Source organism: Pyrus communis, chromosome 8, assembly GCF_963583255.1.
Source record: "Pyrus communis chromosome 8, drPyrComm1.1, whole genome shotgun sequence".
Classification (NCBI taxonomy): domain Eukaryota; kingdom Viridiplantae; phylum Streptophyta; class Magnoliopsida; order Rosales; family Rosaceae; genus Pyrus; species Pyrus communis.
Genome location: NC_084810.1, coordinates 9529904 through 9598191, shown reverse-complemented (window position 1 = coordinate 9598191; position 68288 = coordinate 9529904). Strand labels below are relative to the sequence as shown.

Below are 68288 nucleotides of genomic sequence, written 5' to 3'. Positions count from 1 at the left end.
ATTATGCGGTGGTAGCTACCGCATATTATATCCCTTCCCACAAAATAGTAGGTTATCCAGACATGACCTTCTCAGATGGAGAAGGATTAATATGACACTGGTACACTATTACAGTAGTGTCCCATGTTAATGAAGTAAATACATATGTAAATTCTTGTCAATCTTCCTTAATTCATTTACACGAAACATCACATGATGGTGTGCTATGTTATGTAAGTTGTTCTCCCTCGTATGGCTAGCCATGCACAGAGTGCAAAACAAGGAGACAATTGTTCACGTTACACCTTCTGAAACAAGATGGCTTAGAGGCAACATACCCTGATGTAGAAGTTGAGAATATATGAATCATAAAAGGCAAAAGTTGCACCCTTACACCTAATAAAGAATACGCGGTTTGCCAATTATTTTACTACAAATTCTTATTAACTTACACAACAGTTATCAACAATGTCACTGATATGATCTTGATCCTGACATAATCATCACAAAACAAATATTTTGGCCATTTTCTTTTTGTTACAGCAATGGCAACAAGCCAGAACAATCTCAAAGATCTCCAATGGCTTCTGGGTCGCAGTTTTAGCGACATCCAAAACCAACCAATTTTTGAGGAACTTGGAGTTTCACCAGGTCGACCGGGAAGTGCAGCAGGTTTGCGAGCTTTCGGCGTTGCTTGAGCGTAGTTTGAGCATCAAGCAAGTGGTGTTGAGGAGAAACAGATTTGGCACACAATGCTTGGCTGAGTTGTGTGAGATTGTGAAGAGGGATAGAGTAATCAAAGAGATTATGTTTTCGGAATCAGGCATCGGGTCTGCTGGAGCTGCATTTCTTGCTTCTTCTCTTAAGGTGAATGAGAGCTTGGAGGAGTTGCAGATATGGGAAGACTCAATTGGGTCGAAAGGCGCAGAGGAGCTCTCGAAGATGATTGAAGTGAACTCAACTCTGAAGGTGTTGATGATTTTTCACTCGAATTCAATCACTGCAACTCCACTTGTTTCTGCAGTTTTAGCTATAAATAGGACTATGCAAGTCCATGTTTGGAGTGGAGAAAACGGAGAAAGAAGTTCGAAGGTGGCTGAATTTCTACCCGAAAACAGCACATTTAGAATTTACAGGCTTGATCTGTAGGGTGCTTGCAGGGTTGCCTGCGCTCTCGGGTGGAACTCAACTGTCAGTCACTCGACCTGACTGGACGGAAGTTGTGTATGTAGCAGCTGGACTCTTCAAAAACCAGAGCTTGGAGAGCTTGTATTTTGATGGAAACACGTTTGGAGGCATTGGAGTTGAGCATTTACTCTGCCCTTTGAGCAGGTTCTCTGCCTTGCAATATCAAGCAAACATTACTTTAAAAGCGGTAACACTTGGGGGTGGAAGAGCCAACATTGGGAGGGAGGGACTTGTAACCATTTTACAGATGCTGCCAACCAACGAAAGTTTAACGCGGTTAGGGATATACGATGATGAAAATTTAAGGCCCGATGATTTTGTTAAACTCTTCAAAAGCTTGGAGAAAAATGCCAGCTTGAGACACTTATCGTTACAGGGCTGCAACGGTGTTCAAGGAGAGCTGGTACTGCAGGCAATCATGGAGACATTACAGGTAAATCCTTGGCTCGAAAGTATTGATCTCGCAAGAACACCGCTGCAAAATTCAGGAAAGACCGATGCGGTCCATTAAAGATTAGGGCAGAATGGGAAGGCTGAACCAGAAATGGATTTGCTTAAAGCCATGCCACTTCCAGTATTGAAAAGTTGTAGAGTGTTCTTCTGTGGGCAAGAATATGCAGGTAACTGTGAAACTTTTGTTTAAAAATTGAATTGGCTTAAGTACATGACATCTCCTAAAAACTTTTTGGGTTTCGACTTTCAGGTAAGACTACATTGTGTAATTCAATATCACAGAGTTTCTCTTCTTCAAAGATTCCGTACATGGACCAAGTACGATCTCTAGTGAACCCAGTTGAGCAAGCTGTTAAAACAGTTGGAATGAAGATAAAGACTTTCAAAGATGATGACAACACAAAGATTTCGAGATGGAATCTTGTTGGTCAGCATGAATTCTATTGTCTCCATGATCTCATGTTCCCGGGCATGGCATTGCGTCATTCTTGTCATCGTATCCAGTTTACTCAGGAAAACGAACAACAGAGAATCGAAAAACTCAATGGAGATAGAAGAGGACCTCCAGTACTGGCTCAGGTTCATAGTCTCAAACTGTAGAACAGGAGTGCAGCAATGCATGCTCCCAAATGTCACAGTCGTACTCACGCACTAGTACAAAATCCATCAAACCTTCAAAAAACTTACAGGCTGCTGTGAACTCGATTCAGAAATTGCGAGACAAGTTCCAAGGATTTGTTGACTTCTACCCGACAGTGTTCACAGTTGATGCAAGATCTTTGGCATCAGTGAGTAAGCTCACTCACCGCCTTCTAAAGACAAGCAAGACAGTTCTCCAAAGAGTCCCAAGAATCCATCAGCTGTGCAACGATCTGACACAAATATTATCAGATTGGAGATCCGAGAACTACAACAAGCCTGCGATGGGGTGGAAGGAGTTCAACGAGCTATGCCAAGTAAAGGTTCCATCACCAAGAATTCGATCAAGACACAATAACAAAGAGAAGGTGGAAATGAGGAGACGGGTTGTTGCTACTTGCCTTCATCACATAGGAGAGGTAATTTATTTATGAGCTCAGGTTTCTGATCTTAGATTGTGTGGTTCTGCGGTGAGGTGCTTGGCCAACTAATAAGACTTGATGTAAGAAACCAAAACTCCAATGAGAATAATGGATTCATCAGCAAGAAAGATTTGGAGAAGATTCTAAGAGGAAGCTTGCAGAGTCCGATTCCTGGAATGGGTTCGAAGGTATTTGAGAACTTGGATGGAAGTGATCTTGTGTGAATGATGCTTAAACTGGAACTATGTTACTAACAAAACCTATCATATCGTAATTCTTTGCTGTTGATACCCTCCATTCTTGAAGAAGGAAGAGGAAAGCCACAAAGATGGCAGTTAAGCAGACTGGAGTGCCTCTATGCCGGGAGGCATCTTGAATGTGATGATTCCAGCCACATGTTCCTCATAACCAGCTTCTTTCCCCGATTACAGGCAAGAATTTCCCTAATCCTTCCCTTTAACTTGCTCTTCAATTTTCGTTTACTTTTTTCTTCGAATTATTTTGGATTTTATTGAGTCTCATTTTCCAAAACAAACCTCAGCACAAATTCATAAAATACGTAGCTATCTGCTTTGAATATCTCAACTTTAATACAATCTTTCCAATAACTGCATTGGAATAAAATGTCAAGTTATTCTGGTTTCTAGTAATACATGTGCGCATGCGCACGCGCGTTTCTTACAACACGAACATCAATACCAGTCAATGTAGTAGTCCTTAGCTACAATATATGATGAACATTGCTCACAGTCGATCTTACAGTCCAGAGAAGTACCTGATCTCCATAAATATCAATGAATCTATATCAGAGTAGAACTGGGAGGACAACTACGTTACTACATAGATGTCCTCGCATGCTCCACCAAGAACCTGACAGAAACCCTAAGGGTCATCCAGCAGCTTGTAGTTCCAGCAATTCATAGCCTCTGCAACGGTATCACCTTAACTGAAAATGTCATACGGCCAGAATGCGTTCAAAATCTCACCCCTCCCAGATACCAGAAAACGCAGTTTGTTTCGTTGCAACAATTAAATCAGGCATTACTTTCTGTTCCTGCAGACAGCATGTATGATTACCAGCACACCTGGGATCCAATCTCAGATTCTGGAAGACAAATCCTAAGACCTGGTTTTGACTTGGCCTGGGACCTCCTATCAGATGATGACTTCCGTGAAGTGCTGCATCGGAGATATCATGACCTATGCAAACTTGCTCAAGAACTGCAAATCCCACCAGAGAGCAACCCGGAGAACACAATATCCACAAGTGACGAGCCTGACAAAGTTGATCCAACTTTTGGTGGAATCGCCAAGGGGGTTGAAGCGGTTTTGCAGAGGCTGAAGATCATTGAGCAAGAAATCAGAGACTTGAAACAGGAGAGCCAAGGACTGAGATATTACGAGCATAGACTACTTGCTGAGCTTCATCGCTAAGTGAATTACCTCGTGACATACAACGTTCAAATCGAAGAAAGTGCCGAATATGTTCTACTTTGTTAGAACAGAAAATTACTCGAGGAGATTGATCACCAACATGGTTCCCGGCATGAATGCTATTCGACTGCACACATTGTGCGAATTTCAACGAGAAATGCATGTCGTTGAAGATCAAATGGGGTGTGAATTGATGCAGGTTGACAACAGGACCGTGAAGTCTTTGCACCCTACACCACAAAGTTCATGAAACTGCTAACATTTAATCTCAAGATAGGAGCCCATCTAGCAGCTGGCATGGGAGAAATGATACCGGATTTGAGCAGGGAACTTGCCCACCTGGCCGATTCATCCCTCCTTGATGGAGCCGCAGGTGCAGGGGCAGTTGCTGCCGGTGCAGTGGAGGCTGCAGCAATTGGGCATGGAAGGAGCAGAAGCAAGGCTGCAGAAAGCTCAAGAGATATCCAGCAAGCTGAGAGAACCCCGCAACAATGGGTTCTGGATTTCCTAAGGGAACGGAGATGCTCAACCAGAAAGGATATCGCTTAGAAGTTCAGGTTATGGAGAGTGAGATACAGAGACGATAGTCAGATTGCACGGATCTGCAGGAGGCATATTAACCTCAGAGCACATGAAATAATTGAAGTGCCACTTTGAAATTATGCATCTGAAATGGTTTGGAATTGGATAACCTGAATCCTAGATTTCCCCTTTGATGTTGTAATCAATATTTTCTTTATTTGTCTTCTGCTACAAAGATCCCGAAATTTCAGTATAAGCTCGTAACTAAACACTCGAAACACCATCTTGAAAGGAAAAAAATCCTGAACCAAACTGTTATTGCACCCGACCATTATTATATCGGCCGTTAACATGTGAGGAGTTTTCTATATTTGGTTCTTGAAAGTATTTATCACTAACATTAACAATTGTCGCGGAGATTACACTAATTATGTAATCGAATTATACACCTAATTTTCAAGAGGCACAAAAACATCCACTTGTGAAGGAGACGTATGAAATAATGGAAGATTAACCAAACTTGTCCAAGTCACATGGATGGGGATGGATAAGATCTCTGGTGGATTCTTTTTGCCTTTTCATGATTAGATCCATTGGATTATAAAACCAATCATGTTCAATGGCCGAAAGCACAGCTGCAGCTGCTCTGGCCTTCCACACTTTTGACGTTAATCACACCATGTGATTGTGGGATTATAACATAACTCATGATTATAAACATGATTAGCATATAGTTCGACGGAGTTTGATATCGAAAAATTAAGGTTAAAATTAAAAGTAGATACAAGGAGGAAAGATGTAACAGAAGTTCTTATGCACTAATACGAGGTGATAGAACAAAGCTTGTAACAAGTACAAGTCAAGATTTTCGTGACATCTAAAGCACCTCAACATACAAAGGGAAACACCACAATACATAAAACATTATTACACATCAGTACGAGTGATCTAAAATCTAGAGTCACCTGTTTTTCTTCCTCCGATGAAGTGAAACGAAAGCTCAGAAGAAAGCCCTACTGCCATAAAACACCCGGGAACCACTGCTCTTTGGTGTCTCTATTTTCTGATCAGTGCTCGAGTTTCCTGAATTGGTTGGTGATTCAAGGTCCAACGGAAGCTTCATTTTTGCCAAGGACTCGGTGAATTGCTGCATGCTTTTCATGTACATGTCTACAAAATCCTGCTGCACCGCCGTATGCTCTGGAACAGTGACTGTGATAGTAGGATTCGCCGTATTCTCTGGAACGGTCACTGTGACAGTAGGATTCGCCGTTTGCTCTGGAACGGTCTCTGTGACAGTAGGATTCGCCGTTTGCTCTGGAACGGTCACTGTGACAGTAGGATTCGCCGTTTGCTCTGGAACGGTGACTGTGACAGTAGGATTCTCAAATGTCTCACTTGGCACCCCACCAGACGAATTAATCTCTTCATCTTTATCCACCTTTTTCTCTTCCACCGCCAAAACTTGTTCGTGGTTTGGAGATTTCACAGCTGATGGAGCATCATACGACTCTGAGCTTGTATGACCCGATGGAGATGAAACACCATTAGTTGACACACTGCTTGGGGGAGAATCAAGCTTCCGAACAGGAGTAGATTCAATGGTAGCAGTCGAGAAACTTTCAACAGCATGAATACCCACTTCGGAAATAACCTGAGTTTCAGAGTCAGCAATGACAAAGCTCTCAGAGCTTTGAGACTCAAATTCAGAACATGGGAACTTAATGTACTCGGAAACCATTCTCTGGTCTTCATTGTCGATGTTCGGATCTGGGAACTCTAACCTATCTAATTCACGTGACTCAGCTGTCTCCGAGTCCTGCACAATAGGATTTGAGGCCAGGGACATTACTTCTGGGATATCTCCAGTGTACGAGAGGGACAACTGGACAAACCCTGCTGGGAAATGAAACAGATCAGTTGAAGAAAGAGAGAACTCTTTCTCTAACTTCCCATTCTTAACGAAGACCTCCGACAAAGGCACCAAAGAAAACCCCAGCAACTGATCTTCAAGATAATTCTTGACCCTGCTCAGCATCCAAATCTCGCATTTGAGGGAGGAATCAACACTCCGAACATTGAGCTGTACATTGTCATTGAAGACCGGATTTTGACCACCACCGTTAATGGTCTTGGTGGAGACTGTGTTTTCAGGATCACTCGTCAGGCATAGCTTAGCGTAGACATCTTGCTTGTGGTATATGCAGATGTTCTGGATGTCCCTAGCCCGATGAACGTAAACCTCGAGAACACCAATGAAGTTCTCTGAGTTACAAGCTATATTGGCATCAGTTGCATTGGATACGGGCCCGCTGGTACAAATGAACTGCTTCTCAGGCTCGGCAACAGAGCTTTTGAATGGAGACACAACAGATTGAGGAGAATCCATGATCATGAACACCTAGGAAGTTAACCTGACAAAGCACGACAAAGATCTTTCTGAGAAAACTCGAGTCACTCCAAAATTATAAGTCTAAAATTGGAAAGCACCACCTAGTTAATTCCAAAGACGGAGCTCAGATATTTAGCTGAACTGGATACAATTTAGACTAAAAACATATAAAGCCAATTCGAATATAGAACACCTCAAGGCATAAATTAGAAATTCGTACGACTCCAGTAAAATCCAAGGCGTAGTTACCGCATAAATTAGAAACTCGAACTGTTTTAGTTAAATCCAAGGCGTCAGTCGAACACAAATTGTAACCTTCTATGATGCTTAAAACGAGACCCCAAAATAAAATATAACTAAATCCTAGCATGTCCAGAAATAAACACCAATTCTCAAACATATAGAATTTAGCAGACAAACATTCATAGAAGGAACTTTCATAAGAACCACTCAAACCCCAAACCAAAGCATAAGCACCACAAGAAACTGAGAGTACACAAGCCTATTAACTTCAGCAAGATAAAAAATTAAACAAAAATTTCTTGTAATTGAAAGATCAAAACCCACTTGAACAAGCTCAAAACCCAGAAACCCTTACCTTGAAATCCTTCACATAAACCAAAAAAAGGCAAAACCCAGAAGCCAAAAAGCACTTTTCCAGTAGGCTCCTCAAAAACCCACCACAACCCCAAACTTAAAAAGAAGCAAACCCTTAAGCAATAATGCAAGATATAAAACTACACAAATATTTCTTGTAATTCAAAGATCAAAACCCACTTGAACAATCTCAAAACCCAGAAACCCTTACCTTGAAATCTTTCACATCAACCAAAAACAAGCAAAACCCAGAAGCCAAAAACCCCAAAAAAGCACTTTGCCAGTAAGCTCCTCCGAAACACACAACCCCAAACTTAAAACAAGTAAACCCTTTAATAATAATGCAAAGATATTTGCACAGTCCAATAAAGCCACCTACTTTTCTACACGGAGAGATTATATTCTACCACCGGAATCCAAGGGAGCAAAACAGGGAAAGGAAAGCACAGCGACCAAGATCGTGCCACAGAATTCCAAAAACAAAATTCGACCTTTGAATCCTTCGAAAAGTCACATAAAACGAACCAAAAAAATGAACAAATAGCTCCCAAAAGAGCAAGTAACAATAAAATAAAGGAAAAGCTGAGATAGGTTTGCTCCTTTTTCCATTACCTTTGGCTCTTTAGCTAGAAAGTCAAAGCGATTTGCTTGAAATTTGAAATTTGTCTCCAATTGAAGATCCGTCCAAGACCCAAGGACACTCAGTTCATCAGTCGAGATTATACTATTGCTGCTGCTGCTAGAGAACCAAAGTTTCTGAAGGACAGAGAAGGAATAATGATAAAGATAATCTAATGGAGAAATGCGGGTGTGTGTTGAAGCTTGTCGGAAAGCCTGTGCAGTTGTGTGTTGGATGAGAATATATAATAGCAAATTTAACGAAAAGTTTTCGGTACTGTTTATTTTAACAAAAAATTATATTTTTACACTAAAAAGTTAATCTTAGTACTATTTACTTTACCCTTTATTTTGTCCTTATGGTTAAAACTCAAAGCTTTCAAACTCTTTTCATTAGTTTTCCTTATATAATAACGTATGATAGTGTTATTCAAATACTCAATTTTACCTATCATATATCTGTTAATTTTTTATGTTTGCTCTTCTTTAACTTATTGAATTCGACGCTCGTATTTAAGAGAGTGTGTGTAAAGTAAAGTTGAATGTGGATAACACTACCCTAACAGAAATACTATCTTCTCATTTCAAACTTCTTGTTTTACATTTTCGATTCTTTTTTTTTTTCCTAAGTAATGCTAAGAAAAGAGTAATATTATTCATACCATATTTTTGTATCATATTTTCATACCACCTTAGGTAGCATTTAATAAACTAATAATTAAGAAAAACTAGTTAATTAAATAATGATTGTGGTATAAGAGAAGTCTTTCTCCTTCATGTCCTTGGATTTTGCAAATTTTTCAAATAATGTGGTTGTCCACGTTAGATGCCACCTAAAGTGGTATGAAAATGTGATATAAAAACATAGTATGAATAGCATTACTCCTAAAAAAAAATCAAATTTTACAAACTACTGCCTTGTAGTATGAGAAATAAAACCAATAAGGGAGAACGAGAAAATTCAATTGCAGAAATATATTTTTTCATGTATGCAAGTAAGTAGATAAATAATGTCCGTTTTTATTTCCCTAAATTTATATTAGTAATGTACTAATTCACCTTCTGGATACATCGGAAAATCTCTCAAATTCTTCAAGAGTCGGTTATGTTATGCTAGGAAGGGTAAATTTATAGATAATGTTTTGAAAACTAAAGGACATGAAAGTTGATGATTAGTTTATTACCAAATATTATTCCTATTGATGACATATTATTTAGCTTGTAATTTTAACCTCTCTAACATTATCTATATAATAAATATCCTTTTGGGGTCTTATTTCTTCTTTTGGGATATTTTTACTTTTGGGCACTTACTTTTAACTTTATTTTTGTTTTATGATCCAAAGAGGGTGGGGTTTGCAGAAACACTGTCCCACACGGTGTGAAGGGCAGACCAATCAGAGAAGAAATGAGTGCGCATTTGTTGGTGGGGACATGAAACATATGGCTTGTCTCTACATTTCTGCTCTTCTTTTTCTTTTTAAGGTGTTCCCGCGTCACTGCCAATGCTTTCCCATTCGAGGTGTTTTCTTTTTGGTAGGTGATCACTTATTTTCACTTCTTATATATTTTTTTAATTTTTTATTATCAAAATGATTGAATTGATAAAGATTAAAAGATAAAAATTAACAAGAAGTGTGTCTACCCTGTCAAATTAAAAATTATAGTTAACTTTCAATCTATGAATTTTATAGTGCAAAAATTTGAGGATGCGGGTTTTTTAATTGTTAAATTTTGATATTTATGTTTCTAATATGAAATTTATTGGTTAAAATACTCTGACTATTTGATGTTTATATTTTACTAACGAGAAATGATCTCTACACTTCTTTTTTATTGTCTCTTGATTTTTTTTTTTTTTTTTGAACTAAATGTCTACAACAAAACTACTATTGATATTGTGCATAATTTAATTCAACATGTTGAGGTTGATAAGCTGGAAGCGAAGATTATTATATCCGGCCATTTGTGAAGTCAGATTATCAAATGACAGATGTATTACAAAGACAGTGTTTGGTGAAGTGTTCAACAACTTATTTATTAAGTTGGGCTTTTGTGGTATTGGCTATGCATGAACTTGAGATGAAATGTGACATCAGCTATACCAAATTCTAACTATGATTTATTTCCTTAACTTGTGTAGCTAAGGCGGGTATAGGCAGTTTTCTTATTTTAATTAAATTTGTTAGAGGATCCTTGAGGGATGTAGCAATTGGGTGGCAAAGATGGATTAGATGTGCTACGTAAAAAAATGCATCTCCTACGGAAGTAGCAACCCATCTCCTACGGAAGTAGCAACCCATTTAACAAATTAAAGAAGTAGCAACTAACCTTGTATATTTACAATATCAGTTGCTAATTCTTCAAGTTAGCAAATCGGATCCCGCAATATATTTTATTCAAAAGTATTAGTAAAACTTTTGAAAATAAAATTTGGACCTCACAAAGGATATTTAAAGACCAAATAATTCTTCAAGTGTACTCGTTGGATCCATATTTTATTCAAAAGTATTTTTTAAAATATATAGGATTCTCGACGTTGCAAGATCTCATGAAGGCTTAGAACTATTTTGAGAACATCAAACGGCTGACGATCTCTTTTGATTCTATTCAATGGTAACGTATTTATAAAGAAGCCAACTTCCTCGCATATGCTATTAGTTTCATTAGTCACAATGTTGACTACATTTGTATTAGGAATAGGGTGCTTCCTAGTGAGGCACGCCAAGCGTTTTTATTTAACTGCATGGGTTCCGGTTGTTCTCAGGGATTCTCCTTATCTTAATAAAGTTTATTACCTAGCAAAAAAAAAAAAAAAATTCTAAATGAGTTAGCAAAGGACATTTTTAAAGAAAAAATTTGCTAACTTCTTTAGAGATGTTCTTTTGTAACATATAAGCCACCCAACTCATTTAGGGCTGGTTTCGTATTGTTGTGCTTTGAAAAAAAGCTGATTCTGCTGTGCTGTGAGAATAAAAGATTGTGAAATAAAGCAGCAGAGTGTTTGGTAAACTTTTTTGTAAAAGTGCTTTTGAAAAAAAAAAAAAAATATTATAGTGTTAGGTAAACTTTTATGTAAAACATATGTGAAAAAAACCGATTTTTCAAAGCTGGGTTTTGCAACTTCTTGTTTTTGGTTTTTTTTACCCAAAACTGTGAAAAAAAAAAGCTAAAGCTGAAGCTGAATGTTTACCAAACACAAAAACAGCTCCCAGCTTTTTTTTATACCAACTTTTTTCAAAATCACCTCAGTATCAAACCAGATCTTAAGCTCGCCTAGCCTGCCTACTCGGAGAGCCCTGCATAGTTCTCTTTGACATTATTACTCAATTACAAAAGTACGATTGAAAAAATAATACTAATTTCAATTCTTAGTATGTCATCTAGAAATCTGTGAGGTTTGAATATTTGAATAATCAAGAATTCAAGATACATAAGTATTGGATCAATCATTAAGTAACTCGAAAGGGTATAATAATTAAACAGATCCAAAATAAGGGAAAGGATCATGACAAGGAACAATAGTATTTCTTTTCTACCCACCAACGAAAGCCTCCAACTTAAGGAAGGGGATCATCTTCGGATTCCTTCGATCTAATCCTCCTCATCAAACAATATGGGTCTTTAAAATTTAATTCAACGGCTAAAGTTATTATAACATTTAAAGTGGACCCATGTTTTTAATCGTTGGATCAAATTTCAAAGGTCTGAATTGTTTGATGAAGAAGATTAGGTAAAAGGAATCCGGAGAGGATTTCTTTCCCAGCTTAAGGCAATTGTTGTTGGTAAACAAATACACTATTGTTTTGTAAGCAAGGAACTTGATTAAGATTAATTGAATTCATAGGCAGATATGGATAATGCTTCTAATTACATCTTGGTTGTACTAAATGACAGAGGGACAGTCCCCACCTTATAATTACATCTTGGTTGTACTCATTGAAAAAAAATAGAAAAGAAATTATGTTCTCTTTTTGTTTTTGAACAAAACTACGAAAATCATGAAAAAGGCTTCAATCGTATAAACACAAATTTTAAGACTGCACTACCACAGTTCCATTCCCTTCTGCACTCATTTTTGTGACCTCTCTAACTTTTTGACACCTGTTAAGTTTTGGTTCAATTAGTGGGCAAGTGTCATGATTTTAAGCAGGCCTTAGAAATCTCACATACACGTATGGATGCAGAAGATTTGAATTAAAACTAAAGCATATCAAATTTACACAAACAATTAGATCAAGTCGTAGGGGACTTGTTGTATTGCGAGGTATTAAGTTAGAGTTTCACATCGAATAATTAAGAAATCTACAAGAGCCTATATAAAAGGTCAGGCTATATTTTGAATTAACTTACAATGAAATTTAACTTTTTGAATATATGCTAAGACAAAAATAAGAAAATATTAAAGAGTAGGAGAAGACTTGTTCTTCCTCCTCCTTTTTTTTTTTAATTGTTTTTTAACAAGCGATATAATATACACTAAAGAGTAGGAGGAGTGTGTCAAGTCCCAGAATAGGCTAAAAATAATGTAGTTTGAATTCGCCTTTGGCGAGAGTCAAATATAAAACTTTTCACTTACAAGAAAAGAGAAATACAACTAAACTGCAGAACTAAGGGGTTCTTCCTCCTCCTTTTAAACCTTGTGATTTTCTCTTGTGCTATAAACATTAAATTGGTTAGTCTTTGATGTGTCCCCCTCAATGAATAAAAAACCAATATGAGAAAGTCATACAAGCAACAACCTCCAAACTATATATAAACTGAGATCTTAACTAAACTTCAAATACAAGCAATAACCTCCAAAACAATATATAAACTGAATTCAATTATTTTTGTCTCATAACATTCTATATATATAAATTGGCTTGTAGCTCAAATGGTTTATATTTATGTATTTAAGATCTTCGATACGATCCACCTCCCGTAATATCACTTGTATAAAAAAAATATGTATTTGCATTTCGTCCTGTACTTAATGCATATGTAATCAATAAAACTTATAATTTGTTGGTCAAATATTATTAGGAGCGCTTTCAATTAAAAAGTGCTTTTATACTTGCGAAACACCCAGCCTTACTCAGCATTATTATTATTTTTTAATACAATGTACTGGGGATAAGAATTTAGACTAAATTACAGAGTGGGGCTGCTATGAATTATTTCTTATCAAGAAGGAAGAAAATTGGTGACAAGCTACGATTATTCATTATTTTCGAATTTGGAGAGATCATGAAGAATTTCATTCTACCTGTGGCCACAGTCAAGCAGACTCACCAACTCGGAACATCGAACTTGGGACCTTCCACATTTTTTTTGTTTATTTAGGTAGTTGTTGTCCACGCCTTTACCACTGGGGCACTTGTTGTGGTTTCATGGTGTTATAATTTAACATGTCGAAATTGTCATAACCTATAAGCCGAACTTAAAATCTCTTCTTTAACAATAAAATAAATATTACTTGACCGTATTAATTTTTTTTTTAACAAACAATATTATCTATACTAAGGGGAAGGGAGTGAGTTAAGCCTTACAATGAGCTAGCAATAATGTGGTTCAAATTCGCCTTTGGCAAGAATTGAATCTAAAACCTCTTACTTACAAGTGAAGAAAAATATTACTAGACCGTAATACCAAGAAGCACTTGACCGTATTAATTAACTTACTTGCATTATTCCACAGCTTTAGGGGGAAAAGATCAGTGATTAATTAATACGGTAGGGTAATTTGATTTTTAATTCAAATACGAATTGAAGGGTCACCAAGTCATCGCTGTGCACTTTTATTCAATGATCCTTAACCACTTCTTTGACAAATATTTGTAGAATCCATCCATCCAACCATAAATAAATACAATCCATCCACAGTAGACATTTGGAGAAAAATTGCCCACTAGACCTATCGGAAGCGTCCTCTTTTCCCTTTTCTCAATGTGACGCTTGGCCACTAAATTAAGAGTCTCCCCACGATAAAGATATACGGACAACAACATTTTCCCTTTTTATTTTTCTCTCTAGTTGACCAGAGCAATTTACATAAATATGGTTCACCGCTATAAGAACATTGCAATCTATTAAAATAATAATGTGGTGAAAAATTTACATTGACAAGATACTCGTTCTTGCAAATGATCACGCTACGAACAATATTTAACAGACGTATAATATATTATTTAAATAAATAATTTTTATTTGTGTCGTTAGTAGTGTGCCCCTGTAATACATTGAATGCAATGTGAGAGTTTGCCTCCTTATTTTAACATTTGTCTATGTCCTTATCTTTTCTAATTTGTAGGGTAAACATGATATTTTTATCACAATTTTTATATCACATTTATATAACCTATCTAATAAAGACGAGATTCATATGTGTTAGTAGACCTTATTTTATTAGAGAGATAATACAAACGTGATATTAAAAATATGATAAATGTAGCATTACTGTTTCTAGGGCGGTGTGGATGGATTGGATAGAGACCTAAGCTAGCTATTGAGATATATTTGATGAGTAAAAGTGTTATTCGTTTGTCATTATACCTTTAATCAAATAGTGTTTTTAGCTTTTGGGAGTATTGCATGCCGTAATTGGCGTATGATGAGGCTTTTGAAGAGTGTTCATACAGTGCTTAATAAGATGCTAAAGCATATATTATACACTAATAAATTATGTTTCAACTATTCGGTACCATTTGACTATTCATTCCAAAGCAAAACGGATTAGTGACTTTTTATTTGATTTGTGTTCGTTAGGGTTTATTTTTAATCAATTACCATTGGCATTATCCAAGATACGCCTTGTCAACTTGGGAATAATGTGGAGTGATTACTAATTAACCGCAAGATTAGAGGCCTTAATCCTAACCCATTTGTGATTTTAGAAGTATGGCCGAAATACATATCTTTTATGGTACTTATTGCTTGACAATAAAAATATATACGAAAGATAATCCCAGCTGGATCACATGGCAAAAAGTAATATAAAAGTAAGGTGAAGTGCTTATTTAGTTCTTAAATTATTATATAAGTAAAAATTAGGTCCGTAAATTATTTTTTTCAAAAAAATCAGTCATTGAACTATAAAAATCTGCCAATTACATCCCTAATATTAGATTCGAAGCTACTATATTCAATTTTCCGTCAATTTAAGTCATGTTACTTGTATGTGATGCATATTAAATGGTAGATTGGTAACTATTCCTAGAAAAATATGTATGGAGTTAACTTTGGAGAGTAAATTAGATATTAAATTAGCAACCTATATGAAATGTTAAGAACTTATAGGTGAGAAAATAACGGTATTACACTCTAAAGTGTGTCGAGTAACTTAAGTTGACGAAAAATTGGATAAAATAGCTTTGAACATATTAGTAAGGATGAAATTAGCAATATTTAATGAATTTAGGGACTTATTTTACCAAAAAAATAATTAAGTAACCTAATTTTCACTAAAGTGATAGTTCAGAGACTAAATCGGCACTTCACCCTATAAAATATATGAAAATATATATAATATTATGTAAGAATTTCTTCTCATCCAATAAGTCGTAGTGTTCACATATTAAACGAACCAAAAGCAAAATTTCAAATAAAAAAAGAAGAAAACTTTCCTTTCTCTCTCTCCGTAAGAGACATTCCCTCTGTGTGAGGGTTAATCTCACCGATCTGTGTGAGTGGTTCCCGATTGAGTCCAATTATGGTGCTGCCAATCCTAGCTCCGGCTGGGATCGGTGGGTTTCTTTTGTTTCTTCCTCCCTCTCTTTCTCCTCTTCCATCTGTTGTTTTCTTCCCTGGTTTTATTGGCCGATTTGCCTTCTTCTCTCCCATCTGCTATCTCTCATCCATATTCATCTAATTTCCAAGCTTCAGTCACCCTTTACCGCGATTTGTTGCGATGTTTCAAGTTGGTGTGCTTTGATCTGGTGCTCGCACGGGGTCGGGTGTTCCTTGCACCCCGACCTTCTCTTTGTTGTCTGCCCTTGTTAGTAGTGTTGCTCGTGGACTGCCATAAGCTTCTTTCACTTGGTTGCAGGTTCTCAGGTATCTATAGCTGGGCTTGGAGTGAAGCTTGGAATTGGTTGATGGTATCGGTGAGGCGAGGCTTTGTTTAGGGAGTGAATTTGGCTAGATCGACATGCATTGCTGCTGTTTTGGTGGTTGCAGCGGCAATTATGGCGAAAGACACAGCAACTCCGGTTGTTTCTGCGGTTTCTTTGTTTTGGTCTCAACTTTTGGTTGGCCCACTGTTGTTTGTTTGTGTTTTTTTATTGTTGGGCCTCTGTGTTGTAATGTTTGTTGTTGGTAATGCATGTTACATTTTCTCAAAAAAAAAAAAAAAAAAACAAATAAACAACAAACAAACAAACAAAAAAAAAAAAAAAAAAAAAAACAAAAAAGCAAAATTTCGAATATTACAAAGTCCAATTGGGCCACGTACAAATTGATCAGTTGCATCGTAACTCGAATAAATTCTTGACAAATGACAGTGCTATGGTAGTGGCTCACTGACGGAGTGTCCTATGTGCTTTGTCCGTTCGTCATAGTGAAGAACAAGAGAGACACAAGTAGGTGCTTCTATTCGGTTCTCTTATCTGTTCGTTGTCTTCAAACAAATTAATGTCAGCAAATCTTGACTCTTCTTCAACTCAAAACCAATAATATATATTATCTAGCTAGGGTTTCTAGATAACTTACTTAAATCAAACACGCATTTAGAAAATAATGAAGATTTATATGTAATGAGTTCACTATCTTAAACCGTCTTAACTCAATAATTTATTGTCATGTAAAGAATCCCATGAACTCAATAATTCATTGTTATAGAAAGAATCCTATGAACCATTTCATATGAGTCCTTTTATTTTTTATGCGACGATAATCTATTGTAGGGGGAGAAGACTAGGTGAGAATTGGGCTAGGCTAGAAAATAAACGAGTCAGTAACTAAATATAGAACTCAATAAAAATATAATATGTCATTATCATTTATTTGGGTCGAACTTAAGATTTTTCACTTACTAATAAAGAAAAATATCACGATGTCGACATACTAGTTCACGTATAAATCATTCTAGTTGAAATTGTGGAATACTGATGGTCCTTTTATCCCAGTTGGGGACGTTGTTCTTCAATATTTAAAGGCTGCTTTTTGACTTTAGAGTTCACGTGGTGCAGATTATACTCACCTAATCCCACATTCCCAATTTCCTAATTAGTATAAACGGATGCCATCACTGATTAAACAAGTTGCAGAACATTCCCGTTTTATCTAAAGTCTTTTTGCACTACCCCTAATACGCATGCAAGCAATATTCCCATACTTATCATTGTTTTTTAGACTATGTGCATACTTTTGGTACCTATAACTTAATCTGCTGGAAGATCATATTATTATAAATCAATTTACGATAAATGAAAATCATTATTTCGAAGTGTAAGTGGGGAACTGGGAGTTGATCTTGCTGGAAGTTGGTGAGTGGGGAACTGGGAAGACATGGAACTTACAAAAAAGAATGATGAAATTTACGAGGAAGACAAGAAAGAAGAAACCTGCTCTCCCTCATCTTAAATCGTTCTGGTCGCAATGCCTTAAGTTGTTTGTTTGTGTGTTCATATCATAATTTTTATGCTAATGCATCCCGGCACACGTGTATCATTATAGAAAGTCGAGGTTTTCACCAACTGATTGGCATTATGGAGAGTAATCCAACTTATTTAAGGTCCTTTCAAAACGCCTTCTTATGTATGGCGAATATTCAAGCCAAACACGTGAACAATACAAATGCGGTGATATGAAACATGTGTGGCAGCTGAGTTTCCCATAAGGACAACATGCTTTGATAATATGAAGAAATTTTAGGTTACACCATAAAATCAGTCGGCAATATATGGAGTATAACCCAACATACTTATAAGCCCATGCAAGATCTCTTCTTCATCTATATAGAATTTATTATCAACAATCACCTTCACATGAAATACAAATGCCTAGGCTGTCAGGAAAACACTACCAAAACTCTAAGGTGCCATTTCATAACAAATTCGCTTTAAAATTTTTGGTTTGTACTTTCATTTGTTTAGAAGTGAAAGCAGTTTTTAATTGTCATGCTTAAACGATGTTTGATTTGAATAAGACGTTGTCAGTCATGAATTTGTACAGTGAAAGTATCCATGGGTCGTGGATGCAAGTACTGTCCACCTTTGTATACTTGGGCTTTGAAAATTAGGCTATGTTTGGATGAGAGATTTCTACGTTCCAAGGCTACGACATGGTTAAGATTCTAGTTTTTTTTTAAAACCTAATCGTTTGATAATCCAATGTTTTATATTTGGGCCAAGGTAAATGAATAGGTTTAAACTCACGTGGGCTCTCATTCACCAAGTTCACACTTTTTCACTTTGTTTCGGGTACAGAAGCCCAATCCGTTTCCTTAATTTGTAGACTAGGCAGGCCTGTTAACCCGATCCAAGCCTTTTCCTTCATGTGGCCGCGCCTGAGCTGTAGTAACGGCTACTAATTTGAACTATCTGGCAAATTGACTAATTTGTCCTTTTAAGTTTAGCCCTATTTCAAAAATTATATTTAAAAAAAATAAAAATTATATTTTCTTGAGAAAACAAAATTATAGGAGATTTTAGTTTTAAAATATAAAAATAACGAGTGTTTTTTTTATCCACAACTGAAGATAAAAGAACAAAACCATAAAGTAAAATAAAATTTTGGATTACAAGTGTAATATATGCACAGGAAAATTTTATTCTATTTTATGGTTTACTATATTTGAAATGGATTCGTTAATTTGTGGGACAAAACAAATTTGAGAATTTTATAAATATGACTGTTATATGTTGTATGCGGTCTATGATATATGCCAACTTCTTACTAATATCTAGTGAGAAGAATCATCCATAAAAAAATATTAAAAAAAGAAGAAGTATGGTTTAAATATCGACATAAATGTTTACACATTTTCTCACTTCAGTCATTTTCCTATTTTTTGAATTAATCATTAGTTTGAAAAATATTAAAAATAAAAATGATTTGATATCATACCTAGGGGTGGTTTGGTATGGGATCCCATACCGAAACCCTTGTCCCGATTCCCAAATCGAAATTTTTGGGAATCCCAAATTCAATACCAATCCCAAACCAAATTTTCGGGAATCCCAATTTTCGGGAATCCCGAAATAATTTCGGGATTTCGGGACAAATCGGGAATCCCGAAATGCTTTTGGGCTTTTGGACTAAAATTTGACATATTATGTTTTTGGGCTAAAATTTGACATATTATGCAGAAAACGAAACACATATACAGTTTTACTAAGAGATGAATGACTGGAAAAATGCCAAAAGCCATGCCAGTTGAACAAACAAATCATATCCAATAATTATGATAATATATACTGATTAATGCCAATAATTTGACAGAACGAGCATATCATATCAAAAAATCTAATGCCATCTCACCCCACATTCCAACTTTGATTCCTCCTCCACATAGTTGTAATTAAATGAAAATTTTGGCGGCGCCTATGTCTGAAAGAACAACCATATTGTGTACTCGAAAACAAAAGAAAAAAATTTGAGCTCAACTAATTGCATGCCCTGTACCCACCTTGTCCGTGTATATATATAATATATGTATACTGATATGTTCATGCATGCATAATGATCTTTGCTCCTTTGTTTCCTTGTTTCCTTGATATATTAAAAAATAATATATATATATATATATAATATTTAATTCTATTCGGTATGGGAATACCGAAAAAATGGAGATGCAATACCGAATCCCATACCGAAAATTTCGATTTGGTTCAGAATGACATACCGAAAATTTCGGGAATTTTGGTTTGGGATCGGGATTTTTTCGGTTTGGTTTGGAATTTTTGGGATTTTTTTCCAGCCCTTTTCATACCTCAAAGAAAAAACCCTAAAAACACATTTAGGTTTTTGGACGGGACCAGTTCGATTCAAATGAAGTTTGAAAACCCCTAAAAACATATCAAAATCATCTTTCTCAACGGTCATAATCCCTCTCCTCCTCCTCGTTTAAAAAAACAGCGCTCTCCTCCCTCTCTCTCCAACGTTTTCGAATTCAAACTCTCTCGGTATAGCTCTCCCTCTCTCTTTCTGTCTCTCCCTCTCTCTCCCCTCTCTCTAGATTGCTTGTGATCTTAGAACAATGAGGACGAAGAACAAAAACACTGACAGCGCCGGCGAGTCTCGGTTTTTAGGAACCATTTCGGCTTCTTCGCTCCGAAACCTCCTTCCCAGATCCACTTCCACCAAGAACAGCAAATCCATCTTCAGTCTTCGAAACCCTAACTCCGAAAATACTCCTCCACTCAGTCCTAACATCCAGACCAATCACCACGCTGGCGACGATTCCTCCGCTTTGCCAATCAAGCCTGTACTCTCCGATCTGTCCGAATCTCAGACCACAGAATCGGACGGCCAGGAACAAGCGTCGGCTTCTCTTAATTCCCCAACGGTGAAGGTATTTATGAACTATTGTTTACTTTTATTGTCTAAATTCGGAATCTGAGAATTAAGAACCTAAGCAATTTGAAAATTGAACATTAGAAGCTTAATTTTTGAAACTGCTCAATTTTCAGAGTGTGATTGATCGATCCAACGGTCAGGGTGAACTCCTGCCACCTCTGGACCCATCAGTGAAGGTAATTGAAATTTGAGTTTTCATTCATTTACTTATATTTTGTATCATTACTTTTTGTTTTTCTTATTTTCTTTGGGTTTTTTAAATTTGTATAGGTTGTGGTGAGAATTAGACCTACTAAAGATGGTGCAAATTGGGGAGATCGGACAGTTAACAAGGTTTCTTCGCGCAGTTTGTCCGTTGGGGACCGTACATTTTCATTTGATTCGGTTTTTGATTCGAAATCCGGACAGGTATGATTCTTTGATTAGTATGGAATTACATTTTTAAACTCTGAGTAGGTGAAACCTGAACAATATGAAGAGTGAGGAATTGGATTTCTGTTACTCTTCTTAGCTTCGAAAACGAAAGTTAAGTGGATTTTGATTCATGGTTACTTTTTGGTTCGTACCAGGAAGATGTTTTTCAGATGGTTGGTGTGCCTGTGGTTAAAAATGCGTTAGCCGGTTACAATACTTCCATCTTGTCATATGGACAGGTACGAATTCATATCCATAGATGAACGTCATTTCAAGTGGGACAATTTTGTATTTGTTGTGTGAATATCTTTTATTGAATTCTCTTTAGAGCGGAAGTGGCAAGACATACACGCTATGGGGTCCGCCAAGTGCTATGGTTGAGGATGCCTCTCCTGGAAGTTGCCAAGGCATTGTTCCACGCATCTTCCAAATGTTGTTTTCTGAGATTCAGAAGGTACGCTTTTTGGTTTCTTGTTTAGTTCTATAGCTGGAAAGTTGCGAAAGCACTAAGCAGGCGTGTATTGACATGTATTCATGAATGTTTGTTTGGGATTTGTACGTGTAGGAGCAAGAGAACTCTGAAGGGAAACAGTTGAATTACCAGTTCCGTTGTTCTTTTCTCGAGGTATACTTGTTCGTACGTTTGTAAATTCTTTCTGTAATATATAGCCTAGGATCCTTATTTAGTAATGTGGTTTGTAAATTTTTCTCTACCACAGATATATAATGAACAAATTGGAGATTTACTTAATCCAACCCTGCGGAACCTTGAGGTGGAGGTTTTCTTTAATATTAAGTTCTTTCACTGATGCTTTTTTTTCAACTTTTTTGGTTCATTAGTAAATGCTTAAGATACTAATGGGTATTACTTTAATCTGTTTTAGATTAAGGATGACCCCAAAAATGGATTTTATGTTGAGAATCTGACCGAGGAGTATGTGACTAGCTATGAGGATGTGACACAAATTTTGATTAAGGTGAGCTATATACTTACAATTTTCTATTTACCATCGAGGTCCCAATGTCTTTTTTTTTTATTGTTTTCTGCTTCGCATACATACTCATCAAGTTTTCTGTACCTGGAGCAGGGGCTTTCAAGTAGAAAAGTTGGAGCAACTAGCATGAACTCCAAGAGCTCAAGGTCCCATATTGTTTGTACATTCATCATCGAATCCTGGTGTAAGGTAAATGCACATTGAAATTTTAGTTCTACTAATGGGACATTATTTTTCTAGAGTAGAAGTTGGTTTAATTATTAGTTTCGTGTCTGTCACTTGAGCATAGTGCTTAATTACTTGATTCTACAGGAGACCTCATCCAAGTGCTTTGGTAGATCAAAAACAAGCAGGATGAGTTTTGTTGATCTTGCTGGCCTGGATAGAAATAAAGGTGATGATGATACAGGTAGAAAATGTGCGAGGGAAGACAAATATGTAAAGAAGTCATTGTCAAGGCTTGGGTATGAATGCAAGCTTCTTCTTATATGATTCCTTAAAATTTTTCCCTCGGGCACCTTATGGTAAACAACTTATTGTTACAATATGAGGAATCTTTCTTCGACATTAAATTATTATTATTCGTACACAAGGATCTCTTTTATGGAAAGATAACAAAGCTTTTGAGTATTTCTAGACTTTGTCGATCATTTGTCTATGCCCAGTGGTGTTACTTTTCAACGATTAATGTTGTTGTTTTGGTGCAGGCTTTTGGTAAATACTCTTGCAGAAGCGCCTCTGTCTGGAAAATCTGAAGATGTTCCATATAAGTCTTCCTGCTTAACACATTTACTGCGAGAATCAATTGGTGGCAACTCAAAACTTACTGTCATATGTGCAATTTCCCCGGATAACAAGTATTTGACTGCACTCTGCTATTTGCTTTTTTGCTATGAAAATTGATTTATCATTAGTATGCTTGGATACATATATGTACATGCATACTTGCATAGCATACATACATTTACTGATGAAACATGTAGTCAATGTACTGTAAATCCTCAGAAACATTGGTTGTGCTTGTCAAATGCAGAAATAATGGTGAGATACTGCAAACATTAAGGTTTGGAGAACGAGTGAAATCTGTTAGGAATGAACCAGTAATAAATGAAATAACAGAGGATGATGTTAATGATCTGAGTGATCAAATTCGCCGGTTAAAGGTACCAAGTTCTTTGTAGTTCTATCTGGAATTCTGTTGTAAAGGTTGAAGGTGATAGAAATTTGAGATATATGAAATGTGTGTTTTGCAGGAAGAACTTATAAGAGCAAAGTCTAGTGGATCGCTTGTGATTAAGAATGGATATTTCCAAGGGAGAAATGTACGTGAAAGCTTGAATCAATTGCGGGTGAGCCTGAATCGATCTTTGATTTTACCCAGCATAGATAATGATTCTGATGAAGAGGTAAATATGGATGAACATGATGTAAGGGAACTACGTGAGCAGCTAGATGAGCTGCATAATTCTTATGAGGAGGATATTAGGGACAATTCTGTCAGTGAAGATTCTGATCAGTTGCGTGGAAGTTGTGATACGGACTCGATAAGGGAAGCTGACTTTCATAGTTCAGATGAAAAAGAAATTGAGGTATTTGAAGAAATTGATCTGGAATTTTCTCAGAATGAGCTTCCTCCTAAGGACAACAACAAATTGGCTGAAAACCTTTCTCCTACCACCACTAGTCTAGAAAACAGAAGTGGCGTTTCAATCAGTTTATGCTGTCGGTCCCCACTCCTCCAAGACCCAACACTGTCTGAGTCTCCAAAAATTGGAAATGCACAAAGAAAGAGTGTCACTTTCGCACCAAGTTGTTCAGTTAGTCAGAACAATGTACCAGACAATTCCAAGTTCAAGTCAGATGTATTGAGACACTCACTTAACCAAAGTGAAAACATCCAATCCTCTTTGCGCTCAAGCAAGATATTTCCAGGCCCCACTGAGTCATTGGCTGCCAGTCTCCAGAGGGGCTTGCAGATAATTGATTCCCACCAGCAGAATTCCAAATCAAGCAAATCTGCAGTCTCGTTCTCCTTTGAGCATTTGGCATTGAAACCTGTTAAAGCTAGTTCTTCATCTCAAACATTACCAGAAACAAGGCCATCCACAGATGGGCCATCTTCTTCGTTCCTCTGTGCATCATGTAAAAAAATGGTGTATAAAGATGATGCCAATCAGGTCCAGGATAGCTTGAAAACATGGACTGTAGTAGTTGAGGTACGTTAAGTTTACCTTGCTGTAAAACTCAGGAATGAATTCTGATTTGGGAATATGCCTTATTAATTTCCTTTTTTTCGTCTATTCAGGATGGATTGGAAGAAGCTAAAAAGGAGGAGCTTGAGAATCGTTGCAAGGAGCAAGCAGCTAAAATTGAGCAGTTAAATCAACTGGTAACATTTTCTCTTTCGGTTTTGACCTCAATAAACTATTTCTTCTCCATATATGTGTCTCTTACATTTCAGAGACTTTTATTCTGTTTTTAGGTAGAGCAATTCAAAAGTTGTGCAGAAAATGGTAACGAAATGATACCTTATGAGGAGTTCAAAGACGGAAAGAAGGTAGGTCGGGGTGCTTTATGTTTTTAACCTTTTCCTGTTCTGATATTAACTTCCTTAATTTTGGATGTTTCAAGTTCTCTTACATGTTAGTGGTGATTTTGTAGCTTGTGAGGGGCAGTTCTGTTGATATTCACCAACCAGAGATTATAAAGGAGAAATGTGAAATACAGGAAGTTCAGACTCAGTTCGATCTTGGGTATGGGAATGCAGATTTTGATATGGATGAGAAGGAAGTACTACTTAAGGAAGTTCAGATGTTAAGGGCCAAATTGCAGTCACGCACTGATGCATTACCCAACAAGTCCACTGAGAGTCTGAGATCCTCTTTATTGTCACGATCCATGCAACTGCGAAAAAGTGGTGCATTTCGAGATAACAGCGATGAAGAACTAGAGAAGGAAAGACAGAGATGGACAGAAATGGAGAGTGATTGGATTTCCTTAACTGATGACTTGCGGATAGATCTTGAATCCAACCGTCGGCAAGCAGAGAAAGTGGAGATGGAATTGAAATTGGAGAAGCAAAGCACTGAAGAGTTGGATGACGCACTTCATAGATCTGTCCTTGGGCATGCTCGCATGGTTGAACACTATGCTGAACTACAAGATAAATACAATGACTTGGTTGCAAAGCACCGTGCAATCATGGCAGGAATAGCAGAAGTGAAGAGGGCGGCAGCAAAGGCAGGAGCAAAAGGTCGTGGATCTCGCTTTTCCAAATCCCTGGCAACAGAGCTCTCAGTATTGAGAGTGGAAAGGGAGAGGGAGAGGGAGCTTTTGAAGAAGGAGAACAAGAGTCTCAAGATTCAACTGAGAGATACTGCAGAAGCTGTTCATGCTGCCGGAGAACTCCTTGTTAGGCTTAGGGAAGCTGAACATTCAGCATCAGTTGCAGAGGTAACTCATATTTCACCCTTAAATACACACCCCTTTTTACTTCACACACACACACCCCTAAACATATGTCTTGGTGCTCTGGATATAGCTTACTTTGGAAAAGCCTAACATTCGGCAATTTTGCGATCAAGTAGTCACCATTCTGTTTGAGTATTTTACAGTTACAGTACTTTACAAAGAGCCTCAAGATAACTTGAAAACATTTCCATGGGTCATGATTCAAAATTATTCAGGCTTAGAGACCACTCAAGTTAATGGTTGTTCCAAGTTTTTTGGATAGAAAGGCTTGAAGTTTGTTTGTGTCTCTCATTAATTGTTTTTGTCATCTGTTTTCCCATAAACACAGGAGAATTTTACGAATGTGCATCAAGAGAACGAAAAGTTGAAGAAGCAAATGGAGAAGCTTAAAAGAAAACACAAGATGGAGCTGATCACCATGAAGCAATACATGGCAGAGAGTAAACTGCCAGAGTCTGCTTTGCAACCACTAAACCGGGAGGACTCTGACATTCCGCAGAACACAATCATAGATGATGATCAGGCATGGAGAGCAGAATTCGGAGCCATATATCAAGAACATTACTGACTGCTCAAATTTGGAAACCAAAATGCAATTTGGAAAATTTTGGTCTGCTCACTGGCAGTGCAAGCATTCAACTACCGATTTATCTGGATGAGACCCAACTTGGGTTCATGCAGTAGACAACAGTATTATGAATCCTTTTATTTTCTTTTACTGTGTGCTTCAACATAAACTTTAAAATACAACAGTGTTATGAATTCATTCTTTTAATTTCAATCCATATGATTAAGTGTTTGTTTTGAAGCTATGTCTCGTAAATTTATTTTTCGGGATAATAATTAGACTCTATATTCTATTGCCAAGGATTCACAATACACGGTATTAAATACAAAATATCTTATTCTATTGTGTTTTCATCTCTCAGTAATTTATTACTTTATATTTGCTAAAACAATCATCCAAATTTCTTGCTTCATAAGCTTACAAGTAAATTGTGTGCTTTTTCACAATGATTTACAGAATTTGACAGAAAATGAGGAATTTCTGACAAATTTTAGATGTTTGTGTTGGATATTTATCTGTTATTGTTATTTGATTTATTTAGTTAATTTGCTTCTCTAATAATCCCTATTTGTCAGGGAACATGGTTAGTGTTTGACCTAATCTTTAGGAGAATCCCAATAGTCTAGGGTTGTTAGACGTGGGATATTCTATTGCTTATTTTTCTGATTGCTTGTTTCCTGTACGGCTATTTATGCCGGTTTTTTGAGTCAATGAATAACAAGAACATTCTCTCAAACTTTTGCACTCTTTAGCTTTCAAAGTTCTAGTTCTTAACAATTGGCATCAGAGCCCCCCATTGGGGCCTGGTTTGAAAAAGCAGCAGCTTTCATCTTGCAGCAGCAAGACTCAATGGTGTTTGAAAACAATTTTGTGCAACCTACGATTCCACGATTTGATGGTCACTATGACCATTGGAGCATGCTAATGGAAAATTTCTTGCGATCAAAGGAGTATTGGACTCTGGTTGAAACCGGTATCACAGAGCCCGCTAGTGGGGCTGTCTTGACAGAGACGCAGAGAAAGACATTGGAGGAGCAAAGATTGAAGGATTTGAAGACAAAGAACTACTTGTTTCAAGCAATAGATCGTGCCATCCTGGAAACCATCCTCAAGAAGGATACTGCTAAGGATATCTGGGATTCCATGAAGAAGAAATATCAAGGTACAGCACGAGTGAAACGTGCCCAACTTCAAGCTCTTCGCAAAGAGTTTGAGATTCTCCACATGAAGGAAGGAGAGTCAATCAATGATTACTTTGCAAGGACATTGGTGATCGCAAATAAGATGCGTATTCATGGTGAAAATATGGAAGATGTTGCAGTCATTGAGAAAATCCTTCACTCAATGACCTGCAAATTTGACCATGTGGTGTGTTCCATTGAAGAATCAAATGACATTGACAATCTTTCGATTGATGTGTTGCAAAGTTCATTGTTGGTTCATGAGCAAAGGATGACTAGTCATGTTGTGGAGGAGCAAGCCTTGAAGATCACCACTCATGAAGGAACATCTCCATGCAGAGGTAGAGGACGCGGGGGCTTTCGAGGAAGAGGCAGAGGCAGAGGACGCCAACTTTCCTACAATCAAGGAGCACAATTTGATAAGGCAAGTGTCGAATGCTTTTACTATCACAAGTTTGGCCACTATCAATATGAATGCCCTGATAAAGAGAAGTAAACTAAGGTGAATCTTGTTGAGACCGAAGAAGAAATGCTCTTGACGGCTTACATTGACAAAAAGGAAAACCCATCAGGTGATACTTGATATTTAGACTCCAGCTGCAGCAATCATATGTGTGGTAATAAACTCTTGTTCTCTGATCTAGATGAAAATTTTAGAGAAAATGTGAAGCTTGGAAACAATTCTAGCATCTGTGTTATGGGTAAAGGGAATATTAAAATTTGATTGAATGGTAGCATGCAAACAATCACTGGCGTATTTTATATCCCAGAACTAAAGAGTAATCTGATTAGTCTTGGTCAGCTACAAGAAAAGGGTTTTGCAATCCTTATTCAGAAAGACAACTGTCAGATTCATCATCCGAAGAAGGGGCTTATTGCACAAGCCAAAATGACAACAAATCGGATGTTCCCTCTATCCACACAGATTCCACATGATGATCAAACTTGCTTCACTTCAACCACACAAGACACAACATGTCTATGGCACTATCATTATGGGCACCTAAACTTTAATGGATTGAAGACCCTGGAGCAAAAGAAGATGGTAAGAGGACTACCTCAAATTCAGACTCCTTCAAAGATATGCGAGGATTGCATTATTGGAAAGCAGCATCGTGACTCATTTCCAAAAGAGAGCACATGGAGAGCTACAGAAGTATTGCAATTGGTTCATTCAGATATATGTGGACCAATTAATCCAACGTCAAACAGCAACAAAAGGTACTTCATTACATTTACTGATGACTTTAGTCGTAAGACATGGATTTATTTTTTGGGAGAAAAATCTGAGGCCATTGCTGCATTTAAAATATTTCGTGCACATGTTGAAAAAGAAACTGGAAATTGCATAAAGATTTTTCGTACTGATCGTGGCGGTGAATTCACATCACATGAATTTACTAACTTATGTGAAATGAATGGAATTCGTAGATAGCTTACTGTAGCCTATTCACCACGGCAGAACGGGGTGGCAGAGAGGAAAAATCGTACTATTATGAATATGGTACGAAGCATGCTGACAGAGAAAGACATCCCAAAGAAGTTTAGGCCAGAAGCTGTCAACTAATTCCATTTCCTTCGTGATCTTACAAAGGCAAGTGTTGTTGATCTAGTTCATTGTCAAAGTCAAGATCAGATTGCAGACATATTCACCAAGCCTCTGAAGCTAGAAGCCTTTGAGAAGCTGCGTGGTCTACTTGGAGTTTGGTCAGGATCTACTGTAAACTGATTGCTTGAATAGCTTTCAGTTTAAGGGAGGGAATGTTGGATATCTATCTGTTATTGTTATTTGATTTATTTAGTTAATTTGCTTCTGCTAATAATCCCTATTTGTCAGGGAACATGGTTAGTGTTTGACCTAATCTTTAGGAGAATCCCAATAGTCTAGGGTTGTTAGACGTGGGATATTCTGTTGCTTATTTTTCTGATTGATTGTTTCCTGTACGGCTATTTATGCCAGTTTTTTGAGTCAATGAATAACAAGAACATTCTCTCAGACTTTTGAACTCTTTAGCTTTCAAAGTTCTAGTTCTTAACAGTTTGTTGACGTCGATTATCTGTATATTTCAAAGCAAAACAAAACACTAACGATAAAGTAAGATATTCCCCATTGCAATGATCCTAGCTGCATGTTAAGATGTAAAAATTTGAAAGTTAAGAAGCTTGCAAGCAAATTGTATGGTTTTTCAAGATGACTTGCAGAATTTGATAGAAAATGAAATTGCATATTAATCATTTGCGATATATATATATTGTACTCTCCAGTCGCAATGGATATAGATAATTAATTTCTTCCAATATCTTACAGTCCATTCCTATATGCAAAGTAAAATATTTTGTTTTTATCTCTTCTAATGCTTTCTACAATTTTGAAAATCAAAAGTGAGTTTTTATCTCTTCTAATACTTTCTACAATATTCAAAATACTTTCTACAATATTCAAAATAAAAAGTGAGTTTTTATCTCTTCTAATACTTTCTACAATATTGAAAATAAAAAGTGAGTTTTTATCTCTTCTAATAAGTTGATCATGTGTTACATTACATATATGAAAAATATGAAATAGCATCGATCATGTTAATTTCATTTGGAACCCAAAATATGTTATATAACATCCAAATTGAATATTCAACACTTTTTTTTTTTCAGAAAAATAAAAAACCTAACCAAAGGAAAAACTAATTTTCCCAAACCGCCCACCATCGGCAGTACCAGAATTTGGAGGGTTGTAAATTCAACATGTGGTGTTACTAATCCATATGATATAATTACGAGCGATGATGAGTTTATATTTTAGGCTCTTAGACGGTGATCAGGCGTGAAGAGCAAAACTCGGAGATGAAGAGCATTTATGAATGGTCGAAAGTTGAAATCGACTAGGAAGTGTATAAGACATTTTGGAAAGTCGCAGTCCTGTACTAGTTACTGCTATGGCTGGCTGAAGACACATGCATTCTTACTCGTCCTATTGATTCCCAACTTCGGCAGAAACCGAACAACAAAGACATTGTATGGTAGTCGTTTCGAGTCTTGACTGAGCTCGCATACGAGTACACTTTTTCTCGTAAAATTATATCACCACGTGTCTAAGTTACAGCATTTCTTATTGATAAACGATCTTGAACGTATATATTCATCTACATTTTTCTTTTTTCCTGGAACGTAGTAGAGTGAATTGTTGAAGCAAATTGTTGTCGATTCAATACATGTTCGACTTGCCCATCAACATTTGCAATCCAAAACATATTTCCATCAACATCACTCGCTCTCTAGAATGTTTCAATTAATGTGTTCATGTGTATGACAGAAAGTTGCTTCTCTGTGGATTCTATGGCGGTGCCATCATTCGTATCCATCAACACAATCATGTTCTTGAATTCGATGCTACGAATGCTCACCCATGCTGGCTTTCCCCATCCGAAACTGGCTTTGTAGAAGGGAAGCCGGCGCCAACTGGTACAAGCATAGGTTTCCACATCATGTGATGGTTTGCGCGGATTACCACACCACCATTAGGGTACTCTTCTTTATATACTTCAATGCCTTTTCGGAGTTTGACAACCAAATTTTCGCGTCTAATTCACTCTCTAAGTTCATCGCCCTGAAGCACCACACGAGATGCCCCAATATGCTTACCGGCGCCAAAACCTGAGCTGACAATCATTTCCTCAAGTTCACCGCTCGAGAAATGCAGATCCATGATCATTGCAGCTGATCGAAACATTGTAGTCGACTTTTCCCTCAAAGGGATATAAGCGAGTGAGGCCTTCCGATAATGATTTCTTTAGAAGCTTGAGTTTTTCAGCAAACAGAGAATGCATGGAGATCAATATTGACTTCATCGCAACAACGACGATAGAAGAGAACTAGTGGGATATGAATATCAGGTTGAAACTGATCAAAAACAGAGGGTCAAATTTCTAAGGTGGTGGGGAGTTGGAGAGGATGGTTAATTGTTTCCTTTGAGAATGACTTGTTCCACAATAATCATGAGGTGGTGAGCAAAAATATTTCTACGATAATAAAACAAGTAACTTATAGGAGACGTCGACATATTTACAGAATATTTAAAGGATTTAACAGTAGGAGGTAAAATGAGATACAAAAACACAATTTTGGTGGCAAAGTGGATGGATCTACGTTTTTTTTTCCCTAGATCGTAGAAGTAGAGTGAATCGTTGATGCAAATTACTGTCGAATTGATGCAGCGGTAGTATATGGTATTTTCTGTAAGCGTGTTCCACTTGCCCATCACCATTTGCAATCAAAACATCTTTCCATCAACACACAAATCTTTGTTGACCTCTAAAGGTCATGTCTTTAGATAAGTGACCACGGATACGCTAGATAAGTGATCACATCTTTCTCGGTACCGATGCATAAATCAAAACCAGCAAACCCTGACCCGAAAGAAAAAGTGAACAATTGTGCAAATAAAAATTCACTAGCATGCCCAGGAAAATATGCTTCAAAATAGGTTTAAAAGAGTAATAGACTGGTTTACTAAATGCTGCTACCATTTTTGTAATAAACAAGAGCGCTGTTTCAAGAGGAATGATCTTGTTCTACCTGTACCAGTATTGACTTTTTAGTGTAAAAATGTGGTTTTTCGTTAAAATGAACAGTACTGGGAGCTTTTCGTTAAAGTTCCCCTTATCTAAATCATAAGTTGACACCAAATTCACATAACTTGATATTGAGGTAAACAAAACAACAAACTCACGTTGGTGAAGTTGGAATATCATCATACCAGAGAACATTTCTCCCTTTCCCATCTAATGAAAATAGCCAAGAACCTGACCCCCAACATTACGCTTCACAGCCTCTTCGTGATCCAACACACCTTCAGGAGTAGTAATCACAACATAACCCCACTGCATGAAGAGAGCAAAACCCATTAACAGAAAAATCCACACATCCCAGCAGGCAACTTTAAATAATAACGGACAACAAAAGAACTTTTAACACATCTTTCGACACCAAGAGGTTAACCAACCTGTCGTGTCGGAAGTTTTTGCATTTGGTACTCTCCAATATCTCTTGCCTTCACATCCTGCCTGTATGTAAGAGCTTTACAATCATTAACCCTGCCTTGTAGTTGAACTGTTATCCTCCCCACTCTATGCGGATCAAAAACTTGAAAATCCTTGATATAACCTAAATAAAGCATACCACATTCAGGAAAATTACTACATGCAACAAATTGATAAATAATATTTGGATTGTATATGGACTTTTTGATACACCCCCTCCTACTCCCCTCCCAAAGAAACAAACAAGAAGTGTGATGCACATGGTACATGCAAAAATGCTCCACTGTCTTTCTTCTGTATTTTCAATACAACTATACAACAGAGCCCCCTTCTATAAATACAGTGGAAACTAAATTCCCCATTTGGTTTCGAAGACAGGCATATTTAAATAACTGTTGAAAGACATCCTAACATTAATTTATATTAGAAAGTAAACTTTTTCCGTAAGCCAATTACGAACTTCTTCATTTAAGTAGAGAAAGAATATCATATATAAATATTATTTTTCAAAAAAGTATTACCATGTCTCCAATTAAAACTACAAATGTAACCAAAGCATCCCATAATTAATTACAAGTTGCCTATAATGCTAGTCCTCTAATAGCGCGTTTTAAAACCATCACCAATTTATTCAAAGCAATATACCCTCGAACAGTCTTATTATTTATTTATCTTATTCAAGCATGCCTGATTATGGCATGCATCAGAATGAAGGCAGTGTTATGAAATTCATAAATTGACATTAAATCCATGAGACCAACAAAACAAATAAGTGACAGCATTTGACATCGTAGGTAAGCTCAGATGAGGGACAATAAAGCCCTAAAACTGGTCAGCCTGTTCCAGATACCATCTTCTTGTTTATGTGAAATAATACAAATAAAAATTAAATAAACCTATGTTGATTAAAGCCAAATTCCTAGAGCCCACCCCAACTAACTGAACCTGGTTCTATAGATCCTTATTCACTACAAGTTTACCATCTTCAAAACCCTCTCAACAAATCAACTTTACAAAAAATCCATATTCCGAAAGTACATAGTAAATAGTTAGTCTCAATTATCAAAACATATATAAAAAAGAGGAGACTATAGGGTTTTACCTCGATCTTTCATGATTTTGAGGAATGATGACATTACTGTGGATATGGGTTTCAACTCCACAGTATCTTTCCCCCTTCTCTCCGCATTCACTATCGATCTCAATGCATTATTCAATATCATTCTCCCCATCCTTCTCTGTGCAAAATCCAACCCTCAAATGTCACGCACCTAAATGAAGGCTCTGTCAGAAACAAAATGGTAATGTGGTGATGTTTTTAAAATCTCTTACAGCTGTGTAGTTGGAGTGATTAGCTGTGAAGTAAGACATGAAGATTTGAAATCTTGAAAAGTATATCTAGAAAACTAGGTGACATTTCTGCACATAAATCCTACATAAGGGAATCCATGGAGGGTAATGGCCCTTCACCTGTATATTTGTTTGAGTACAGGGTCAGGAAAGAATTCTCGTAACTTGGAGAAATAAAACCAACAACTCAAATTTAATACAAGCATACTAAAGCTTCCCAATTTTTCTTATAATCGCTTTAACTATTGTTTCAATGGTTAAAAAAGTTCTTTTATCTAATTTCAATATTGTCCAAAGAAAGAACAATGCCAAAATTGAAGGTATCCTATCCTGTCCTTTGATATAAAGTAGTAAAAAACAATATACTGCAGCATCTTCTTGTCTGCTTTAACATGTACTTGAGTAATAACCAGAAGAAATAACATTAAGCCATACCAGCTTAAAGGTATGTTTGGGCGACGGACTTCCAAATTCCAAGGTATGTAGGCAAAACAAAGAAGAAATGGATCAAAGAAAGTTAGATAGGAGGAATTAGAAAATGCACCTCATGATCATTACAAAGCTATGGGATTTGTAAATGACTCCTCCCAAGTAGTCATTTGCAAATCTCTCCATCATGACTTTTGTAATGCTCATGTGGTGCATTTCTAATTCCTCCTATCATTTTGTTTTGTGATCCATCTCTTCATCACCATCCCTAAATCCCTTCGAATTTGAACGTTCCTCACCCAAACATACTAAAAGAATTGATAGAGTATTAAGTGCAGCTTAATTACAATGCAAATGGTAGTCAAGTTTTCTCTAAAATTTTAGGGGCAGGTATCACCACAACAAACACACACTTAATCAAACAATGACGCATTCACGCTACATAATCAAAACGTGCATTATTTTAGTATGCTGATTCCAGAAAAGTAAGCATTCATGAATTCACAGAGGTGTCAAAGATCAAATCAAGGTCTATACAGGCTGTTAAAACCCCAAAACTGGTATTCAGTCTACAACGTAACATAGAATGTCTTCAGCTGGTACATACTAAACCCTAACCCTAATTAGTTTACAACCAATCCCTAAACCCTAAACCCTAAAACATTAACCCTGAATCAAAATCACATTTCTGGTTAAGCTCCATCCGTCAAACCAAATAATTAACAATGAAATTTCGGTGTTTAAGGGCAAAAGCAATCCGGGCAATTACAAGAAATGAGGAATGAGACTGTAAAAAAGAAAAAAACCCACAAATGAATTAAAGATCAGAGAGTGATGGATTGTCGGAGTCTCTGAGTGTGAGGGTGAAAGGAGGCCTCAAGGGGAAAATATGAACTGAATTTCGGGGACGAGAAGTGGCAGTGGAGGACTGTTAGGCTTGGTTCACACTTCACCGCTGGGCTTCCATTGGGCCTATGAGTATGAATTTAAAATTCTACATAATCAACGCTAAAGCCACTAACGATGTATTTGATCAGAGCGCTCAAGCTGTAATTAGTTAGTAACTTAATATTAGAGTCCAACTCAGGTATGTTGGACGGGTTTGATGGCCAACCCAACCTTCACAATTCGGGTTTCCCCATCTCCGGTACCTCCAAACCCCAAGTCGCCAACCCCTTATCATGAAAAATTGTATTTCTAAACTTTGACTATGTAACGTGATTACGTAAACAAAAAAAACCTATCGAAAAGTAAATAACTTTAAAAAAAATTTGACACAATTGTTATAGCAACCTACAATGAGTTGAATGTTTCATTCCATGTCAAAAGAGTTATTCAATAAAAAGAAAATACGAGACATTGCAAGACCAATAAAGATGATTCACAAACATAATTTATAAATAAAAAACTAGATTTTTATCCCTAAATAAGATGAAGTTTAGAAAATGTCTTATATAAGATTAAAAATTGATTTTAGTCCTTAGACTCTATTAAATGCTAGCATATGTATTCAATGTCTTGGCACAAATGTATTGGTATATAAATTTCGGTACAAATATAGTAGTACAATTGTATCGGTATATAAGTTTCGGTATGAATGCATCGGTATATAAGTTTCGATACGAATGAATCAGTACATATGTTTTGGTACGAATGTATCAATACATAAATTTCGGTACGTAAGTTTTGATACGAATGCATCGATACATAAGTTTCAGCATGACTGCATTAGTATATATATTTCGGTACACAGGTATAAGTGCATAAGTTTTGGTACGATTGCATCAGTACATAAGTTTTGGTACAAAATGTCTCAGAACATAAATATAATACATACATAGGTACGTAATATGCGTATACATATATACATAGAAATTTACACACAATGAAGAATATATGATATATATGGCTTTTTATTGTGGGAACTTATTAATAATTGTCAAATAATATTTTTATTGTTTATGAGGATCAATATGTAACCTACATACAAAAGCTCAATAATTATTAGAACCTAATTGATATATTTAGGTACGAACATTTCAGTTTACTGAGTTAGTATAATATTTTTAGATACACTAGTTTAGTATAATATATTTAGGTATCAACATTTCAGTACTAATTTAGGATCGTATAGTTGGGTATAGAATTTTTAGTACACTTACATTTTTGCATATTTTCTTATGTGCCACTAATTTACTACAATATATTTAGGTGCAGACATTTAGGTACGCTAAATTAGTAAAATATATTATGATACGGACATTTATGTACACTAATTAGAGGAAGTTACATAAAATTAATAAATTAAAATGTGTATAATAATAAATTTAAAATTTAATGTAATGACATTAAATAAGATATCTATTAAATATTAAAACAAAAATATAATATAAATTTGAATTAAGTACCCATTAAGGAACTCAAATCAATATCCAATATAACATCAAATTTTTATTAAATTTTAATCTTCTTAAAGGATTAAAGTTCAAAAACCCCATTTATAAATTACATATAATCGAATCGGGTACATATCGGGAATGGCAATATCTTCATCGATCCATGACTTGGACCCCAAATCCTCCTCATGCCCGTTTACTATCCTCCATAACCACCTCCTTAGGGTTAAGCATCCGCGAATACCTAAACATAATTTATAAATTTTCATCGGCTATACATCTAGAAGGTAGTGTCAACAAATTGAATTTAGGGCAAAACTCTAGTAACTAAAATGAATCAAAATAAAAATTGAATTTGAACCATATTATTGTCAGTGATCGTGAGACTAAGATCACATCTCTATAGATAATATTGTTTATTAAAAAATAAAAAGAATCAAAATAGTGGCGGTCGACGTCGTTTCATCTTGTTTAAAACCAATCTTTAAGAAGTACTAAACAAATAAAATGCGGAAATAACAAGGAGGCGTATTGATTGTATTGTCAGTTTGGCATTTGAGTTATTGCTGCTTTTTGGAGATTGAATAGGCAGAGCGAGTAGCAGCCGGCCATGGCGGCGACGTCGGTTGATTCTGCAAACACTGAGATGGATCCCAACACTGAGCTTGATACTAATCCTAACCCTAATTCTTCAAACCCCTTAGTCCCTGCCTCCCCCAGTGGCCCTGCTGTCTGCCTTCTCAGGTTCGCCGGAGACTCCGCTGGCGGCGCGTTCATGGGCTCCATTTTTGGATACGGTCCTCCCTCTCTCTCTCCCTCTCTCTATATATATGTGTGTGTGTGCGCGCGCGCGTGTGTGTATGTTTGTATTTGTGAAGCTTTTAATTGCATAATTGTGGTATTTCTATATGGGAATTTGAGTGGTGCTTATGCTTTTATTAGATGATTATTTAGGGTTTAGGAAAAGGAGTGAATTTTCTCTTTCCGATTTTTTGGTGGGTTTTGTTCATAATTCCTCCTGTGTTTTGATATGTGAAATTGTGGTTTATAGGGTAAATTTGGGGTAAAGTTAGTTAATTTGTTGTAATATGGACTCCAGTTTTGATGATTTACTGCTGGAACTGATAATATATAGTGAAGCAATAAATTGAGGTGAAGTTGATATTTTAAGGCTCGGGATTGTTAGATTTATGGAGTAATTAGTCCATTTGGATAATGCCAGTCATTTCTCTATGCCATGTTCACATAATGAGGGGATGTAGAACAAAACATGCCACTCAAACTTTGGTTGAGTTGAGTTTGGCTCGATATTGCGTTGCTCAGTGTGGCGGCTGTCGCCTGATTTTTATACATGTAAAAACAGCTAGAGATTGAAGATTGTCTTGATATCAATTTAGCAATGAATTATTAGATGAGCAAACCCAGCTTCAGCAAACTCAGCCCCAGTTTATCTTTTTTTTACATACACATGTCAATCGGACTGAGATTTTTTTATTTTACCTTGCCTGGATGTGTTTCAGGTGCGGGGTTGTTCAAGAAAAAAGGTTTTAAAGGATCCTTTGCAGATGCAGGATCTTCTGCAAAGGTATGGGAATTCCTATTATTAAATGATAGCATTGCAATATGAGTTTAATTAGTTTAGTATTTTTGTGAATTGCTATTTACAATGTCGAATGTTTCTTTGAATTCAGTTGTTAAGGTTTCTTTTTATATTTTCCCCTTTTCAGACATTCGCAGTTTTGTCCGGAGTGCACAGTTTGGTTGTCTGCATGTTGAAGAGGCTGCGAGGAAAGGATGATGGTATGGAAACTTGAATGCAGAAATAGTACTTTTACGTTATTCATTCATTATATCGTGTTCACTCATTCTTCCTCTGCAGTCATTAATGCCGGAGTAGCTGGATGTTGCACTGGTCTTGCTCTTAGTTTTCCAGGTATCCATCGTATTACAGAGTTCGATAATTTATAAATTAGCAATAAACTCATTGACTGTGCCATTAAAATTTAAATTCTTAATATCTATAGCACTCCCGATTTTTGTTCTCTCTCATTTTTGGATTGTTATAACGAGCAAGTCTTTTCTGCGCTAATCAATGAAGCAGTTTCTGTACAGTCTATTGTATCTTTAATTTAGAATACCTTATTTAATTTGCAGGTGCACCCCAGGCTCTTCTACAAAGCTGTCTCACTTTTGGGGCATTCTCATTTGTTATTGAAGGGTTAAACAAGCAGCAGCCGGCTTTAGCACAACCATTTTCTGTGAGGAAGAAAAGTGAGCAAGTTCGTCCCTTGGTGCTCCCCCTTCAATTTTCACTCCCGGGAGAACTAAAAGCGGGTTTCACCTTCTTTTGCAATTCCTTGAAGAATCGCGAGAAGGGCACTTCTCACCCAGCCTAAGAAATTTTGTCTCATCAATGCTATTTATGCTTTTTGGTCTTGAATTCAAGTGGACCTCTTTCAGTACTTTTTTCCTCCGTAAGACCGGATATTATGTGCTAATGTAAATCTTGTTAGTTGAAATTCTAGTTGCAAGTTATGAATTGAGTTCTCGATCGCGAAATCTGTTGGATAATGGTGCACGTATATTTCTGATTTTACCCGATTGAGAAACAAGTCGGAAGTTAACAATTTTCATGACCATCTATGCCTGAATTGCTGTGTGTTGGCCAGCATCGACCGTTGTATGCCACACGGTATTTCAGTGACAAGTGATAAATAGAAAGAAGAGAGCTGCATTAGCTCAACCTCATACTGTTTTGGATAATGGTGGCTCCAGGCTCCACCCCAACCTGGTCTTACCCCGCCCCGCACCGATGATCTGCAACTTCAGGCCACCTTGCCCCAACGACCCAACCACTGCACCACCAGATAACCAGTTCCATCCAACTCAGGTCTCCCCGGTTGCCAGCCATACTTTTCTAATCGCTCTCCACCGCACTACAGCCTACAGGAAGCTGCATATTTTGCCACTCCATGTTCTCTGATGAAACATTGGAGTGTTTCCTGATTCGGCATTCCTTAGAGATTAAGAAACGTTTTTAGGTACACGATTCAAGTAATGGTTTAGTATCTCTGTCAAATGGCTCATTGGGTATCCTTTCGAGGATTTCCACTGTTCTTACATTCGGATTCCATCTTAGTTTTTAAATTTAAATAATAAATTATATTTGGCCCTATGTCCCTTTGGTTCTTGGTTGGAGATGATTTTTTATCACAAAACTATGTTTGGCCGTGGCCCTCTGGCCCCTCGGTTGGAGATGGTAAGAAATATGGTCATGCACTATTTATTAAATTATTAATTTCTTGGAGAGCCAGAGAGCTAAAACGAGCCCTCTGGCCCTCCTTCGGTTGCTCATCTCCAACCGAAGGGGGGTTAGAGGGCTCTCTTTGGCCCTATAGCCCTCGGAGTAAGGCCATTTTTCTTACTATCTCCAATCGAGGTGCTAAAGGGCCATAGGCCAAAACATAACCTTGTGACAAAAAACCATCTCAAACCGAAGGGGCTAAAAGACCATAGGGCCAAACATAATTTATTATTTTAATTGAATTACTATGGTTACTTAAATTAAATTACCACAAAGAGCCTCAATACAAAACTTCAAACAACAGTCGAAAGGAGGAAATGCCAGACAAACGCATGCATGCTTTCCATCTCAATCCAGTATGTTACCAAAAATCTGCTTCCAATAATCCCACAACTCCATATGAACAAGTTCGCATTCATATGCTTGCAGATGGTAAGAAAGCTCCAACATATTCACCTACAACCCTAGTATTGTATTTCCCTATCTAACAAATACTATACTCTGGCAAAACATGCCCACTTGAATAGGGCTTTCGTACCAATTGTATCGAGAAAGGGATGAGCAGAAGCATGTCTCGAAAATCAAAAGCAAACTCCTTCACACATACCAAATACAAGTCTTAATATCATTTGTTGAAACTCTGTATACATACTGTACAAAAACCATAAGGAAATTAAACATAAAATTAAAAAAGTACAAGAACATAAACAAATCTAAACACAAAACTAACCGCAATTCTCAGCTTGCCTATGTCCCAAGCCATAACACAAAATCTGCCTCTTTCCTTTCCAGTAGCCCATCCACTTTCTGTTAGCGTCTACACAAAATTTCAAATCTATGAAAATGTGGCGTTGAATGCAATAACTTTCCAGAAAGTTTTCACTTGAAAGATATGTGTAACATGTACTTTACTCTCTCAATAAAGAAAACGAAAAGCAAATCTACAACGAGTGATCTATTAATTAATAAAACGTCTAGTCTACCCACTACCCTGTTCTGGAAGATCAATAGTTATATCCATCGCTTTCTAAATCAAGTACAAATACAACTACAGTCAATAATATAATAGAAAGTTGTCTTACAAATGCTGATAGCATATGTGATGACAAATCATATTCGTTCTTTGGCATTGCAAGACCAATATCAAATAGTAAAGACTTTGTAATGCAGCAATTGTGCATCCAAGGTACTTTCACTCGGGCAAAGCCAAAAAAGTCGGATTATAAGGAATTTGAAAAGCTCAAGCATTTCGTCTACAGTATGAAATTCTCCGAAATTAAACTGCATAATATTACACTACCAAAGGAGTAAACTCAAAGGCAATGAAAGCAATGCAACCAAGCATTAGGTTTATACGATCAACTACTTTAGAAATAATTTAAGAAAGAGTTACGGCAATTTCCTTCTCATCAAGTAAACTTGGTAATTCATATATGCAAAGAGAATCATACAAATGCACAACAACAAGAATTTCATAAAATGGCTAGCATACTGCAACTACTCTCTTGCGTGCCCATTTCCGAAACGCGCAATCTTACAACTTGGAAACGGAGAGTCAAGAGATGCATTGTATTCTAATCAACATGCATGGGTTCCGACTTCCGAGCCCCCAGCTGCTCTTCCATTCCATTTTTCTCTTCTTTCTCCTCAATTAAACTCCTCTGTTCTACCTCTAAGGTATTCTGCAACTCATCCACCTGCAAGACCATAAAATACACCCGGAAATTACCCCACTGTCTTGAAGCGTTCTAATTCTACTGCTTAATGCACACAACATATCGGGAATTCAATATAGCTCACGTACCACGTGCAGGAGCAGAGCAAACTGCTTCTTCCTCAGCTCCAGCGTCCGCGAACTTGCGGTGTTCGCCGCCACGGCCTCTCCCCGCCCTGAAACTTTTCTTCCTTTCGCCAGCATCGGAACTGACCGGAGATTATGAGTCCGGCGGAAATTCGATTTCGAATTTGACAAACCCTAATCTAATCTCCAGAAAGAAAAACCCCGTTCACAGCGGAGGATCCAGCTTCTGTTTGTGGAATCCAACGGCAAAGGAAGATGTTTGTTGTTTTTGCTCGATGGGAGAGAAAGAAGATGAATCAGAAGAAAAAGAGAAGGAAGAGAGAAGCTTGAGTCGTTACCCGCGAGAGGAAGAGAGGCCGGCCCGGGGCTAGCGGGCTGGCCTGATTCCACTTTTTTGGCCCGGTGGGACTCATGAGCGATTTAGTCCAGCTCTCACTCAGTTAGAAACGGTTTCCGTGACATTTCAAGTTATTTTTGGCCCTCTAACTCTCTGGTCGGATCAGTTGGCACCCCTTAGTGCAGTTAATTTAAAAAAAATAAATAAAAAAAATGAAGTCTACCCATCAACTGCAACATCATGTAATTTATGAAATATGGTTAAATGGCTCTCTAGCATCACTCTTACTTATTTGAATTGGTTTACCTATTCAAATAGGTTTGTATTTTATTCTCTATAAATGAGAGAGAGGAATAAAGTATTTGTTGCGTGGAATTTTAATATACCATTTGAGAGAGGATCCTCACCGGCTTCTCTTTACAAGGATCCTTCAATCACATTTATTCATTGTACATCGTGCAGTTAATTTTTGTCAGATACTGTTTATATTCAGTTTTAAATAATAAAATTTATAATGATTTTTTACTGCACGATGAACGAATGTGATTTGACAATTCCCAAGATCCTCGCAAAGAGGATTCGGCGAGGATCCTCATTCATACTATTTCAACTTTCTTGAATTTAAAAAAATAAGTCAAATTTTCTATTTTTTTTTTTTTTGTCATAGTTGATATTAACTACGAATATTGGTGTATTTGTAAAACTGGTGACAACATTGGGGATTGTGTTAACGCCTTCACTTTCAAGAATCAAGATGCTGTCACTTAGTACTACGGTCTAGTGATATTTATCTTCGTTTAGAAGTAAGAAGTCTTAAGTTCGAATCTCGTGGATGGCGAATTCAACACCAAATTAGGCTGCTTATTGTGTGGCTTAGTCGAACTCTTCCTCCTAATATAAAAATATTGATGTACTAAAAAAAAAGAATCAAGATGTTTGCTATGCATATGCTCATAACATTTTATATTTGATATTTTTTTTTACATAACATTGCATTATTCGATCATATCATTTATGTTCTATATAAGTCACTCTCATCTAACAACCCATCTCTATTATTCTGGTCCCGCTCAAATATAATCGTGTCATCAATAAATAAATAAATTACAACTTGAAGGTCGATACTCTCTAGTGGGATTAAGTGAGATCAATAAATAAATAAATAAATGAATTACAACTTGAAGGTCAATAGTCAAAAGTGGGACTAAGTGAGATCCTTACCTGGCTGGGGAAAAAGATAGAATGTGGAAAGGGAGGAGGATGGTCTGATGAGAAAATTTTCATTGTGATTGGAACGCGATTGGAACAATACATATTTTTATATAAATGATGAAAAATTTTAATATTTAAGTTATTAATTTTTTTAACACACATATTTTACCATTTATACACGTGGTGTACCATCCCGTGTTCCGATTACACTGAAAAATCTCTTATGTCTGATTGGCTGGGCCCCACCACACTGACAAGGAATATAAATGAAAGGGTAATGCTAGGTAGATTAAATTTGTAAATTAAATGATGTGTCACCAATAAAAAATAAACATTTTAATCAACACTTAAGTAATAATTTAATCATCAACTTCTATATCATTTAATTTACAATATTAATCTACCAATTTATTCTCACTAGCTTATACGAAAGGGTGCAACGTCAGGCAGATCTTCTCAGCTGGATCAGTTTGTTAAACTCTGGTTCTTATCGTTGTCAAATTTTATCACTAAAATATTTGAAATTTTAATATATATTTGAGTTTATTTTTTATTTTTTATTTTTCCTTCTTTTATTTTTTTCATTTGAATGTTTCTTTCTTTACCACAATTTTGAGGTTGTATGAAGAACTGTTCAAGATTGTCCTTTTCCTGGTTCCAATTGCAGTTGGTTAAAATTATGGGGGATACCGTTTACTTTTTTCATTGTGAAGTTCTTCCGAGGACTTAGTAAAAGCAGGTAGCTCAATGGTTTTATATTGTTCATTCCATCTGCATTAGCTTGAAAGGTACAAGACACGACTAGTGGCCAAAGGTTATACTCATACATATGACGTTGATTATACAAAAACATTTGCTCCGGTAGAGATCAATACAGTTAGAGTGTTGCTTTCTTTGGCAGTTTATTTAGATTGGCTAATACAACAACTTGATGTGAAAAATGCATTTTTACACTGGAATCTTACGGAAGAGGTGTACATTGATATCCCGTCAAGGTACACATCAGTATCAAAACAAGGAGTAGTATGCAAATTGAACAAGGCATTGTATCTACCGAAACAATCACCTCGGACGTGGTTTGGGAGATTTCGAACAGCCATGATAAAGTATGGGTTCAGGCAGAGCAATTCCGACCATGCACTATCAAATGTAGAATGAGTAGTTAACACCACTCATTAATATGTTTGTTATAGGCAATGATAAGGAAGAAATCTTGAAGTTAAAAGATTACTTGGCAACCGAGATCGAGATGAAAGATCTTGGCGGGCTTAAGTATTTTTTGGGTATGGAAGTGGCTCGGCAGAAACAAGGCATCTTTCTATCTCAAAGGAAATATGTTTTGGATTTGTTGACAGAAATCGGAATGCTTAACTGTAAACTAGTTGACATTCCTCTCATTCAAAACCATCATCTTGTCGTGTACCATGTAGAAAATAGAGAGACGGGCCATAATGCCCACTTCCAACAACACCGATATTTTCCCTAACTTGGTAATTACCACCTGCAGAATCCGTTAGGTGTGGGGTTTTATCACAAAAGGTTTCGGTGTTAGTTAAAGTGGGGTTAGGATATTTAAACTATTACTTTTCTTTTTGTATGACCAATGTGGGATTCAACAATTTATTTCCCGTTTGAGGACGTAGGGTGAATATTATTGTATATTCATACCTTGTAAGTCGAGTCTGTACTATATATATCTGCCTTCTTTATGAGAAGAATAATATCAAGAACTGAAAGCCAAATAAGGCCTGAATTAGCAAAGGGATGGATCGAACTCGAGCCACTGATCATGTGTTTCCCCTGCTTGTGTTGATCCCTTTCTTTGTTATTGCAGTAGAGGCAAACATTCAGGAATGTAAGTTTTATCCAACTGCTACGTCCTTTATGTAACTGCTTCTTCTCCATTAAATGGGCAGAACTCGTTAGCGGCATTCAAAAGTTTGGATCATAGTTAGACTTGTAGAGTAGTTCATAACCATTCCTTCTGATGATTATGGACTTATCAATATGACAGTGAATGAAACTTAGTAGTACGGTATAATAGATTGATAGATCCATGGATTGCGGTTCGAGCATTGAACTGTGTTAAATTCTATGCAGATGTCCCTATGAAGATTCTCATGGATGAGTGGAACATAAGACCAACCAGTTGGGTGGGTTTAGATCCTTGTGGTGACGGCAGCTGGGAAGGTATTACGTGCACGAATTCGCATGTAACCTCCATGTAAGTTTTTGCCTGTTTCCACCATTTTCGTTGCTCCTGGATGTTGCTTAATTTTCTTCCATTTTCGGATAACATTGGCTTCTTTAATTTCAGAAAATTGGCAGATATGGCTTTGACAGGTTCTCTTCCCAGCGATATCGAGCTGTTATCTGAGCTTGAGGTTCTGTACGTCTTCAATCTGATTCTCCGCATTGCGTTTTACATAATTATGATACTTCACTTGCAACTAATATGTGAACCAAAATATCCAGGATTTTTCTTTCAAAGCGTTTTAATCGTTACTGAAATTAATATAGTTTTCACTTCATTATTTGATTCATTTCTTGGTTATAGATTTCTCATTAGTCTTTTGTAACTCTTTTCTCACCCTTTTTCATATAGGAATCTGTCTTTTAACAGGGGCCTGAAGGGACTGCTTCCGGCATCAATTGGAAAGTTGACGAAACTAGTATACTTGTAAAAAAGAATTACCGGTTTCTTCACTTTAGTAATTTTTGGTTGTGATTATTCATCCACCTAACTACCTTGTTGCTTTCTACTTTGCATGTCAGAAACCTGGTTGGTTGCAGTTTCTTTGGTCGAATTCCAGACACTATGGGATCTCTAAAGCAGCTCTCTTATCTGTAAGCCTTCCTCTCCCTCTCGCCCTTGATCATTCCAAACTAGGCGTTTAAACAGGCCAATATCCTACAACACTGCAACTCTTCATTTATATCCTGCTGCAGATCTTTGAAAAACAATAGCTTCAGTGGCTGGATTCCGCCTTCCATTGGTAATATGGCCAATCTTTCCTTTCTGGACCTTTCTGACAACCAACTTCAGGGATCAATCCCAGTATCTAACAGGACTGCACCCGGTCTTGATATGTTACATAAGGCGAGGCACTTGTACGTCAGTTCTAGTTAACCCTGAGCTGACTAATCTTTTGCCTACCTTGGTTTTGTGCCCCTCTGATTCTTTTTTACACTTCAAATACAGTCATTTTCAAAATAATCAGCTCTCGGGTACAATTCCCCCTCGACTTTTCAGCTCAAAGATGGTTCTGCTACATGTGTAAGTTTTCTTCACCTGAAGATCTCAATTGGTAAGAGAAAAACATTACCTTATCTGCTTTGAGTACTTTTGCCTGTGCAGGGTTTTTGACCGAAATAATCTAACTGGTGCCATTCCTTACACACTCGGACTTGTGCAGACACTGCAGGCGGTGTGAGTATTTCATATTCACAAGAGATTTATACCAAGATACTCCTAAGTTGTGGCTTGTATCTAGTTGTACTGAATATCTTGTTCTGGTACAGAATCCTTGATAGGAATTCCTTAAATGGGTCCGTTCCCTCAAGCCTCAGCAATCTTACAAAATTGGCCGAACTGTAAGAAAACGGCGTACCAGACAAAGAATTTTCACTTTCAAACATGTTGTTTGGATTTCACTTTACTAAAGAGAGACTAATGGTAATATGTTTTCAGGCACTTGTCCAACAATCAGCTGACTGGCCCCATGCCAAACCTTACTAGCTTGAATGGCCTGAACTATGTGTAAGTGCAACATTACTGATTTTTTCAAGCTCGATCTAAAAGATGTTACGCTTTATGAATTTCATCACTTTTCCCCATGACTAAAAATTGTTACAATCATATGTATTCCATATCATTGATCTGCAGGGATATGAGCAACAATACTTTTGCTGCAACAGATGTTCCTACTTGGTTTTCGACATTGCAGAATTTGACAACATTGTATGTTTCATTCCTCCTCAATATACCCGTGTGTGTGTGTTTGCGCGTATCTGGATGCAGTTTGAGTTCGAGTATATGTTATTCCACTTGAAATATCACAGTGAATGCTCTGAATTAATGTACCTGTCAATCCTGTATGGCAGAATGATGGAGAACACGGGACTTCAGGGAGAAGTTCCTCCGGCCTTATTCAGCCTTTCCAGTTTGGAGACTGTGTGAGTATCATACTGATCTCTAATAGCACCCAGCTTAAGTGTAAAGTGGTTGTAAAGTGATTATCAATCTAACCTGTGGGCTGTTGCAGGTTACTGAGGAACAACAAAATCAACGGTTTATTGGATCTTGGAACCATTTCTAGCAACCGTTTTCAACGAATTGATCTGGAGAAGAACTTCATTACCGACCTTACACGAAGTGATGGAGGATCCAACTATACATTGATGTAAGCTATAGTTCTCATACATCGAATATCAATGTCCAATTGTTTGTCAAACTGTCATGATTAATGGTCCGTTATCTTTTGCAGCCTCGTTGATAATCCAATTTGTGAGGGAACAAGCATGGCAAATAACAACTGCACTGTTTCTCCAACCAGTTCCCCAATTTCGCCGCCACCAAGTAACTGTACGCAAGTTGCTTGTAGTCCGGGGCAGGTTTCTTCCCCCAACTGTAAATGTGCATATCCCTACACAGGAACTCTAAACTTCATATTTGTTTCTTTCTCCAACTTGGGAGACTTCAGTTATTTTACAGCTCTTCAGGATTCTCTCCTAAAAACCCTTCAGTCCTATAACCTTCCTGTGGATTCAGTTGCTCTTAGTAATCCTTCCTGGGACTCCTCTTATCACCTTAAACTCTACATAGTAATCTTCCCAGCTGGCCAAGACCGATTCAACAAAACTGGATCTTCAGCCATTGCGTCCCTGATTAGCAACCAGACTCTGGCGGGTGCGCGTCCAAGTTATTATGGACCCTTCTCTTGTTTTTTCCCTTATGACAACCCGAAATCAGGAGGTAAGTCTGAAAGTCACTCTGAACTTAGAAATACTAGTTGCACTTCTGCTTTAAAAGTTGGCAATGTTAACTCGATCTGATAACTGACGACACGTCTCTCTTTTCATTTCTCATGATTTTGAGGTGTGCTGCAGGATCAAGCAAGGGCTTGATAATTGGTGCAGCAGTTGGAGGTTCCGCACTTGTGTTATTGTTAGCCCTTCTAGGGTTTTATGCTCTCCACCAAAAGAGACAAGCAAATGATCCATGGAGCAGGTCAATACCTTTGGTAAGATGTTGTTCATCGATAACTCAAAAAGGCAGTAGAGAAAAAATTATAACAGACTCAACACATTATGCTTCATCATAAGGCAGTAAGCTTAGTTATTGTTTTTCTGTCTACGAATTCTGCAGACCGGGACTTATAGCAGTGCTAGATCTCCGGACCTAAAAGGAGCACGGTTGTTCTCTTTTGAAGAGCTTAGGAAATACAGCAACGGTTTTTCAGACGCTAATGATGTTGGATCTGGTGGTTATGGAAAGGTTAACTCCTAAACCCTACACAGTTACAAAATGTAACTTACAAAAATACTGCTAGATAGTGACAATATGACATCATTCGGTAACATTTTATAGGTGTATCGAGGAGTTCTTCCTACGGGCCAAATGGTTGCAATTAAAAGATCTAAAAGGGAATCTTTGCAGGGAGGGCCTGAGTTTAAAGCTGAGGTTGAGCTTCTATCAAGAGTACATCATAAGAATCTTGTCAGCCTTGTTGGTTTTTGTTTGGAGCAAGGTGAACAAATATTGGTATATGAGTATGTTCCGAATGGCGATTTATTTGGAATTCTTTCAGGTATTCAATTCATTTCTTCATCTTCAAATCTAAATAGGACCTCGAAGCTCCAACTGTTTTGTTCAATTTTGTCTCGTGTGAGAATGATCGATTAGAGAATTGTGAATGCAGGGAGGTCAGGGATCCGGCTGGACTGGATGAGGAGACTTAAAGTAATTCTTGGTGCGGCAAGAGGTCTGGCCTATCTTCATGAACATGCAAACCCTCCCATTATACACCGCGACATTAAATCAAACAACATATTGCTCGATAAAGATTTAACAGCAAAAGTTGCTGATTTCGGTCTCTCCAAGTCTATGTCTAACAGTGGAACAGATCACATAAGTACTCAAGTTAGAGGGACAATGGTAAGTTAAAGAACTCATCAACTCGAGTACAAGTATTGCAGCTTTGTACGAAATATCACGGTATCATCTTAACTGAGGTCAATTATGTCTGCTCGTGTAGGGCTACTTGGATCCCGAGTATTACATGACTCAACAGTTGACTGAGAAAAGTGACGTTTATAGCTTCGGCGTGGTAATGTTGGAGCTGATAACTGCTAGAAGGCCAATAGAGCAAGGGAAGTATATAGTGAGAGTGGTGCAGATGGCAATTGATAAGACAAAATCTCTGTACAACCTTCATCAAGTTCTTGACCCGGCTATGGGTTTGGGAACAGATCTGAAAGGTTTGGAAATATTTGTTGATTTGGCGATGCTGTGCGTAGAAGAACAGCAGGATAAACGCCCTAGAATGGGGGAAGTGGTGAAAGAGATCGAGAACATAATGCAGCTTGCTGGTTCGAACACTGGTGATCAATCAGCGTCCAGTTCACCAAGTTATGACTACACAAGTATCGATGGTTTGCTGCCGTCCTCAAGGCAGCCAAGTTCTTGATTATAGTCCGGGATTACATATCGGTTTATGTTACCGCCCTCTTGCAGACGTTGGTAAATCATTTCATGTTTCAGCTCTCTTGTAGACGTGCGTTAGGTCAATAAATCAATGTAATGTGCTCGTCCTCTTGCACACGAGTTCAAATCCCCATTCCTGTAAATTACTTTAGTTTAGAGTAGAATAATTACGTTGTCATCTTATTTTCCAAATTTCTCTACACCCTCGAAGAAAAAGAACCAGGTTTAAACTTCACACTAGATGAAGGGTAACATAGTTACTTGGTGATTACGCAGCTTGACTTATTTGCCGCTGGACCAACTGCCAACGTCGACTCTTACTTGCATCTCGACTCTTACTTGCGAAATCCGCATTCAACTACGACTGAGGAAAACGGAAATCTAAATTCAGGCAGTGAACAATATTTCCGCACGCAAGTGTGATTAAGTTACAACAGATTTTGAGACCATTGCTTGAATGGAAAAGGCATTCTACAGACAACCACTTCAACTGCAAATCTCACTAAGACAATTTTCCGCTTGCCCTTTCCAATTCGTTGTCATGCCTTCCTTTCTCGCTAAGAGGTAAGTCGTAAAACTCCGACAAATAAGCCAAAGCCTCTGAGTTACTGTCACAAACCTTCCAAAGTGATGAAAGCTCTCCCTTGGAGAGGGTACCCCAGTCCTCACAATCATCAAGGAAGTTTAGTAGCTTTGAATAGAATGAGTCGTAGTTCATCAACAAGAACGGAACTGGAAGCTTTGACCCAATTCGTTCTAGCTGAATCAGTGCTAATATCTCAAAAACTTCATCGAGAGTACCAATCCCACCAGGGAGAGCAACAACAGCTGTCCGTTCGGAACTACTACTTCTAACTACAGCATCTACCAAACCATGCTTCCTAGCAGAGAAAAACCTGCAAGTATGAAGCAGTTATACAATTTGGCAGCAGTTCTAAAATGCACTTATGAACTTTCTAACAAATAATTATATCTTTCCTGCATGTGAGATACACTTCTGATGGCAGGTAGGGATGATAATTTGATGCTGTCCATTCGCCAGCTTCTTTACCAATCTTAAATCCACCAACCGATTTTCCTGCACGCAAAGCACCTTTAGTAGCAGCATCCATTAGCCCCGGACCAGCCCCCGTCCATGAAGTACATCCCAGAAGATTTGCAATCTGCTCGGAACATGTGCGGAAATACAAATTTAATGAAGCAGACTACTGAGCATATTAAATTCTATAATGCATTTGGTGTTTTAAAGCTAAGGTTCCTGTCCTGCAATCTCGTTGCCTTTAAATTGATGCTCGTAAAAACTTTTTACATGAAGGGGTGATTTGTAGGGAAATTGAGGTAGGAAAAAGTGACTCACCTCTGTGCTTAACTCTAGCGTTTTCGAATAATGTGAATGATCAGGTCCCATCCTTGAAGAACCCAAATACACAACTCCTCTCCCAAGTCTGTGTATCAGTTCATAACATCGTTGTATCTCTTTCCTCACCTTTCAACGATAAATAAATATTAGGAAATAAGCTCTTAAAGGCTTCAATTCATTCTGTCAATTAAGCTTAAACCAGCAACTATTCAATTTAAACAAGCAATAACAGTAAAGAGCAAGACAACTGGGATAAGATATCGTCTGGTAACAAAAGAACGGCTTCGCACGCTATGCTAAAATTTGTTAAATAAAAGATCAATTTGCAATGAAACATTCCTCTCCCAAGTGTATCAGTAAATTCAAAGCATTGCAATATATTCCCAGTCAGAAGATAAAGCTAATAACCCAGTAATGATTCGGTTGAAACAAAGTATTCATAATTTCATAGTAAGCAATACTCCTGGAACACAGATAATGCCTCCCTGCACAAAACTAGTAGTAAAAGCAGGGGAACGTTTTCGGATACGCAGTACTAAAACAAATTATACAAAAGATCAAATTCTCAGCAGACGTAGTTGAGAATTTGAGTGACAAAATAACTTGGTAACAACAGAATCGTTGCCAATGTTTTCGGATACACTCAAAAGCTCAGTTCAAACTGTATCGAATTCCCTGGTGTAATCTATATCTAGAAAAAACTTTCGACCAAAAGCATTCCTTACTAATGCGATTCGTGGAAGCTCACTGCAATTTACAATTACACTATTTTACTCCTATCAAACATCAAATTTCCTTATAAAATGCTTATCAAGATTTGTCCAAAAAATTCTACAAACACACAATTTACTACTGTTGTCCAATTCATAATCCGGAAGGAAAAAATCGAACAACAAGTATATATATATATATATATATATTTTTTTTTTTGAAGGAAACGATAGTGGATTTCATTCATGAAACAGTGAGACAGAGAAACAAAGGAATTATACAATAGGGGAAGCATCCGCAACTAGTAGATCAGTGATTATACTAGGGGGAGACCCCATCCATTCAACACAATGTTCCACAGAAAGACCGAGACGAGCTAATCTATGACCGACACGAGCTAATCTATGGCCGCTGAATTGGCTTGACGGCGAACGTGGGTGATGGAAGCTTCAGTGACTGCCGGAGCCAGCGATTTGATGTCCTCAATTAATTCATACTTCATACAAATGATTAGGATCATAACAACGTACCTCATTTGGGCTTGTTCTTCCATCAAAGTCAAGTAATTCATACTTGCTCGACTTGATTCTTCCATGGTAGGACCTCGACCTTGAGAGCTCGAAACCAATGGTGGGTCTCTCTCTTTCCCTGAAAGATTGAATCTTCAAAGTCCTTTCGTAAGAATTTCTTACTAAAATATGAGAGCCCACTGATCCCAGCACCGAAAACCCCATTCTCAAATCTTCCAAATGCTTTGAAGAATGATTTGATGGATGATATTTGGATGGATTCAATGTGGGTTATGTATTGTTTACTCAAATTATCAGTATTTCAACACAGAAAATTGGTAGAAAGAGAATGCAAAAACAAAACCGAAGAACGAAACGCATATGTTTATGCTTTCACAATCTGCATATGTATGTGGAACCTTTCGAGAGGGAAGGGGAATAGGGTTCTACTTCCAACTGTCTAACTCGCTTCGATATATACAAGTAAGCAAATTGGGATTTGTTTAATATAAATGCAGAAGGTTATGAAACGGAATATGAAAAACCAGAGGAGGGATGATGGGAAAAATGTAAGAGGAATAAAAAAATAAAAAAAATAAAAAAAATAAAAAAGAGCAAAAGAGAAATTTTATTCGGGCTAAAAATTTGTATCGTAAATTCAACTTTGTTGTAAATAGAGGTGTAAATGCCCAGAATAATAGACAACTAAATACGACTACAGTTTTATAATGTCAGAGAAAATATCTCGGTAAGATTGTTAGGTTAAAAACATGGCCAATCAAATATGACCAAGGAATAATAAAAAAAAAAACCTCTATATAAAGAGGTATTTGCATCATTGAAGAAAACTATCCTGTATACCCCCATAATGTGGTAAAGGGAGGATATTAGGGGAAGCAGAGTGAAGATTCTCATGCAGTCTCCAGGGAGTCGGATGAGGGGAGACCTTCGCGATAGAGAAAAAAAAATAAGGAGGAAATGAAACAAAGAGGAAAGAAAAAAGAGATATGCCGGAGAAAATACCCATGAGCCATGCTAGGTAGAAGAGGGAAAATAGTGAAAGTTATTTTGTACTCTTATTATTTTAGATAATGAAAGAAAGTACTATTGTTGCCCCATAAACGTAGGCACACTTGTCGATTTTCGTAAATATTATGTCTTATTTACTTTATATTTCACTGCACATATAAACTCAATTTCACAACATTATTTTATTTTGAAATCTGTGTTTTATCCCACATACAAAAAAAGTTTAGAAAGACAGAGAAAAAAAACGAAAAAGAAATCCAGCCAAAGCCACCTTTGACGTCGACCCTACCTCTCCACTTTACATCACTTTTTTGTATAAGCGTTTCTAATAAGCTAATTTTTTTTAAAACACCGCAATCTCAAACCAACCTTCAATGAAGACTAAACTTCATGTAAAAGTGTTGTTAAAAAAATAAAAAAAAATAAAAACTTAATGTAAAGTGGGTTTGAGCTCTTCCGGTCCATCAAAAAGATCTAAACATGACTTCAACCCACACTTAATCTGGACCAGTTTCCAAAACAAAAACAAAAAAAAAAAAAAAAAAAAACCTGATCTGGACCGGGAGGTACAGATTCTCGGAAAAGGCCAATCCAAAGTCGCCCAAAGTAAAGAGTTAGTTTGGGCCCGGTAATACCACCAGAACACTGAGGACAATATAGTAATTTGATATATTACGTTTGTACTAAAAACCTAGCTCGCCTTCCACTTCACTTGTCTCACAAAACCCTAGCCGCGTTGCCGCAGACTCCTGGAGCAGAAGAACCCTAGACCTCCAAAATGGGTACAATCTCTCATCCTCTTACTTTCTACATGTCGTATCCATTTTCTGTTTTTTCTCCTTCGTTTCCGTGATGGCTACCCCTGAGTTTGTTCATCTGAAGTTTTGATTTTTTGATTTTTTTGATTTTTGATTTTTGATATTGCATTTGTGAAATGTGATGCTAAATCTTGAGTTTTGGTGTGATTTTTCTAGGTATTTCTCGAGATTCCATGCACAAGAGACGTGCCACTGGAGGCAAGAAGAAGGCTTGGAGGAAGAAGCGAAAGTAATATTTCTTTCTTTTGTTTTGATTTGAGCTGCTCTATTTTTTTTTTTTTTTTTGTTCAAGTTGTTATCTGAGATATCTTCCTTTTGAATAATGTGCTTCTCCTGTTTATTTGATGAATGAATTCAATGATTTGTTTGTTCTTTTGAAGAAATTAATCCCGTTTCCTGTATTTATAATACCCTTTCGTTTGTTTTTTATTCGATTTTCGTAATCGGGTGATTTAAGGAGATTTATAACTGCATATGTTGAAAGAATTTTGATTGCTTTGCAATTTGTGAACTTTTTGTTTCTGGCAAATAATTCACTGTCATGTGCCTCCACTTGCTCGAAGGGGTTGCCGTAACTTGTATGTCAACGGCACCAACCCTCGATTTCTTAGATTGTGACCAGTGTTGTTTAACTTTATTTATGAACTTCTGTGTGCAAGTATTTCGCAGATTATTGTAAACACAAGTTCTGTATTGCTCGTTGGTTTAGATTTATTTAATTGTTTAGATTAGTATTGACAATGAATTCTCACATTTGGAAATTGATGTTACTTTAAAGCCTTGATGATTTTGGAATTGATTTAGTTTTCACTTCTTGTTTGCAGGTACGAGCTCGGTAGGCAACCTGCTAACACCAAGTTGTCAAGCAACAAGACTGTGAGGAGGATCAGGGTTCGAGGTGGAAATGTTAAGTGGCGTGCTTTGAGGCTTGACACTGGAAATTTCTCCTGGGGTAGCGAGGCCGTGACCCGCAAAACCCGTCTTCTTGATGTTGTGTACAATGCATCTAACAATGAGTTGGTCCGTACTCAAACTTTGGTGAAGAGTGCCATTGTTCAGGTTGATGCAGCACCATTCAAGCAGTGGTACCTCCAGCACTATGGAGTTGAAATTGGCCGCAAGAAGAAAACTGCTGCCGCTGCAAAGAAAGAAGCAGAGGTAGTACTTTTATTTATTTTTTTTCTCCTATGATTTAAGTTTTTTTATGTGTGTTATCGCTGGACTTGTCTTTTGTGTTTTACATATTTGTCGAATTTTTATTGTTTTTGCATCCGGAGGAAATATAATGGTTTATACATTGTTTTGATGTGTTCACTTGGTGGAAACAATTATATTTGGTGTATGCTATGCACGCTCATAACAAATTGATTCGAAGATGTATATATACATGTTTGTACTCTTTGAGATGGAGGAGTGGAATGTTGTCAAGAACAGTAGAATTTGGGGTCTCTGATGCCATGTTTTGTGATCGTATAGGATGGTGAGGCACCTGCTGCTGCTGCTGCTGCTGCTGCTGAGGAGGCAAAGAAGAGCAACCATGTAGCCAGAAAGCTGGAGAAGCGTCAACAGACTCGCACCTTGGACCAGCATATTGAAGAACAATTTGGCGGTGGTCGTCTGTTGGCTTGTATTTCATCACGACCTGGTCAGTGTGGCCGTTGCGATGGGTAAGTGACTTTATGTTCCTGTGTTTTTTCAACTTAGTCTATCGTAGGTGCTTTACTAGTTTATTTGCAGTTATGCTAGAGTTGGAAGCATGGATGTAACGGTTGATTTTCGTTTCTTGTTGCAAAGTTTAGTATAATCATATTTGTTCTTATGTAATGCTTTACAGATATATCTTGGAGGGCAGAGAGCTGGAGTTCTACATGAAGAAGCTCCAGAGGAAGAAGGGGAAGGGAGCTGCTGCTTAAATTTTGGTTACCTGAACTCAGTAATTGTAGACTCAGAGTATGTCAGTTGTTTCGTCGTTTCCTTCTCTGTAAGGTATTGCACTTTATTTCAGTTTGAGGTTGCAACTGGCTTTACCCCAAACAATGTTTTTATGGTTGAATGCTTAATCAGTAATCCTATTTTTGCAATCGTAAACGCTTACTATTTGGATGTGTCGAGTGATTTGTGGAGCAGTAGTTTGATTAATTTTCTCGTGAATATTTCTTGCATTTTGCCACTAATTATGCTCGTCACCAAAAAATACATTTTTATCTACCCACCCTCAAGCATCAAGGCCAAAGGTTTGTGTGATTTTATATAGGTTTTCTATGTGGCCTAGTCCGCCTCTCACGAGGCCCTACCGAGTATCAGGTGCTCTAGTGATACGTGCGTTCTAAAAATGGTCTATCGACCCAATGTCCACCCCTATATTAGGAGTTCATGTCCAGACGTTTGCCTAAGACTATAAGGTCTCGTTTGGCAGCCCGTATAAGGGATTGGATAGAATAATTAATACGGTTTTGGGTGTTTGGTGCAATTATGTACTAAATAGTACCCATGTTACTTATACTGGATCCCCATATTTCTCCGGTGTATGCCCGTTTATTTATCCTTCTAAAAACCTTTGTATTATTAGTCGGGTCCATCCGTTTCGCTCCATTGCTCTTGCTCTCTCGCATTGTTCTGCAAGCTCGCTGTCGTTGCCATCGCCAATCCCAGATTTTTTTTTTTTTCCTCATTTCCTTTTCCTTCGTCTTCTCTCTCTCTCCTCACACCCACTTTCGAAGCAATGGCGGAAAGAAGAGCTAATTCTCAACAGGGTCTCTCTCAAAGAACCCCAAATCAACTCGGTTCGAAAGTAAATCACGATGCTTTCATCTTCTTCTTCCTCTTTCACTCCACGGCCTTCGCCCTCCTCTTCAGTTCCTCGTCGCGGTACCCGCACAGGTTCGCATGCCGCTGGTCCTGGATCCCGTTGCTCTGCTTATCACTGGGTATCATTTGGGCGATGGGGTATAAAACCGACACAAAGGGGTAACTGGAGAAGAAAGGGTTGGAGTTTGATTTGTTAAAGGTGGTAGACACGCAAATTGGTTGTGCTTTGTTAAAGGGTTGGAGGAAATTGGTTGCAGAACTTTTGTTCTGCGATTTTTAATTTTGGGGATTTTTTTGTCAAATTAATTTGGGGAATTTACATTGATGTCATGTGGGAAAGATTTCATCTGTGGGCTTTTTATTTGAATAGGTTAGAACCGTGGATATGATGGAATCTGGCGGCAGTGATCGAAGGGAGTGATGGAATTGCTGTTGTTGCCCTCCCCTTCCTCAGATTCAAATCTGCAATTTATGCAAGAACAACGAATTGGTCTTTCTATTTAAACATTCCGGTCATTAGTTCGATACTGCACCAAACATCCGACTAATTTAGTCAGTACTATTCGATGCACAAATTATCCTATCCGACTGAAATAGTCAGTACAGTTCGAGCTGCCAAACGAGACCTTGTGTTCGACGCTCCTGTAGGGTGGGCACGAGTGTGTGGGTGTGTGGGATGTTTTGTATGAGGTCAGATTGCCACTCCACCAACTGGCTAAATCCAGTTTTGCACTTGCATTTTCTTCAGTTATGAGAGTTTGTGTATTCATCCTTGTTATAACTTGTAATACTGATGCATACAAATGTTGAGCAACCAAAACAACCACAAAAACAGTTGGATGTTCATCCCTGAAAGAGTTCCCAGTTCCCACGAGGGATGGATCATAAATTCACAACTCAAAACTTTTCCCACCCCAACAGGATACGATCCGAAAACCGAACTGATATCTGGAAGCCATGCGTGTTGTATCATTTGCTGCCGTACTTCTGTTTCAGCCGCTCTCTCACAAATTCATTTCGAGCTTTGGTTCGAGCTTGTTGAGGAGCAACGTTGACATACGAGAGATGCGCACCGAAACCAAAAAGAGCAGCGGCAGAAACGAAACACCCAACCGTCATTGCCAACCTCCTGGGGGTGGAGGGAAAGCAAACCACCATCTTCTTCCACAAATTGCTGTATGCTTTTGAATAAGGAAGAGGCATAGAATTTATCAGAACACCCACATGAAAGAATGAGTTTTCAGACCAAACAATTGAGTGCGGCATTTCATCATACAGTTGGAAGGCATTTATCAAGTACCACAAATTGTTGGCTTAGAGATGCATGATTAGGTTTGATAAGTGGATTTTAGGTTAAGATAAAAGCATATAACAAAGTAATTAGAGACGACTGAGTAGCTAATTACGAGCCTGCTAGCTGTTGCGTATATGCGAAGCGAAACCATACCTGACAAGGTTGAGCTTTTAAAACCCAGCGGCAAGAAGCGAGTTGGAGACGGAGGGAAGAGCATGTAAGTAATTGGGCCGCTATATTGGGTCTTGCTTGATAATTAATTTGTTTTAGTTAAAAAATGTATCTAAAAGAATGAGGAATGACCACTTGTAGTACAATTTATTGATATTATTCTTTATTTGTAATTGAGAGAAGCATCTTCAGTGGAGTCCCTAAATAAAGAAAATCACCGTATAAAATGGGTATAAAACAAATATAGAGATAAAATGAATCTCCAATGGATTAGAAAGAGGCCACTTAATACTAAGGTTTAGTGGTATATATCTTCACTTGTTAGTGAGAGATCTTAGGTTCGGTTCTCGCCAAAGGCGAATTTAAACCACATTATTGTTAGCCAATTGTGAGGTTTAGCCCACTCCCCCAATCCCTTAGTGTAGATAATATTGTTTGCTTAATCAATGGATCATAAACTGGATACATAGTGTATGTCCTCACATACAAGGACAACCTTGAGTGGAAAAGGAACCCACAATATTGATTGAAGTTTAATTAATTAAAAAAAGATTAACATAAACAAAAAAATTTGCACCTTGAGTAAAAATGGGGTGCACAATCTTGATTGAAGATTCTAACGCTTTTAATGCTTTTAATTTTAATGCTTCTAATTAATTAAAAAAAGGTTAACATAAACAAAAAATGTGCACCTAATCAAAGTATCATATAAAATCGTAAAATACTTTAAATTTAAGGATTCTACTATAAGGACTCCCATTGGAGGCAATATTCCTTTCGGGACACAAAGATTCCTTTTAAGTTCTTAAATGAGTACTCAAAATTGGTGGTGGGAGTCCCTAAATAGGGACTTCAATTGGAGATGCTCTTAGGTTCGATTCTCGTTAAATGTGAATTTAAGTCACATTATTATGGTTGCCCATTATGAGGCTTAGTCCACTCTTTCACCCGCTTATTGTAGATAATATCATTTCTTCGAAAAGAACAAAAACCTAACGATTATTGTCACTTTGTAATACAGTCTAGTGATATTCATCTTCACTGGTAAGTGAGAGGTCTTAGGTTTGATTCTCACCAAAGGCTAATTTGAACCATATTATTAGTAGGCCATTGTGAGATTTAACCGACTCCCTCACCCCTTTAAATTCCATATTATTACTAAGTATCGATTCTTGCAAAAGTCGAATTTGAATCATCTTATGGGCTAAGTCTCACAAAAGCCAACAAAAGAACCATACTATCTTATGGGCTAAGTCTCAAATAATATGAATTTATCTTATGTGACACGTGACCATTTGGAATTTTTCTTTTGTTGGCTTTTTATATGTAAGCACTTATCACATTGCGTTTGCAACAAAAAAATTAGGGTACTTCGAAGTATCCGGTATTCCGAGTATTTTAACTGTTAGATCTTCATTTTGAAAATTTTAAATAAAGATCTAAAGATTAAAACACCCAAAGTACAGATATTCTAGAACACCCAAAAAAATCCCACGTTTACAATAATTTAGGAACAAATCAGAACATACACGTAGATGAGAATTTTTTCCCTCCACTTAAGCACATTAAGTGTTATTTTCAAAACATATAGTTGTTGCTGTAATTTTTTCCAATTTACCCTCTTTGTTTTTTTCTTTTACATTTTCCCACTATTATTATTTATTTATGTATTTACTTTTAGGCGATTTTAACACTTTCTATTAAAAATAAGTCATGCGACAATCATTTCATTTCAATTTGCTACATTAACTTGTTTGCGGTTGACACCAGAAACTTTTTGCTTCTACCGGTAAACCGGGAAACCGGTGAACCGAATAAAACCAAGTAAAAAAAAAAAAATTCGTAAAAACCGAACCAGACCGACTATATAATTTTTGTCGCATGGGCAGGTCATGATAAAATGTCAACGGTATGTCCTGCACTGTCCATATCACCTTCGAAGACAATACGAGATTAAATTGCTCAATCTAACAATGAAAAAGTAGCCATTTTGGTAGTGTATAACAAAAAATTGTGACTAAAATTCGATACAATCAATCAATCATACAAGTATTCCTCTATTGTACACGAATATATCGTGTCTGTAACAAAGAACTAGTATAAAAGCAACACAATTCCTCAAGCTGTCGGACCATCCACCGGAAGAAATGAACTGACAAATACAATGGTTTTGGGTGTCAAGAAAACATACCATACGCAGAGACAATGCAGTCTACGAACTTCTTTATGTCCCGCTGATGATTGTTGGCCAATCTTGCACAATGTCGATGTCCTTTTGCAAAGCAAGGCCAACACCTTTAACTTTCCTACACCGTTGCTTTGTTAGCCTCATTCTTCGTTTCACAACTATTGGGATTGGAGAGCCAGTCAGAGAGTCCAACAAGTTTGGTTATCTACTCTACCTTCACTAAAATAAGATTCAATCAGCACCGTGCAAACATGGTGGATTAGCATTCTAGAGGAAACGGAAATGGTGGTACAAAAACCAGCACTGAAGGAAGAATTGATTCTCTATCACTTCCACTTCCAGCATGATATTGAGCGGTCTCTGCCCAAGCCAAATAACTTTCAGCACCCGAAGCTTTTCATTATGCCGTTAAGCCTGTCAATAACAACTGGTGTACTGGCAAATGACCCTTCGAGATTAATGGCATGATATTCCAGCCCTTTCCACTGAGCAATTAATTCAAAATGTGGCCGTTTATACTCACTGCTAATAATCTCGAGAATCACAGTTTTTGGCATTGCAGATACTATGTGTGTGAGACCTGCACCATGAGCACCGATAATAACAGAAGCATCTTGAATGGCCCGGACTTGCTCTTTCATCGACATGTGTGCAAACAATCCATTCACAAGGTTTATTTTGCATTCCTTATGATTAGATACCCAGTTCTTCAAGGCATCAAACACTTCTTGTTCATTGCTTAGCCTTGACTCAACCTTACCATGGTGGCGTGGATGGGCTAGGTAATCTTCACGTCGAACAAAAAGGACGTTATGACCTGAGCTTGGCTTCTCAGTATGATGTCTATGTACTGGAAATCCAAAAGAGGCTTTAATCATTTCTCCAAACTCTGATATTCGTGCTGTTTTCTGGTCATCAGGGTGTTGCCACAGATCGGGTGCTGATACACCATGACAATTTATATCTTCACTCAGCCCCTTAAAGAGTGGAGTCTCATATCCCAGAGGTGAAAGAATAGCATGACGAAAACATACAGGACCACTAAAGTTTTTAGCATATCTAAGGCTAGAAACTAATTCTTTCCATGTTTCTTCCAAAGATGTCTGAAAATAACCACCAAAGAGAGATCAGAAACAGGAAACTTGTGAACTAGCACTTAAGCAGAACAACCAATCACTTATCAACTTAAGCCGTAACCACATGACCGTTGGATTAGATTTAGTGTTTCTTTGTAGAACCGTATTAATCCATTTTATTCACTACGAAAGAATGTCTTAGTGGTTTTGATTTGTCAAATCTTTTGCGAGGAAGATCTATGAATGATGTACTAAAATTCGTTGAAATACATTACGAAGTGGGCTCTACAAAATGGGTGTCAAAAGCGTGTGTCCCCGGATTATCCTCTATACAAAAGACAGGAAAACTGACAACGGATTATCCTCTATCCTGAAGATGGCATCCTAACTGCTTTCATCGTGGGGAGAAGTCATTCCTTGTAGAAATGTTTAGTAAGAACAATATTATTAAAACATTTTTTAGACGTTACAACCCTGTTACCTGATTCTGAATTACTGATTAACATCAGAAGTCGACAGTCAGCTCCCAATACAGCCCCTCTTCTATTTATTTTTAACATTTGTATAGTAAGACATCAACTACTGTCACCCGAAAAGAAAAAAAATAGATGGACTTTTAAGTTGTTAAAAGAAAAATTGAATGCTTCTTCCTATATCTAACAAGTAAAAAGATTAGATTTATGTGCTTCTTTCCTATCAATATGCCTCAACTGATGAAATCACTGTAAAAAGTTAATTTATGCCCCTTGAATTGCATGCACATAAACTGAAAAATGTTACAAAAGGAAAAATTACTCAAACAAGAAAATCAAACCTACGTACCATACAATGGCCATCTAAAAAGACCAAATGAGGTCGATTTGGCAAGCCAGTGACTCTTGAAGCTACATAAGTGCTGTACCAATCCGTGAATGTGTGGAAAAGATTTGCATACTCAAAGCGTGTCACCAGAAGTGTTGGCTCCTCAATCCACTGCAAATACAGACTTGCATAGCAGATTTAGAAAAGAAGCAAATAATACTATAGTCAGCAAAGAACATTAACTAACAACTGTAAGAAAAGCGGAGTTGTAATTATTCTCTCAAAATTGCAACTTTCTTCATTCATCGTTTGAATTATTCCAACACCAAACATTAGCAGATAATTGATCTGCATCCATTTTTCATATGGAACCTCCTCACTATTTGGCAATTAACAAAATGTGTTCAATTCCGCAGATTTTAAACATCAGACCATCACAATGACGTAAACCATCAAAGAAACTCAGACCTTTTATAGACCCATATAGCAAATCTCCTAAATTAGAAACTCCGAAAACGAAAATCACACTAATCATCAACAAAATGCAAAGTCAAACCCAGGAAACTATAATCTACCACTAAATTCACACATAGAACTTAACAAATCAAGGGTTCCTCAACACAAAGCTCGAAATTTAAAACCCCATTTACCAAAATCACACTAACAATGAATCACTGAAACCAATTAAATCCTCTAAATCACAATCAACCGCAAAATCTAAAAACAGAAACTAACAAAAAAACCCAACAAACCTCATTGCACTGAAACTCTGCGCTGGGCACTATTCGAATCGACCCAATCAGTTCTCTCATAGTGTGCTGATCAATCTGACCTTTTGGCACATACCCATCAAGAGATTCTTGGGTCACAAGCCTTTGATCCCCTCCTCCACCAACCCCATCTCCTCCATTAATCTCAAATGCACCGTTTTGATACTCGGGCAGCTCCTCCTCCTCTCCTCTCCCAATCACCTCCTCCAAAACTTCACCGCCCCTCGACATCTTAATCTTCTCTGGGTCCATCCGGAGCCCCCCTCCTTCGCACACTGAGCTCCTCAAGGTCTCACTGAACCAGCACCTGAACCAACCCATGCGATTGGAGCTCAAATCAATCTTGGGTTTCAAGAGATCGACCCTGGTAGTGAAGCCATTCCCGAAATAAGCCTCGCAGGAGCGAAAGGGGACCTGGGTTGTCTGGGACCAGGGGAGGTAAGAGGGTAAAATGGGCCATGGCTTCGAGTAGCGGTGCGGGCGGCGGCGGTTCTGATCGGTTAAGGGGAGGCGGTTGAGGGAGAAAGAGTGGTGGGATTGGGTTTGGGTTTGGGTTGGAGTTAGTGTTCTGGAGTTGGAAGTGAAGTATAGGAAGAGAGAGACGGAGTTTAAGGCAAATAGAAACAGAAGGATCTTGAGCAGAAGCAAGTTCCTTCTGCTCATGGCGCTCTCTCTCTCTCTCTCTCTCTCTGTTTCTGAAAACTAAACAGTCTGTGGCTATTGAGTTTCTGGGTCCTCCTCAGGCGTTGCTGGAGAAGAAGTGCATCGGTTGAGTACTTGGAAGTTAGGCAAGTGCTATCGCTTGCGGGTTTTATGTTCTTCTGAAAATTTGGTCTCAGGTTGTTTCGGAAAGAGTAGTTATGTAAATTTGAAGAGTAATGCTAGGAATTATTATTTTTTTCTTTTCTTTTAGACAAATGATATTATTTATACTAGATGAGGGGCAGGCTTAGTCTTGTGCTAGCAATAATATGGTTTAAATTTGCTTTTGACGAGACTCGAACATAAAACTTCACACTTATAAGTGGATAGGAATACCATAGAATGTAGTACTAAGTGACATGCACACTAAATTTTGTAAACTAAATGATGTGTCACTAATAAGAAATAAGCACGTTAATTAATACTTAAGTAATAATATAATCATCAACAATCACATCATTTAATTTTCAAAATTTAATTTAGAAATTTAACCTTCCTGTCATTGGATTTCTATAATAATTGCAGTACTAAGTGGTTGCCTATCATTGGATTTCTATACAAAATTTAGAAAGAAAAAAATTTATTCAAACAAAAAAAAAATTGGGTTTTTATCGCAAATTGTGACAGCTCGTCCCACAATATTTGTATCTATAGCGTGGAATGACGATTTTGCCCTTGGACGTTAGATGGTGCGGTGGTTTGTTTTTGGTTGGTGACTCAACTAGGACCCCACACACACACACACCCAAACAATCCCATGACTCCCTCTCTCTCCTCCTTCTCTCGGATTTCTTGCCATTTTCGTACAACCTGTACAGACAACCCTCGAAAACCCTTCAAACATCACGGATCGAAGATTTGAAGGTTGGTTTTGGACTCCTAGCAAGCCCAGGAACTCATCCATACCTTTGGTTGGATATGAAACCTTCGAAAAACCTAGTTTCTCGCGAACCCCGATTTGGTGCACTGTTCATGCACACGTAAATTTGAATTTTTTGGGAGATTTTAAGCTTCTAGGGAGCTTTAGAACGTCTTCACGAAGCTCGGAGAAGAAAAACGAGGTGTTTTGGACGTCGGGAAGTCGAGTTTAGCGAGTTTCAAGTTTTGGCCAGAATATCGAAGGTTTTTCAGGCGACTTTCCGTTGGTTTTAGGTCCCCAAAGTGGTAAGGTTTTGTTCTACTCGTTGTGAGCTTCATTTTGGTACAAATTTCATAGAATTTGGTTGAGAAATGAAGAAGATATGAAGTTTTGAAGTTTTTCCAGAAATCGGCGAAAATTCGAGTTGCAGAGAGCGGCAACCGGCAAGGCTCACCGGAGAAGACGAAGAATATTCCGTCAACTTTGACGAAATATACTAACGACGTCAGGTATATATAACAGTATATTCCATTTTTGGACGGAATATTCCCTAACGCTATTAGGGTTTCAGTCCGTGTGCCAGGCACGTGCCTTCGCGTGGTCGACGCGTGGCAGCGCGTGGGTGGTCGAAAAATTATTTTAAAAATATAAGGATGTTCGTGAGGTTGAGTAGATCACGTTCGTATATTCAAACACTCCATTTGAGCATTGTATGAGAAGTTATTATCTAGTTTTGGTTATGTGCATTAAATTAACATTTATATAGTTGTTTCGCATATAGGTGAGGCCTATCCTCAGGACGAGTGCAGTTAATCGAGGCTCGGGGGCTATGACCCTTCCACATACCAGTGAGTGGGCTTTTGGTTTTCCGTATATACCTATATACTTGAGATTTTTCCCAGAAAATTGAATTAAATGATTATATGTTTTAAAATGCCATGCAAAGTATCTGCCTATTTATTTATGCATTAGTAGTTGCATATATTTGTGATTTGGCGCTGTGGATGCTCAGGTAAGTATCAGGTGAGTTGTAGATTGTTTATGGTTGTGAATTGTTGATTATGTGAGATGTGTTGAGAGCTCATAAACCTACACCCCGGTGTTAGTGCTCCCGCCCAGAGTTAGGGCACAGTTCTTCACGTGATGTTCACCTCCCACACCATACGCTCACCTTGGATACAAGTTAGGTGCACAGTCCTGTCATACATACCACTTTAGGTGGTTCCGACTCGTAGGTGACCGATGATTATTCGCACAGTCTTCACGTGATCATAGCACTTGAGCGTATTTATTTACACCCAGTTCTGTCATACAGACCACTTTAGGTGGTTCCGACTCGTGTGCAGGTCAATTGTTGAGATGTGTATTTGAGCTCTAAATTCAGCTGTACAAGTCACGTTAGGTAACTTCGGCTGACATATCATTTGCATTGATTGATATCACCTAGCTTTCATATTTTATGCTGAGATATTTGACATGGCATATATGTGGATTTTGCTAATTCGAGTATGGTTTCGATATATGTATATATTCTATTTTCTGGGAAATTATACAGGTTTTACGGAGAGGTGTTAGAACTTTTGAGAATGAAATGATTTTGAAAAGCTTTGTTTTTGCCCACGCACACTTTCTGTTTTGCGCCCCTCCAGGTTTTAGGTAGAAGTGTTTTGGTGGCTCATGAGGATTTTGACGATGGTTCTGACAAAACAACACAAATATAGGATCACCTTTAGGTGTTGTATAATTAGTATTCGTCATGATGGACTACACTTAGGCTACTTATACTCTGGTTGTGTTTATCACACTTAATCTCGCACTAGCATGTTATCTTAGCTAGTACTGCTAGTAGTTTAGTTTTTATTTATTCGCATTTCTATTATTATTATCACTTCCGCACTGTGCACATGGCTACGTCACCGTCACGTGACGGCCAGCACGCCTTGATTTCAGTCGGGGCGTGTCACAAGTAGTCCATGCAATTTACCCTTACCATCAAGATGGTCCTTAAAATTGAAAATTAATTAATGTAGTCCCTGAAGATAGGTGTCGTAAATCAATGTGGTCATTCCCTCACAATTCTGTTAAAAATTTCGTTAAGTGTTGATGTGGCATAAATGGGCCCCATAAGATTTATGGGTGTTATATCACAAATGATTCCTGAAATTGACTCACACCATCAAGATGGTCCTTGAAATTGACCTATACCATCTAGATGATCCCTAAAATTGAAAATCGATGAATGTAGTCCTTGAAAATAGCTATCACAAATCAATATGATCATTCAGCCACAATTCTGTAAAAAATTTTGTTATGTGCTGATGTGGGTTTAATACTTAATTAAAAAAGTTGTCTAAATACTTTTTCGCACAATAGAATTTTTTTTTCCCCTTGTAGTAGGACTTACTCTGGATAGAAATCCCTTCCATAATTCTCAAAGGCACAAGGCTTAACCAAGGCCTAAGAGGGGGTTTGGAAATAGTTTTCAACCACCAATAGACGCACCTCGGTTATAACTTCATTATCTCACGGTAGACCTCGCTTTCTTTGAGTCACCAGACCATTAGGAAAGCGTCGAACAAGCTCTCCAAGATTAAGGTTGTGAGGATGTTGATCGCCTAAATGTTAACGATGATGTCTCAAAAGTCGTTGCCAATCAGCCAAGTTGTCACCAAAGGTGATCTCGATCCAGGTTCAATTTGGTGAATGATGTCAAAGTGTGTAAAGATGGGTGTATGGAGATTTTTTTTTAGAGAATAGAGAATGAAGGAGGTAGAGGAATGTGGACTGGAATTGGAGGTGATTGCAGGACTAGGTTTTTGGGTTCACAACTTTTTATTAACTATTAAATTATTAAACCTATTTGTATTTTTTAAATTTAATTAGACTTGTGTGATCCATTTATGTGTCACATTAGCACATAATATAATTTTTGACAGAATTGTGACGGAAAGATACCATTGATTTGGGACACTTACTCGATTGTCAATTTCAGGGACCATTTTGATGTCGCATGTCAATTTTAGGGACCATTTTATGTGCCACATCATCACTTAACAAAATTTTTAACAGAATTATGACGGAATGATCATATTGATTTGCGACACCTATTTTCAGGAACTACATTGATTGATTTTCAATTTCAGGGACCATTTATGATAAAAATCCAAAAAATAATAATTGGATTTCTATGTTAAAAGATAGATTTCTATTTTCAATTTACATTTATAATCTTTATTTTTTTAACATTTATTCTT

The 68288-nt window shown here is 37.4% G+C and overlaps 10 protein-coding genes, 1 long non-coding RNA gene and 1 pseudogene across 15 annotated transcripts; 6 read left to right on the top strand and 6 right to left on the bottom strand.

The window, feature by feature from the left end:
• The first annotated feature begins 91 nt into the window (after nucleotides 1-91).
• Nucleotides 92-4772, top strand: LOC137742916 (protein TORNADO 1-like; annotated as a pseudogene).
• A 609-nt stretch (nucleotides 4773-5381) lies between these two features.
• LOC137741671 (uncharacterized) lies at nucleotides 5382-8450 on the bottom strand. Of its 2 annotated transcripts, none has more exons than XM_068481368.1 (2): nucleotides 8239-8450; nucleotides 5382-7051 (listed from the first exon to the last, which is right to left on the bottom strand). In XM_068481368.1, exon 2 carries the CDS (start codon nucleotides 7030-7032, stop codon nucleotides 5638-5640), a length of 1395 nt encoding a protein of 464 aa, XP_068337469.1. In that variant the 5' UTR covers nucleotides 7033-7051; nucleotides 8239-8450; the 3' UTR covers nucleotides 5382-5637. The 2 variants fall into 2 exon arrangements, with proteins under 2 accessions (XP_068337469.1, XP_068337471.1); XM_068481370.1 differs by lacking the exon at nucleotides 8239-8450 and adding an exon at nucleotides 8006-8153.
• Nucleotides 8451-20278: 11828 nt separating this feature from the next.
• LOC137743473 (kinesin-like protein KIN-12F) lies at nucleotides 20279-26509 on the top strand. Its single transcript, XM_068483372.1, has 17 exons — nucleotides 20279-20736; nucleotides 20855-20917; nucleotides 21012-21149; nucleotides 21311-21394; nucleotides 21484-21609; nucleotides 21721-21780; nucleotides 21875-21928; nucleotides 22040-22132; nucleotides 22244-22339; nucleotides 22463-22614; nucleotides 22858-23007; nucleotides 23184-23313; nucleotides 23404-24366; nucleotides 24456-24539; nucleotides 24633-24707; nucleotides 24812-25603; nucleotides 25950-26509. Exons 1-17 carry the CDS (start codon nucleotides 20422-20424, stop codon nucleotides 26187-26189), a joined length of 3615 nt encoding a protein of 1204 aa, XP_068339473.1. The 5' UTR covers nucleotides 20279-20421; the 3' UTR covers nucleotides 26190-26509.
• A 529-nt stretch (nucleotides 26510-27038) lies between these two features.
• Nucleotides 27039-27866, top strand: LOC137742915 (uncharacterized). The gene has a single exon (XM_068482854.1). The coding sequence runs from the start codon at nucleotides 27039-27041 to the stop codon at nucleotides 27864-27866; it is 828 nt and encodes a 275-aa protein (XP_068338955.1).
• A 4149-nt stretch (nucleotides 27867-32015) lies between these two features.
• Nucleotides 32016-33710, bottom strand: LOC137743732 (small ribosomal subunit protein uS8mz-like). The gene is made up of 3 exons (XM_068483676.1): nucleotides 33506-33710; nucleotides 32367-32527; nucleotides 32016-32244 (listed from the first exon to the last, which is right to left on the bottom strand). Exons 1-3 carry the CDS (start codon nucleotides 33633-33635, stop codon nucleotides 32146-32148), a joined length of 390 nt encoding a protein of 129 aa, XP_068339777.1. The 5' UTR covers nucleotides 33636-33710; the 3' UTR covers nucleotides 32016-32145.
• Nucleotides 33711-37094: 3384 nt separating this feature from the next.
• LOC137742145 (chloroplastic import inner membrane translocase subunit TIM22-2-like) lies at nucleotides 37095-39137 on the top strand. The gene is made up of 5 exons (XM_068481911.1): nucleotides 37095-37375; nucleotides 38099-38163; nucleotides 38306-38378; nucleotides 38458-38511; nucleotides 38733-39137. The coding sequence occupies exons 1-5, from the start codon at nucleotides 37189-37191 to the stop codon at nucleotides 38972-38974; spliced, it is 621 nt and encodes a 206-aa protein (XP_068338012.1). The 5' UTR covers nucleotides 37095-37188; the 3' UTR covers nucleotides 38975-39137.
• Nucleotides 39138-40100: 963 nt separating this feature from the next.
• On the bottom strand, nucleotides 40101-42139 carry LOC137743852 (THO complex subunit 7A-like). Of its 3 annotated transcripts, none has more exons than XR_011069537.1 (3): nucleotides 41687-42137; nucleotides 41375-41579; nucleotides 40101-40699 (listed from the first exon to the last, which is right to left on the bottom strand). XR_011069537.1 is itself a non-coding variant. In XM_068483788.1 (3 exons), exons 1-2 carry the CDS (start codon nucleotides 41798-41800, stop codon nucleotides 41457-41459), a joined length of 237 nt encoding a protein of 78 aa, XP_068339889.1. In that variant the 5' UTR covers nucleotides 41801-42139; the 3' UTR covers nucleotides 40101-40699; nucleotides 41421-41456. The 3 variants fall into 3 exon arrangements, 2 of the variants coding, with proteins under 2 accessions (XP_068339889.1, XP_068339888.1); XM_068483788.1 differs by having other exon boundaries at nucleotides 41421-41579; nucleotides 41687-42139; XM_068483787.1 differs by lacking the exon at nucleotides 40101-40699 and having other exon boundaries at nucleotides 41292-41579; nucleotides 41687-42136.
• Nucleotides 42140-44968: 2829 nt separating this feature from the next.
• LOC137742280 (leucine-rich repeat receptor protein kinase HPCA1-like) lies at nucleotides 44969-50220 on the top strand. The gene is made up of 19 exons (XM_068482105.1): nucleotides 44969-45087; nucleotides 45333-45456; nucleotides 45550-45621; nucleotides 45838-45912; nucleotides 46008-46079; nucleotides 46182-46343; nucleotides 46435-46509; nucleotides 46591-46662; nucleotides 46755-46826; nucleotides 46924-46992; nucleotides 47119-47193; nucleotides 47337-47408; nucleotides 47498-47635; nucleotides 47720-48207; nucleotides 48342-48475; nucleotides 48601-48729; nucleotides 48823-49042; nucleotides 49154-49389; nucleotides 49490-50220. Exons 1-19 carry the CDS (start codon nucleotides 44997-44999, stop codon nucleotides 49919-49921), a joined length of 2808 nt encoding a protein of 935 aa, XP_068338206.1. The 5' UTR covers nucleotides 44969-44996; the 3' UTR covers nucleotides 49922-50220.
• A 93-nt stretch (nucleotides 50221-50313) lies between these two features.
• On the bottom strand, nucleotides 50314-53243 carry LOC137742281 (probable cytokinin riboside 5'-monophosphate phosphoribohydrolase LOGL10). Its single transcript, XM_068482106.1, is given in 4 exon segments — nucleotides 50314-50872; nucleotides 50934-51101; nucleotides 51296-51424; nucleotides 52540-53243. Coding segments are annotated over 4 exon segments (933 nt in total). The 5' UTR covers nucleotides 52744-53243; the 3' UTR covers nucleotides 50314-50440.
• A 1003-nt stretch (nucleotides 53244-54246) lies between these two features.
• Nucleotides 54247-56464, top strand: LOC137741600 (small ribosomal subunit protein eS8-like). The gene is made up of 5 exons (XM_068481295.1): nucleotides 54247-54329; nucleotides 54522-54594; nucleotides 55190-55523; nucleotides 55842-56032; nucleotides 56200-56464. Exons 1-5 carry the CDS (start codon nucleotides 54326-54328, stop codon nucleotides 56276-56278), a joined length of 681 nt encoding a protein of 226 aa, XP_068337396.1. The 5' UTR covers nucleotides 54247-54325; the 3' UTR covers nucleotides 56279-56464.
• Nucleotides 56465-57911: 1447 nt separating this feature from the next.
• On the bottom strand, nucleotides 57912-58792 carry LOC137741392 (uncharacterized). The gene is made up of 2 exons (XR_011069291.1): nucleotides 58621-58792; nucleotides 57912-58354 (listed from the first exon to the last, which is right to left on the bottom strand). It is a non-coding gene; the product is annotated as an uncharacterized lncRNA (long non-coding RNA).
• Nucleotides 58793-60612: 1820 nt separating this feature from the next.
• Nucleotides 60613-64296, bottom strand: LOC137742215 (beta-1,2-xylosyltransferase-like). 2 transcript variants are annotated; one of them, XM_068482010.1, is made up of 3 exons: nucleotides 63456-64296; nucleotides 62725-62874; nucleotides 60613-61929 (listed from the first exon to the last, which is right to left on the bottom strand). In XM_068482010.1, the coding sequence occupies exons 1-3, from the start codon at nucleotides 64134-64136 to the stop codon at nucleotides 61207-61209; spliced, it is 1554 nt and encodes a 517-aa protein (XP_068338111.1). In that variant the 5' UTR covers nucleotides 64137-64296; the 3' UTR covers nucleotides 60613-61206. The 2 variants fall into 2 exon arrangements, with proteins under 2 accessions (XP_068338111.1, XP_068338112.1); XM_068482011.1 differs by lacking the exon at nucleotides 62725-62874.
• Between the last annotated feature and the right edge of the window lie 3992 nt (nucleotides 64297-68288).

Bases quoted from the DNA above. Each gene is read 5' to 3' on its own strand.
- LOC137741671 (XM_068481368.1), bottom strand. From the start codon at position 7,032: ATGATCATGGATTCTCCTCAATCTGTTGTGTCTCCATTCAAAAGCTCT.
- LOC137743473 (XM_068483372.1), top strand. From the start codon at position 20,422: ATGAGGACGAAGAACAAAAACACTGACAGCGCCGGCGAGTCTCGGTTT. The intron at 21,781-21,874 runs GTATACTTGTTC...TCTCTACCACAG, and splicing joins TCCGTTGTTCTTTTCTCGAG to ATATATAATGAACAAATTGG. The intron at 23,008-23,183 runs GTATTTGACTGC...TGTCAAATGCAG, and splicing joins GCAATTTCCCCGGATAACAA to AAATAATGGTGAGATACTGC.
- LOC137742915 (XM_068482854.1), top strand. From the start codon at position 27,039: ATGGTGTTTGAAAACAATTTTGTGCAACCTACGATTCCACGATTTGAT.
- LOC137743732 (XM_068483676.1), bottom strand. From the start codon at position 33,635: ATGGGGAGAATGATATTGAATAATGCATTGAGATCGATAGTGAATGCG. The intron at 32,528-33,505 runs GTAAAACCCTAT...TGCTTTATTTAG, and splicing joins CAAAATCATGAAAGATCGAG to GTTATATCAAGGATTTTCAA. The intron at 32,245-32,366 runs GTTGGTTAACCT...CTCTTCATGCAG, and splicing joins AAAAACTTCCGACACGACAG to TGGGGTTATGTTGTGATTAC.
- LOC137742145 (XM_068481911.1), top strand. From the start codon at position 37,189: ATGGCGGCGACGTCGGTTGATTCTGCAAACACTGAGATGGATCCCAAC. The intron at 38,379-38,457 runs GTATGGAAACTT...CTTCCTCTGCAG, and splicing joins GCTGCGAGGAAAGGATGATG to TCATTAATGCCGGAGTAGCT. The intron at 38,512-38,732 runs GTATCCATCGTA...TTTAATTTGCAG, and splicing joins TCTTGCTCTTAGTTTTCCAG to GTGCACCCCAGGCTCTTCTA.
- LOC137743852 (XM_068483788.1), bottom strand. From the start codon at position 41,800: ATGCTGGCGAAAGGAAGAAAAGTTTCAGGGCGGGGAGAGGCCGTGGCG. The intron at 41,580-41,686 runs GTACGTGAGCTA...ATGGTCTTGCAG, and splicing joins TTGCTCTGCTCCTGCACGTG to GTGGATGAGTTGCAGAATAC.
- LOC137742280 (XM_068482105.1), top strand. From the start codon at position 44,997: ATGGATCGAACTCGAGCCACTGATCATGTGTTTCCCCTGCTTGTGTTG. The intron at 48,208-48,341 runs GTAAGTCTGAAA...GGTGTGCTGCAG, and splicing joins TGACAACCCGAAATCAGGAG to GATCAAGCAAGGGCTTGATA. The intron at 49,390-49,489 runs GTAAGTTAAAGA...CTGCTCGTGTAG, and splicing joins CTCAAGTTAGAGGGACAATG to GGCTACTTGGATCCCGAGTA.
- LOC137741600 (XM_068481295.1), top strand. The intron at 54,595-55,189 runs GTAATATTTCTT...TCTTGTTTGCAG, and splicing joins GCTTGGAGGAAGAAGCGAAA to GTACGAGCTCGGTAGGCAAC. The intron at 56,033-56,199 runs GTAAGTGACTTT...AATGCTTTACAG, and splicing joins CAGTGTGGCCGTTGCGATGG to ATATATCTTGGAGGGCAGAG.
- LOC137742215 (XM_068482010.1), bottom strand. From the start codon at position 64,136: ATGAGCAGAAGGAACTTGCTTCTGCTCAAGATCCTTCTGTTTCTATTT. The intron at 62,875-63,455 runs GTTTGTTGGGTT...CTGTATTTGCAG, and splicing joins CAGAGTTTCAGTGCAATGAG to TGGATTGAGGAGCCAACACT. The intron at 61,930-62,724 runs GTACGTAGGTTT...GGTTATTTTCAG, and splicing joins TTTTAGATGGCCATTGTATG to ACATCTTTGGAAGAAACATG.